The 69806-nt window shown below is 58.0% G+C and overlaps 2 protein-coding genes across 2 annotated transcripts; one reads left to right on the top strand and one right to left on the bottom strand.

The window, feature by feature from the left end:
- Positions 1-12097: 12097 nt before the first annotated feature.
- Positions 12098-13592, top strand: CDK5R2 (cyclin dependent kinase 5 regulatory subunit 2). The gene has a single exon (XM_073304880.1). It carries the CDS (start codon positions 12282-12284, stop codon positions 13260-13262), a length of 981 nt encoding a protein of 326 aa, XP_073160981.1. The 5' UTR covers positions 12098-12281; the 3' UTR covers positions 13263-13592.
- Positions 13593-50710: 37118 nt separating this feature from the next.
- FEV (FEV transcription factor, ETS family member) lies at positions 50711-66624 on the bottom strand. Its single transcript, XM_073306797.1, has 5 exons — positions 66609-66624; positions 63202-63338; positions 62938-63091; positions 62479-62706; positions 50711-51479 (listed from the first exon to the last, which is right to left on the bottom strand). Exons 1-5 carry the CDS (start codon positions 66622-66624, stop codon positions 50968-50970), a joined length of 1047 nt encoding a protein of 348 aa, XP_073162898.1. The 3' UTR covers positions 50711-50967.
- Between the last annotated feature and the right edge of the window lie 3182 nt (positions 66625-69806).

Here is a 69806-nt window from a genome sequence, read left to right as displayed (position 1 = left end):
CGGTCTGCCCCATCCTGCCTCCTGCCCAAACACTGCAGCCCAGCTGGGCGGTATCCGACTGCCTGGCAAGCCGCAGCCCTGTTATACGGCGCTATATGGTTATATGGTCTGTGCCATGACCCGCCTCAGGTCACGGGCAGCGTTTAACCCTGAGATCTTCGGCAGCCGGCCCTGAGCTCTTCCGGCTGAGCGGAGGGAGCAGCTCCGCCGGCTGGCAGCAAGAGCTGCCTCTCACCCTTTCCCTAGGCCAGTCCCTGGAGCGGGGAGGCGACATTTCCAAAGCGTGATACCCGGGTACAGGGTGCCTACGGCACAGTGACAGGCCCGTGCCCTGAGAGGCTCTGGTTTCATCCAGGGGACTGGAGACGAGGAGCTCTCTTGCGAGACATTTCACCTCCCCCTCTCTTTGTCTGGGGACTGAGGAGACCTGGGGGGGCAGAGAGGAGCAGCGGGGCCCTGGCTGTGGAGTAGCGCCAGGGCTCAGCTATAGCGAACGTACAGCACGGGGCATGTGCACTGGGGCTGCGGGACACGGGCAGACCTGGGCTTCTTGCCAGCTCCCCAGAAGCCAGGGCAGCACCGAAAGGCAGGGTGGCCAAGAGAAGCATCCAGGGGTGGGGTGTAATAATGCAGCGGTTAATCACACCCCCCTGGGCCCGGAAACCCTAGTGCTTGTGCTAAGGGGACACTGCATTAACTCTCAGCCGCTAGAGGGCAGGGCCAGCAGGCCCAGGCAGACCTAGACCTTGGAGAGCGATCAGCCTGCCCGGACAAGTAGGAAGCCTCTGGGCAGACAGCTCCTGAAAAGCCAGCCACACCCCACCCCACCCCAGGGCAGCTCTGCTAACTGGGCCCATCAGCGCGCCCTAATCTGGGAGCTCCCCTGCGAGAGAGTCCATACGGCACCACAGCAACCGGCCGTGGGGGAAGGTGTGAAAGGGAGACAGACCGAATGAGCCCAAATCAGGCAGCCTCCTGCTCGGACTCCAGGCCTGCGTTCAGATCAGGCCTGGTAACCCAGGAATCGGTGACACAACACTGGTGTCAGAAACTAGGCCCCATTGCTGGACAAAGCCATGAGAGGACAGTCTGGGTCACCCGTCACTCCCTTTCGGGGTCCTTCACAGGGAAAGATTTGGGGGGGAAACTGCCAGAAGCAGCGAGCTTCCCCACGCCCACCATCGCCCGGGTTGCCCTCACTTTGCCCCTCACCACCCCACGCTGCAAGGCAATAGTCACAGCGTGCTAAGGAACTGGGCAATGTGCGTCCCCACTGCTGCCCCCTACTTGGTGCACTCAGAACTGCCCGACGGTGAGCCAGTGCCCTGGTACTGCTAAGTGCTCGTGGAGAGTCTCCTTTACCTGAGTGGCAAGGGAGCCTGGGCTTTGAAGCCTCAACATCGGAGTTTGATCCCTGCAGGCACCATGTGCAGGAAAGTCATTGACAGGCCCATCATTACGCTCCGAGCCAGGCGAGGGAGTCAGCTCTGCTCTCTCTCCACAGACGCAGTAAAGGCCGGTGCCACCATCTCCCTGCATGCGAGCGGGAGGGAAGGCTCCTCTCCAGAGCTCCCTCACCCTGGCTTTATGCTGAGTCAGGACTGCAGCTGCCCAGCCCAGAGGAGCAGCCTTCCCTTCCCCAGGTTTCTCCAGCTGCTGCTGCTTTCAGTACGGCCTGCCCCCCAAACGGCTCAGAAAGTTGCAGCACCAGCTGCGGGCGTGTGGGCAAAAGAACAAAAATAGATTCTCTCACGGGTCTGCAGTGTATCCGCTCCACTTCCTTTCCCAATACAAGGGAGGGGTGCACAACGCTGGGCTGAGCCAAGCACGGCGGGCAGGAGCGGGGCAAGCCCCCCCCACACCCCCCCAATCCACCCTACAGACCCCCCAGCCATGTCAGCCCTGGGCTCCCACATGCACGCCCAGCTCCCCTGAGTCCCGTCAGGTCCAACCCACAGTCCCGCTAGAAGAAGCCTCACCATCCCAGAGCCCCCCTCGTGGCACTGCCCCGGCTCACAGGGTGGGGTACTTGGCCCACCAGAGTCCTGGGGCATCAGCATCCTTTGACGTCCTAAAGGAACATTCTTCACCACTGTTAAAATGCAGAGAGCGAACCAGAGGGTCCTCCAACCCCCAGGGTCTTCTGCTGCGAGTGATGTCCAAGCCACAGCACCAGCTCACGCCCACCCGAGGGGCTGGAGCGTGGGTCTCTCTCCAGTTCCCTTTTGTCCTATTGTCAGGGCAGCGACCCCGCAGGGCCATACCCTCGAGCCCTGCCCCTCTCGAGAGGACCATGGCAGAGACCAACCCTGCTTCCTGTAGCTTAGTCTTTTCTTCTCGCCTGTGACGGAGTCCTTCTCTTCCAAAGAGGACACAGGACCCCTTACTTCAGGGTCTCCTTCCCCACTGCCTAAACTCCTTCCCTTATGGCAACCAGCCAGCTTCTCCCCAGCTGGGGCTGATACTGGCCTGAGCCCGAAGCCCTCCAGGTGCCACCAGCTAGACTATGTGGGCTCTCAGGCTCCCATTAACAATTTGTTGGCCCGTGTGAGGTTGATGCACCCCATCACACAGCTCTGAGGTCCCCCCACCCACCACAGCTCTGCCTCTGTCTCTCCATCCTGACTGTGTGGGAATCTCAGAACTGGAAATGCTGCAGGGCCAGGCCCGGTGTGGACCACACCTTAAAAGAGATAGTCTCCCTGCCCACGCCCGCCCGAATGGACCTTCCTCCCACTGGGGAGCGGCCATCTCCACCAGCCAGGGCCCCCACGCCCAGAGCAGCCTGGGAACCATGCAGGGGAAAGGATGGGAGCGATCGCGCTGCAGTCCGAGCCTTCCCCCCACAGGAGGCGAGCTAGAGCAGCCTAGAAGCTCTTGCTCTGTGGTGGGAGCCCACAGGCGTAAAGGAGACTCCCAGCCAGTGCCCCCCGGCGTTACCGGTGGCTGGCGTCGCCCCCTGTGCTGTGGCCACGGCTCAGTGTAACCCAGGGGTCATGGAGGACAAGTAATTCCTACTTCCCCTCCGCGGCCAATGCTCCATTAACTCCAACGGCTGCCGCCCCTGGGGACATGGGGAGATTCCCAACCAAAACGCCAGGGTGAGGGCCCTGGCGCCTGAGCGCGCCGGGCGGGGACACCGCAGGGCTTGGCCTGCAGACCAAACACCCTCCCGCGCAGGCTGCAGCCCTTTTGACTCATCAGCTTTTAGCGCCACGAGGCTAGAGGGGGCCGCACGGGCCATCCCGTCTAACCCCTGCCAAGATGCAGGACTTGTTGGGTCTCACCCATCCCAGGCAGACGGCTCCAGCCTCCTCTCGAAAACCTCCAGGGAAGGAGCTTCCACAACCTCCGGAGGCGTCTGTGCCATTAGCAGACTGGTCTTACGGTGATTGACTCCAACTCTGCTCTTTCTGTCGTTTGAACCCACGGCCCCTTGTCCTGCCCGCCCCCCGTGGCAAGGGAGAGCAGCTTTTCTCCATCTTTTTTATGGCATCCTTTCATATGCTCGTTACGCAGAGGCAGCCAGCCACATCCTCAGCTGGAGCAAAAGAGCAGAAATCCATTGAGGTCCATCCGCAGCAGCTGAGGGGCTGGCCAGTTACAGGTTGTCGCAGATCCCCAGGATCGGTGCCATGGCCCCAGCTTTGGAACAGGCTCTGGGAGGAACCCCTCTGTGTGCGAGACCCCTAGAGGATCTCAGTCTTCCTCCAGGGCGAGCCACATGGCTTCACCGCCTCCTGAGATGGGCCCCAGGGGGGAGAGGAGGAGCAGGGGGCGGGGAAGCGGGGGGAGGGAGCGGAGCCCACAGTTCTGGCACCAGTGCCCCCAACCCTGCCTCTGGGCCTGCAGCCCCCCTGAGAGCCGTTCAGCGAGTCCAGCTGAGACAGACCCAGATGGAGACTTGCCCCTCTGCAGGGATCAGTGCAGCTTTCCGAGATCTGCAGGGACAGTTGGGTTTATTAGTCGTCTGGGACCCAGCCTAGGAAGTCCCTCTGTGCTGACTTAAGAACGCAGGTTAAAGCATCGTCTGTTCTAGTCCAGCCAAGCTACAGTGAGCCTGTCTCTCTCTGCCCATCCAACCTCCTTGGTCAGAATCCCAGGTGTGCCCCGACTGCTCCCCAGAGCCCTCGCTTTACCCCCCCCCCCATCTCTATTGTTCTCCAGGTGGGGAAATGCTGCTCCAAGCCCACGGGTCATTGGTTGGTAGGTGCCTATGTCCAGGCAATTGGGTTTGCCATTGTCTTCTCAAGAGCTCCCTTGATATGGGACCTAAGGCCCAGACAGCTGGGCACCATTCACACCTGTGTCTTAGCCTGCCTGGAGAGCTAACAGTCCCTTTGCCCCCATCTAGGTAACCGTGCAACATATAGGGAAACTGAGGCACACACAGACATCACAAAATATTAAAAATTCCCACTTCTTCACACAGGCGTACTCCTTAAGGGAGAGGAAGGACAGTCTTGTGGTTTAGTTCATGCACAAGGCTGGGGCTCAGGAGATTTAGATTCACTTCCCAGCTCTGCTATTGACCCCACCCCCACGTGACCTTGGGCCCGTCACATCGTCTCTTTGGGCTTCAGTTTCCCCAACTCTAAAACTGGGGCCATTATCCTCTCTGCCTCCCACCCTTTGCCCACAGGATGTATTTGGGTTGTGAGCAGCTCTCTGTTCCTGGGCACCACAACAGGGCTGCAATTTCCCCGGCGGTCGCTAGGCACCAGGACAGGGCAAACAAACAGAGCGGGCTTCACCCAGAGTTATTGTTCAGCTCTGAAGAATTAGATTGGGGGGCAGGGGGCAAAGGAGGAAATATTAGAAACAAACAACCCTTTGGACACTCCACAGGAGCTGAAGCCCACAAGCGGTTCCGCTTCCCCACTAGGCCAGGGCTTCGCAGCCTGTTCAATCCCAGCCGGCCCGGGAGGCCTCCTTTGAAGTCACTGCCTGGTTCTCATGCACTAATTGTGACAGCAGGTGTGTTCAGACACTGGCCCCAGGCCTAGCTAGGGCCCGGGGCAGCCCCCAGACCTCTCTCTCCTCTCCTCTCCTCCATAACCCCTCTACCACCCATTCGCACCCCCCTTAGACCACCTCCCAGAACCCCTTGTGTTCTCAGCCAACCCCCAAGCCCACGCCGCGGCTTGGATTGACCCCGAGGAAGTCTGGGGTCTGACTGGGAGCAGCTGGGGCCCGCTGACACCGGGTTCTCAGCTGCCCCAGGAGCTGAAACTGCCCAAAGTGCAAGCAGGCCCCAGCTGCTCTCCTTTGGCGCAGCCCAGGGTGTAGCACAGGCTAGAATTCCCACCGCCCCATGACCCTCCCCTCCCCGGCCTACCCCCTGCTTCAGGGAAGGGCAGCGTAGGGCTGGTTATGGCAGAACCAACACAATGCCTGGAATCCTCCTCCGGCCCCTTGTTGCACAGTAACAACCACTGTGCCCTGCCGTGACGTACATGTGATGGAATCCGTCCCTGAATCTAGATTTTGACCCGACCCTCCCCCCTGCAAAGGTTCAGATCCAGGGCTTGGGATCATGCCATTCAGATCTGGGTCTAAATTTTGATTTCAAATGCCCGCAAAGTTTCAGGGGCCAGGGTCTGGTCCAGCTCTGCTCTAATTCATTATAGCTTATGTTCTCCTGTCGGTCCTGAAAGCTGGTTACATTCACTGCGCATCCATTCATTAATTTCATATGTAAAGCACTGTGTCAAAAAGCATCATTGATACAGTCTCGTTGAAATTTTCATGAGCTGCACGTTCCCCGATGCGATCTGCTCCCTGGGTCGAATCTCTGCGGTGATTCGCATGCGGGAAGGCTGGAAAGAACGGTTGGGGAGCGTCAATTTGGTACAGAATTTCACAGCCCTCGGAGAGAAGCCTTGTGCCCAGGCGAGGGAGAACCTTTGCTCTAGTCCGTCAGAAATCCGGAGTGGGAATGCTCTGTTGGGGGGGGGGGGGAAGAGGCAGGGAGGGAGGGTTATTAATTGTTTGTAGAAATAGAAACAGGACAAAGAAAAATCTCCTCTGGCTGGCTGGCAATCGGACACATTCATTCGATGCCAGAGCCCTTCCAGGCCCGGGATAATAAAACAAGTTCTGAGCAGAGGTTATTAGATTTTCACCACTTTGTTTTCACCTGCTCAGATCCCAGACTCCAAGTGCTGATGGAGGCTGTCACGGAGTCCCCGGGCGATGCTCTGGAACTGCTCCCCACGAAGCCAGGCAGGACTCTGGGGAAGTCTCCTCTCTGGGAGCAGCCTGTCTGCAGGACACACAGCTCACCCGGCTTCCACCTTCCTGGGTCTGACCTCAGAGCATTCAGCATCCTCCGCCCCTCCGTGCACTTCCCACAGCGAGTCCGCCCAGGCGGGGTCCTGGGGAAGCCAGAGGGTCCTGCCCCCCAACTCCGCAGTCAGATGAGACTCTCAGCCAGCCAGTAACACAGAAGGTTTATTAAACGACAGGAACATGGTCTAAAACAGAGCTTGTAGGTGCAGAGAACCGGACCCCTCAGCTGGGTCCATTTTGGGGGGCAGTGAGCCAGACAACCACGTCTGCCCTTCATTCCATGTCCCAGCCAGCCCCAAACTGAAACTCCCTCCAGCCCCTCCTCCTCTGGGCTTTGTCCCTTTCCCGGGCCAGGAGGCCACTGGATTCCTTTGTTCTCCAACCCTTTAGCTCTCACCTTGCAGGGGGGAAGGGCCAGGCCATCAGCTGCCAGAAAACAGGGTGTCGGCCATTCTCTGTGTCCAGACCCCTGCACACACCTGCCCTCTAGGGCTCTGCAAGGATCATACACCCTTACCCCACCCCTAGATACTTAAGAACTGCCTAGCGGAAACTGAGGCACCCCCACACTATTCAGAGGAAACATTAAGAACAGTCCCGCTTTGTCACAGAGGCATCAGTTTTGTGCCTGGTGAATAACGATTGTTGGCTGTGCTAGGAGGCCGTAAGAGGCCCCTGAACCTTTCACCAAGGCCCCGACTTCATGCTAATGCTGGGACTTGTCAGAGTGGGCGCAAATATCATGATTTCCACTGGTGACGCTGCTGGGTGGAGATGGAGATGGGTGTGGATGGGGGTGTTTGCTAGGAGCAATGTGGGTTGCAGGCGGCAGGTCCTGTCGCCTGAGGAAAAGCCCGTGACAGGGCGAATGCTGGGAGATTGCCCCCATGCAGGGATCTCTCTGGTCACGGAGGCTGGGTGTGGGCAGGGGATATGCCACTTCTTCAACCCCACAACTACCCAGCAACCCACATGGGTTTCCCCTAAACTCCCCCATGCACAAGACTCCTGCCTGAACTATGTCAGCAGGGGTTCATTTGGGGAACTGGCCCACAGCCAAGCCCTGCCCAAGGCACCCCACGGTGGTCAAAGCCTCCCTTTTCTGAGACTGGATGTTCCTAGCTGCTGGGCCCCTTCGGGACTGGGAACAATTCGCAATCCTGCTCCTGGCCCCAGGACAAGCTGTCGCTCACAGCAGGGTGTGCTGGTCTTAACCAGGTGTCACGGACTCACAGGACTCATGCTCTCTCCCAGCTCTGTGCGGTCCCTGGGAGGAATCCCCTGGTTCAAATCACAAGCCTCCTCATCAATATCCCTCCCCAATTACACCGAAGCACACTTTGGAATCTAGGCTTCCTGCCGAATTGGCATCTTGGGGTCCTTCCCCACTTAACCCATGGCAGGTCCTCTTGGCCCACCTCTCCTCCAGCTGATGTTTTCACTGCTCCGAGTGGTCAGCTACCCTCCGCTCCTCCAGCTCCTTCTCTCTCAGCTCCAATTCCCATCTCTTCACATTGACCGGGGGAACCTCGGCTGGGAAGCCCCCTTCCTGGCTGGGGAACTGGGTCTGGTGGACCCCCTGCCACTACCCCAGGCTCTCCGGGCGGCCCGGAAGGCCTGCTGGAATCTGGAACTTGCTCCGTGTACTGGTCACTCTCTGCCAGCCAGGCAATCAGCTGCTCCTGGGTGAGTCTCCCAATGCTCAGCCTTCACTCCCTGCACAGACATGCCAGCTCTTACAGAGCTGATTTCAGGCCATTTACATGCTGGTTCCTTCAATCCTCTCGCTTTATCGCTGGCAGCCACTCACTGCAAAGCGCCTGTATTCACAGCCAACCGTTTACAGGGTGCATCCACCCACCATCCTCTGCTACCATGTTGTCACGGACTCCCAGAACTCCTGCTCTCTCCCGTACGGTCCCTGAAAGGAACCCTCTTCAGTGCAAGAGCCCTTCTTGGGGGTCCACTCTCTCTCGGAGGTTAAGCCCCTCAGCCTCCAGGAACCACACCTCTCTGAGCCTTCAACACACCTGCCTCTGCCATGGGCCCCCTCAGGGAGTCCACTCGCTCTGGGCCCTCTGGACCTCCACTCCCAGAGGGAATAATGCCCCCCTGTTCTCTAGACTGGAGCAACTCTCAGCCAGCATAACACAGGAGAGTTTATTGCATCTGAACCCAGCACAGGAAACCCTCATGGCCTCAGGCCTGGCAACCCTCAGCACAGTGCATCTAGGTCTGTCCCACATCCAGGGGGGCTCTGGTTGCTCTCTCCTCCCAGTCCAGCTGCCCCCTCCTTCCAGCCGATCATCTGATATCATCAGCCCTAACAGCTCCTCCCTGTCCTTTGTCTTCCATCCCAGGTAAACAGGTCACTGGGCCCCTCTCTCCTCAGTCCTATGTTCCCGCTCTGGCTGGAACTGGTTGGTCATGTCACCCGGGTCCTCCATCCTCAGCCCATTGTCCCCCCACTGGCCATAACCGGCTGCCTTCCACGCTTGGCTGGGCCTCTTGGTCACCAGGTCACTGGTCGCTAGGGTCCCCCATCTCCAGGCCATTGTCTGGGGTCCCAGCTGCTAGATAAGGTCGTACCTGGTGCTCTGCAACAACAAACTCTCTCCCACCACCTTGCTAAACATGCAGCATACAGGAAAACTGAGGCACACAAATGCTATTCATGTAAAACTACAAAAATCCCCAACTTCAGGTCACGCCTTCCTGTCATTATGACTTCCTGTCGAGCTTTGGTCAGCAGCAAAATGGCTAATGCTAACGCTTCAACAGTCATAATCAGGGGTGTGAATTAGCACCCCTTATCAGGGGGCATCTCATCGAGTTTAAGACCCAGAGGAACCATCACCTCATCTAGTCTGACCTCATGGATAGCCCAGGGGCCCTTACACTTCACCCAGATCGCCCAGTATGGAGCCCAAGGGCTATGTCTGCACAGCAAAGAAAACCCCCCAGCTGGCCCGTGCCACCCCGCAGGGGACAGAGCCCAGCAGTCTACCAGCAATGAACCAGCCCTGCAACCTCAGCCGAGTCAGCTAGCATGGGCCAGCCACGGGTTTCTCTTTGCTGCGTAGACATCTCCTTAGACTAAAGCAGGTCAGTCCTCCAGACACAAAGCTGCTGTATGCCCCTGGCAGAGAACAGCAGGGCCCCAGGTGCTGCCATGCAGGGGCAGGGAATTGATGAGGGGAGACACCCAGCTGATCCCAGCAGGCAATCCCCCCCACACACTGCAGAGGAAGGTGAAAAGCCCCAAGGTATCTGCCAATCTGACCTGGGAGGAAATTCCTCCCTAACCCCACCTCCGGTGAGTAGCTAGACTCTGAGCACATGAGCAAGAACCACCAGTCAGGCTTCTGGAAGGGGAATTCACTGACCCACCTCCGAGCACTGGCCTACCCTGCCCGGTGTCCCGTCTCCACCTGAAGTCAATCTCTGGTGCCCCAGATACAAGTAGAAAAACAACCCAGATACAGCTGACCAAGGCCAGAATCCACCTCCATTCTTGGTAGATTGTTCTAGTGGTTAATTACCCTCAGTGCTAAAGATGTGCGCCTTATTACCAGTCTGAATGTGTCTAGCGTCAAAGCCCAGCCATGGGATTGTGCTCGACCTTTCCTGGTTAGACTGAAGAGCCCACTATCAAATATTTCTTCCCCCTGTAGGTACTGAGAGACTGTACATTATGCACTGGTGGGGGAAAATACCAAACATCAGAACGGCCAGACTGGGTCAGACCAAAGGTCCATCCAGCCCCGTGTCCTGTCTGCTGACAGTGGCCAGCGCCAGGTGCCCCAGAGGGAGCGAACAGACCAGGGAATCACCAAGTGACACCTGCAGGCAGCTGACAGCCTGAAGCATAAGCTTTGATTAGTCATTGTTCTCACCTGGGAGTTATTGTTCCAGGGTGTCTGCAGTTTGGCAGGTTTTCATGGTAACCCCAAGGTCTGGTGATTTGCTCGTTTATTTTGTTATGAAAACTGAGATTCTGGAGCACAGGATGGTGGCACCAGGCTGTTGGGGACTGCACCCTACCTCCCCCCTTCCCCCACCTGAGCCCAGCTGGGAATCAGGAGCATTCTCCTGCCTCTCCAGGAGGCGAATTTCTTTGCATCTGCACAAAAGCAGGGAAATCACACTCTATGGTCCACAGGGTCCAGGCTAGGGATGGAATAGCAACTATATCCCCTCCCTGCTGCTGTCATGGTATGTTAGGGCCCCTGGGTTCATGACAATGCAACCCATGATCTCTAGATGATCCCTATCACTACCCCTCATGGTAGCTTAGGTTGGGCTGACCTGGAGACCCCCATATGGTGCCCAAGGGGTTTGGAGTCCCCCCTTTGCAGCTATTCTACCAGTGTCCCCTTGCACAGGCCCTATGGGGGGTGGCTTGAGAACTGCTGCATGGACCCTGGCATGTAAGAGGTGTCTGCTGCCTTCCACCCCAGAGGTGGCTGCATTTTGGTGGTAAACATAACAACTGGGTCAGACCATGGTCCATCTTGCCTAGTATCCTGTCAAGTTGCAATGGGGGAGGTTTAGATTGGATATTAGGAAAAACTTTTTCACTAAGAGGGTGGTGAAACACTGGAATGCGTTACCTAGGGAGGTGGTAGAATCTCCTTCCTTAGAGGTTTTTAAGGTCAGGCTTGACAAAGCCCTGGCTGGGATGATTTAACTGGGAATTGGTCCTGCTTCGAGCAGGGGGTTGGACTAGATGACCTTCAGGGGTCCCTTCCAACCCTGATATTCTATGATTCTGGCAGTGGCCAGTACCAGAGCTTCAGGGGGAGTGTACAGAACTGGGCAACTATGGATTGATCCATCCCTGTCTTCCACTGCCAGCTGCTGATAGAGGTTTGGGGACAACCAGAGCATGGGGTTGCAGCCCTGACCCTCTTGGCCAATAGCCATTGATGGACCTGTCCTCCAGGAACTTCTCTGGGTCTTTTTTGAACCCATTTATACTTTTGGCCTTCACAACATCCCCTGGCAGTGAGTTCCACAGGTTCACTGTGGGTTGTGTGAAGAAGCATTTCCTCTTGACCGCATTAAACCTTCTGCCGATTCACTTCATTGGCTGACCCACGGTTCCAACAGTGTGTGAAGGGGTAAATAACACTTCCCTTTTCACACTCTCCACACCAGCCATCATCTTATAGACCTCTATCATCTCCCCCCTTAGTGGTCTCTTTTCCAAACTGGACAGTGCTAATCGGTTTAATCTCTCTTCCTGCGGCTGCAGTCCCAACCCCCTGATCTCCTCTCTGAACCTCTTCTGGGCCCATTATACCCCATTGGAGCTGGGGGACCAGAACCGGAGTTTGTGGCTGCTGTATTCTCTGGCTGTGCTATGCAGCAGCTGGGACTGGATGATCGTTATGGTCCCTTCTGGCCCTGGGCTGGAGGAATCGGTCTGTACAGCTGGAGAGAAGGGCCAGCCAGGGACAACAGCAGCTCCCCCTTCCCATCGCTGGGCTCAGGCAGGGACGGGGGCTCACCAGGCGTGGGAGCCAGTAGTGTCCCCCCCCCATAAGAACTCCACATCCTTTCCGGGTTAAGGTGGTCCCGGGGGATCTGCCAGGGAAAGCGCCCCCCTCCCCTGCTCCTTCCCGCGGGGGGTGCTCCCTGGAGCCCAGGTCCCGGCCAGCCGCCTGGGGCAGCAGGGACCCCCAGCCCCGGGTTCCCTCGCCCTCCCCCAGCCCGAGCCGGAGGTCCCCACGGGGAGGCGGGCCTTGCAGGCGGCGGGTGGGGGAGCCCGGCTTGGATTGGCTGCTCCGGGAGAGGCGGGGAGCGGCGGGGCCGGGACTGGTGCAGCCGCTGGTGCAGAGCCTAGATCGGGCGCGGCAGCCGCAGCGGCGTGTCCTCCGGCTCCGCCCGGCGCCCTCCCATGGCCGGTGCCTGCTCCTGGCTTCCAGCCGCGCCCTAGACCGCTCGGCTCCGGCCCGTCCCAGCGCCCGGGGGAGGAAGGAGCGAGGATGGGCACGGTGCTGTCCCTCTCCCCGCCCGCCGCCTCGGGGAAGGGCGGCGGCGGCGGCGGGGGGCCCCTGGCGCAGGGGGCTGCCCCGGCCAGGGCGCACGGGAAAGGCGAGAGCCGGCTGAAGCGGCCCGGGGTGCTGATCTCCGCCCTCACCTGGAAGCGCCTGGTGGCCGCCTCGGCCAAGAAGAAGAAAAACGCCAAGAAGGTGACCCCCAAGCCGGGCAGCGGGGGGGCCCGGCCCGACCCGCTGGTGCAGCAGCGTAACCGCGAGAACCTGCGCAAGGCCCTGGGGGCGCCGCAGGCGGCGGGCGCGCCCGGCCCCAAGCAGGGGCCCCTGGCCGTGCCGGTGCCCACGGTGCCCGCCGCCCCGCAGGAGCTGCAGCCGGGCGGGGGCAAGCCGCCGCCGCCCCCGCCGCCGCCCCCGCCGCCCGGCAGCCGCGCCCCGGGCTCCCCGCGCCGGGTCATCGTCCAGGCCTCCACCGGGGAGCTGCTTCGCTGCCTGGGGGACTTCGTGTGCCGCCGCTGCTACCGCCTGAAGGAGCTGAGCCCCGGCGAGCTCATCGCCTGGTTCCGCAGCGTGGACCGGGCGCTGCTGCTGCAGGGCTGGCAGGAGCAGGGCTTCATCACCCCGGCCAACCTGGTGTTCGTTTTCCTGCTGTGCCGCGAGGCGCTGCGGGGCGAGGAGATCGGCAGCCAGGGCGAGCTGCAGGCCACCTTCCTCACCTGCCTCTACCTGGCCTACTCCTACATGGGCAACGAGATCTCCTACCCGCTCAAGCCCTTCCTGGTGGAGGGCGACAAGGAGCGGTTCTGGGAGCGCTGCCTGGCCCTCATCCAGCGCCTCAGCGCCAAGATGCTGCAGATCAACTCGGACCCGCACTACTTCACCCAGGTCTTCCAGGACCTCAAGAGCGAAGGGGAGACCGGCGGCAGGAGGGACTCCGGCCCCAAGCCCTGGACTATCAGCCTGGACCGCTAGGAGGTCCCTGGGGCTCCCTCCCTCTGCCCCCACCGCCGCCAGGGAGCTGCCCGCTGGAGGGGGAGCGGCTGGACTTCCCTTCCCCCCAACATCGCCCGCCGGAGCCGCCTCCAAAAACTGCCCAACCGCTGGAGCTGCCGAGGAGGCAGCGAGGACCGGGCCTGTGTCAAGGCGGCGGGGAGGGGAGGGGCACTGCCGGTTCGCATCTCCTGGGGTGGGGCTCCATGCTGTATGCTGGGGGGGGGGACAGGCTGCTCTGGCCAAGGGGGACCCTAAACCATCAACCGAGGTCTTGGCGGTGGCTGCCTTCCCTGGAAGGGAGCGGGCTGCATGGCAGAGCGGGGGGGGGGGGTGACTTGTCCTCCCAAATGCGGGGGGGGGACTCTTGGATTTGGGGCTTTGTGGCTGGCCTGAGGCATGATTAGCCGGGTTACGTCTTTACAAGGGGAGATGGCAGCCTCTCCGTGCTCTAACCTCACCTTCAAGGGAGGGGACCCGGCCCCCAACACCCCTGTGCTCTTAGCCGCTACAGTGAATCACAGTACGGCGGGGGCCAGGGATCGGGTTTGGTTCGGTTTTTGTAACCGAAAAGAGAAGGCTGCAATTCTGCATGCGAGTGTCTGTCCGGCTCTGCCATTGTGGGTGTATCACACGCAGCCGCTGGCCCCGGAGATGGGGGGACGGGACGGGGCGTCCCGCGCAGAGCTGGCTGGGGGGCCCCGCGGGGGAAATCCCGGCGAGGGGCAGTATTCCCCCCACCCCCCACCGAGTTCTGGTCTCCGTCCACCCCCCTCCGCCCGCTCTCTGGGGCTGGGGAGGGTCTGGCCCCTTCCGCTCTGCCTTGCCCGCTCCGAGCCGAGCCGAGCCGAGCCGAGCCGAGGAGGCAGCCGCCCGCCTGCTGTCTGAACGTAACGAGCCCGCGGGATGCTCGCCGCGCCCGCGTTGCTCAAATGTACAAACCAGAAGCAGATTGTTTTATATTGTATATTGCAAAGAGAGATAAACCTACGGAGACCAAGCAGAGCCCGGCGGCGGGCGGTGAATTTCTTAGCCCGGGGGCAGGGGAAGAAGCTGGATCACTGGGGCGTATGTTTACGGGGAACACGTTTTGGGTTTTGTGGTGAGCCGGGGCCAAGCCTTTGCCCTTGGCTGCTGGTTGCTAAAAGAGCAGCTTGGCAGTAGCTCCTTGGTTCCCTAGCTCTCAGCCCACTGCGGGGCCTGGAGCAGGTTTCAGGGGGGCCGCCGGGCAGGGCCAGCGTTGGACTCGCTGGGGCCCAGGGCAGATAGCCGCAGCCCCACGGCCTGGGGCTGAAACCCAGGGCCCTGAGCCCCGCCCCCCAGAGCTGAAAGGGAACCTGAGCAATGTAGCTTGGTGGAGGCCCCTGTGGGGTGGGGCTCCTGGCAATTGCCCTGCTTGCTACCCCCAAAGCCAGCCCTGGCTTATATATGCAGAAAACCAGTTATTGGGGCACAGGGGGGCCCTGGAATTTTATAGCATGTGGGGGGGGGGGGGCTCAGAAAGGGGAAAGGTTGAGAACCTCCGGCCTAATGGAATCTAATATCCAGTGGCCCTGCGAGCCAGCCCCTCTGTGTTCCCCAGAGCACCGGCAGTAGGGGGTGCGTTTCAAGAGCCGACCTGCCTCTTCCCCCCCCCCCCCCGTCTCTGTCTCTTTCTTTGTGACTTACACTCCAAGCAGAACCTGCTCTGGGTTTTCGCATGCGGGGGGGGGGGGTGTATGTAGATCCTCCCTTGCAGTCTTTTCTGAATAATACAAAGAGACGCATTCTCGCCAATCCCATGCACCTAATCAAATAATCTGACAACCAGCCTGTCCCTCCCAGTGCAATGAATGCGAATGGTGCCTGCTTTAGGAGGCATTGTTAGTGTGTGTCGTCGTCCCCCCCCCCGCGTTCGCTCTTTCCAGACAGGAAGTCTGGCTCGAGACTGGCACCCTGGGAGAATGCTAATGTCCAGCCCCCCCCGCTGTGCAGTAATAACCCTTTAATTGCAGCAGTCCGGGCCCGGGCCCGGAGGGCTCCGGGGGGCTCTTCTTTTAGCAAGTCACGGGGCGTTATTTGTCCCCCTGGGGTCACTTCCCAGAGTCACGGATCCGCAGGGAGCGACGCGGCACGGGACGGGCAGGGCCTGGCTGAAGAATACAGTCGCGCTTTAGTCCCTTTCCAATGATTTACTTAGAATAATAATAATTTTCCCGGCTCCGACGGTGGCCTGTGTGATCTTCGGCTGGTCCTTGTGCTTTTCAGTTCAATTCGGAGTTGGTTGCTCCCCTCGCTGGCTGGACCCGGCGGGTCGAGGCTGGGGAGAGCGATGGAGCGCGAGTGCTGTCCAAGGTACTGAAGGCTCTGGTCTAGTCCAGTTCGCTTTGCAAAGCGCTGGAGTGATTTTCCCTCCAGGCGGGATGTTTTTGGGGCAGGCCAGGCCCTTCCCCCCCTTCCCCCTCCCCCAGCAGTGACCTCCTCGTCTGGGGCTCACGATGTACAATTCTATGGGATTAAACCCACAGCTCTGGTACTATGGTGACCCCACCCCCAGTCTGGCTTGTGAGCTGCCTGCCATTCCAGCGCTGTCCTCTCAACCTTCCTGCAGCTTCCTGCCCACAAAGAAGTGGTAACGCGGAGTTTCCTTTTTACACACTAAGGTCCTGAGAGACAGGTAGCAAGAGGGGGATGGGGCAAAGCATTTAATTTAAGCCTGGGAAGAATCCGAGTGAAGTCAATGCTATGACTTGCTCACTTAGTTCATGCAGGTGCTTAAATGCTTTGCTGGATCAGGCCTGAGGCCTTGCCACCTGGCAGAATTGAGCCATGAGGATAATCTAGAGTTACAGGTGACCTACAGAGGAGTAAAGAACCAGGCATTTTGAGTTTGCTGCTTTGCAGCATATAAAGGCCTGGAAGGGGGTTATTTTATTTTGAACATTCGGCTCACTAGATAATCTCAATATTTTCTTGGCGGATTCCCCAACTGGTGGCGAACTGAAGTGAAAGTTTTTGCAGTGCTTCCTGGAAGGGATGGGGAGTCAAAAATGATCATAGTCTCCCAAGGTGCCTGAGTCATACAGAGGTGGTGTTGAAAACTTCACACGGCCCATCTAAAGTCCCTTCCCCTCTCCATGGCTCGGAGCTCCCTTGTGATGACAAAGGCTCTAGATCTCCAGTGCATTCCAGGAATCCTCAGGCACAAGATAGCTTCTCTTCCCCTGGAGAGATCAGCACATACAGCTTGGACTCTGCCTGGAGTCAATGCACCATGGGTGAGTGAGGGGACAGGTAGGCTGGGGGTATCTGCACCCCTACTGGCCCATCTCCTGCTTGGCATTCTGCCTGGTCAGCATCTCTTCCCTGCTGTCCTTTGTGAGCCCCTGAGCCTGCATTAGCTGGATATTGAAGTGTATCCGGCGTGAGAGCAACGGCCTAGCTGTATTTCAGAACATCAGACCCATACTCACCGTTCTGGCAGCACTTGTCCATGCTAGATGTGCCTTTTACATGTCTAATGTACTTGTCCGGCCTGCATTACCATTGTATCTGAGCACCTCACAAGGGAATCTGCGGGAGAGCCAGCATTCAAACCCAGGTCTCCCAAATCTTAGTCTAGTGTTCTAACCATTGGGCCATCTTCCTTTGCTGCTTTCTAATAATAATTGCTGACAGGTGCTATGTGGCAGCAAATGGCTGTTAAAGGACTTCGTTCTCGCCTTGATGTATAAGAGGTAAGTCTTATCCCCAGTTCACAGCTGAGGAACTGCAGGGCCAAGGCTCTTTAGCTGCCCAAGCCAGGAGAAGGAGTTGGTACCACAGCCATGGTTAGAAAGTGGGAGACCCCAATTCCCAGCCCTGAACACCTGAACCCCTCTATTTAGCCCACCATCTCATCCCCCATCACAGAGCTCTTTAGGGGCCATCTCAGCTCTTAGTCAATGATTAATGTTCACTCAAAGTGCAGTTCTGCACTGAGAAGTGTCTGTGCGAAAATGGCACCTTCACGCTCCCCAAACCTGCTTCCTGCGTACTGGCCACACTTGCTCATTTCGGGGCCCGAGTCAGATGCCCGTGGAGGTAGCTCTGGCTGCAGCGTGCGAGCTGGATTCTACCTCTGGCTGCATGTGCAGAGCTGTTGATTCAGTTCTGATCCGGTTCACCTCTGCAAACACGTCGCTGAGGGCTGACTATGAGAGTGGTGCGGGTAGGCGTGGTGTGAAAAGCAAGTCTTCATTCTCAGACCCCAGGGAGCGTGCAGGGCTGGCCATTTAGAATCCCACTCTTTGGCTTGTAGCAATAACAACACCTAGCTCTTGTCATCAGCAGACCACAAAGGAAGTAAATATCATAGCCCCATTTGACGGGAGGAACTAAGGCACAGAGCAGCGAAGTGCCTGGCCCATGGTGACCCAGTGCCAGCGGTGAAGTTGGGTCTTGTGATTTCCAGACCAATGCTCTCTCCACTAGGCCAGGGTCGCCCTGGCAAGCTGCATGCATTTGGCTGGTGTCTGTGACAATCCCCAAGGTGGAGCTGGGCTCTGCAATATGTAGTGTCGTGGTTTGCAGAGCTGGGCCACGCCTCGAGAAGCATCATGCACTTTAGAGCAAGGAAACCCTCCGAGGCCGCGCTTGAAGTCATGTCAGCCCCAGAGCCAGGCGTTGGAAACACTGTCGCAGGGAAAGGGTCTGCCGTGCACACGAGGGACCGTGCCCCTCCTGCACTTAACGTATTGAAAGCGCCGGGCCGAACTGTGGATTTAGTAAAGCTAATTGCAGCAGGGTAATTGAAGGCAGCTCGGAGTCGCTAGAAATACACCCAGAATGAAAGATGATCTTACATGCTTTGTGCATTTAAAAGCACGTATACACCAGCCAAGTGCCTTCTCTCATCCGAAGCATCATTAGAGCAGAGAGGGTCTTTGCCTGAGCCACGAGCTGGCCTGAGACAGCACTGAAGTGAAGGCCAGCCCTGCTGCTGGCCCTCTGAACAGGGATAATTGTCACGCTAAGGGAATGGAAATAGAGATTGAATTTAAAGCAGTGGCATCCACTATTTGCCGTCCCACCGGGTGTGACTTTCGCAGCTGCCTCAGGCAGTCCAGACACACGCAGGCACCAAGGGGTTAAAATCCAACCTTTTCTCTCTCCTGGGGGCCTGGCTATTTTAAAACCTATCTCCCCACATGGTATTCTAAGGAGTCATCGAGGGAGGGGGTTAATGCAAGCTTCTGCCCTCGCTTGAAGTCGTCCTTCTCCCACTCGGAAGATGGGTGGATGGGCCTTGCAGTGTGGTGGGGAATTTTAAATGACCATGGCCACAGTCAGTAGGAAACCCTCAGCAATGCCTTAGAAGGAACAAAGGGTAAGATTTTCAGCAGCCCTAAGTGACTTGGGAGGGCACGTCCCACTGCATGCCCATGGAGGTCGGGCCTTGCCTGTGCTAAGAGCTGTGTCAGTCACAGCTGTTCTCTGATCTTGGATCAGCAGATGCTGCCACTCCCCAAGCAAAGAGCCCCTGTGAGAGCCCAGGAAGGCGCACTAGGGAATTTCTTCCTGGGGGTACCCTCAAGCCCTTTCACACACACCCCTGGGGAAGAGCTGAGAAAGAAAAGAGAAAAAAAGATCAGCTGTTGCCCCCAGTTAATGAAGCAACATGTGCACAAACCTCTTAGGACACAAACATCCAATCCTGTTCTTAAAAAAGATAGATTTTATTTTAAAAAAAGAAAGAAAATACTTCCGGGAACTGAGGCTATTGTTAGATTTTAAAAGAGGAACTCCAAGGGTTAAGCCCCTAGAATCGCTTTCTTGAGGTCCAGCTTAAAGGTTACAAGCAAAACAAAAGCACCTGGGGTCAGCACAGAGGAGTCCACAAGCCACAAAGAAATGAAAGGGACAAACCTCCTCACGTCTCCCTGGATGTTTCCTGATCCGCTTACATCTCGGCGGGTTCAAATGCGGAGTTTCTAGGGATGACTCTGAGGACTTTTCATACCTGGCCCAAGCTTCTCACAGCACGGCTTGGCCCCAGCCCCCTCCCCGGGAGAACAACCACCGACCGCCACAATGGGAGTCTTTTCTCCACTTTAAAAGGTTCTCGCCTTCCCGTTGGCTCTTTGGGCCAGGTGCCCACACCCTTCCCTTTACCTGTGCAAGGCAGAGAGACTTTTTAACCCTTTCCAGGTGGAGCAATCAGAGAACAGCTACTAAGAGGGATTTTATAGCTACTGGCTGGCTGGGTGTCCTTCAAAGGGAGCTCCCCTCCCACCTCATTTATCACACACTTTGAAGTAGCTTTATGCATAGGCATGGCTGGGGTGACTTGCAAACCTGGCTGTCCCCAGCAGTGTCAGCGATAGGTTGTCATGGGAGCCCAGGTGAGACAGAGACTTTAGGACCAGGCGGCACATGGGAAGCCTGGGCAAAAGGCCGAAAGGCCGATCGATGGGCCCTGACACCTCTCATCACCTCAAGGACAAAGCGGTTTGCACTGCGGGGGATGGAAGCCTGCTCTAGCCCATCAGGTCTCTGCTGCATCCAAGATGCTCTTGAGTGGCCCTCTCCGTGGCCCTGGCAAACCTACCATTGACTTCATGAGAGCCTGGGGGAAGCGGCAGCTTTCTCTTGGGCCCAGCTGAGCAGGGCCCGCACCTGCTCCTGGATGCATCAAGGGGCGTTTGGGGGAGCAGGATCGGGTGGATAAAGAGGCCGGGCCAGGATCCAAGAAGGGGGGACAGCGGGTGATGTTGTACCTACAAGCTCTAGGGGCTGCTGACCCCGCTTGGCTCCTTCTCCCGTGTGCTCCCTGGGCGAGCCAGGGGCTGCGTGTGAATTTCCCTGATCAGCTCCTGGAGAAAATTCTGTGGCCTGGCTGAGCGCTTCTGCCCAGCCCTCCCCCTCGACCCCCCACGGAGCTCTCAAACAGCCACCTCCTTTGCTTCCCTTTCGTTCTTCCCCCCCTCCCTGGCCTCAGCCAGCAGACGGGGTTTGGATGTCCCTGGCTGGGCCTGGGCTAGACCAAGCGGGGTTCTCGACAGCCTGCATCGCTGCTAGCTGATTGTAATGTCCTCTGGCCAGGCACCCAAACTCGATTCTGAGCAGCGCTCCGGGTCTCCTAGCGATTCCCACGGCAGCAGCCACCTCATCCCTGGGGCAGCTTCTCTGCTGGGGGGTCACGTGAAACACAGCTGCAGCTGATGAAGCTGAGCCCATTTACCGCCCTCCCCCTGGCCGGGAGCTGGCCCCCATTGTGCTGGGTGCAGTACATAGGACGAGGCATCCCAAGGAATTCACACCTGCAAGCTGGGTGAACACAGCCCTGGGCCGGCGGGCTAACAGCGTACTTTGGGAGTAGTCCCCTGGAAGCAGAAGGGCTTGGGTGCTACTCAGCCGAGTGAAGGGGTCAGAATCCGGCTCTTAGGGTGAAAGACAAGGGCAGCTGCCTGGAGGCGTTAACCAGGGCAAGGAGATAGAGGCAGCTCCATGTCCCTGTTACTGTATCAGCAGGGGGATAATAGGGAGGGGGCCTGTTCTATCCTGGTGAAGAAACAGACGCGAGATCAATAGATGTTTGTGGCTCCCTGGCTCGTTAGGTCTCTGCTGATGAATCTAACTTCAGCCCCAAAGCGTCTCTGTCAAGGCAGGTTCTGTTTTCCCAGGAGGCTGGGCCTGGATCACACCCCTTCCGTCAGGGCTCCGCATGAGCGCTGAATCCGGCATTAGAGTGTGTTGATCTGCTCTGCCCGGGGAAGGGGCAGGATGGAGCCCGGAGGCCAGCCCTCCCCTCGCTCCAGGGGGTAAAAGCTGGACTTGGGCCCTCTGATACCCGCGGAGCGATGCGCCAGGCCGCGAAGCAGGTCTCCACGCACCCTGCACGAGAAGGGAGGAAAGGGCCCCCCCGGGAGCCGTCTCCTCTGCCAGCTCTTGCCTGCTCTGTGCTGCGTTCAGCCTGACTAGTGCTGTCTCTTGATCAATGAGCCTCTTCCCCTCCCCGGTCCCTCCGTTCCCCGCCCCCCTTGGCACAGAGAGCGGGCGGCTGATTACAGGGACTCCGCCATGCGACCCCGGCAGTGCAGAAATCTGCTGAATTAAGCAGCAGGTTCCAGAACAGGGTGTGCAGCGAAGCCCAGCGCAGCGGGAGGGGGAAGCACTGAGCGGCAGCAGGCCTGACACAGAGACACAGGTGGCTTTTCCGAGCGGAGCCGTCAGATTGGGGGCGGGGGGGCTACAAAAGGCATCACTGCAGATCCCCCCCCGCCCGTCTGGCATCCCATGCGCAGCTGCCATTCGTTGTGCAACGTTCTTCCAGGCCAGGTCATCTTCCCACCTACCCCTGCACCCCCGCGCCCCTTAACCCTTTGCTCCCAGGCCATCTCCCGCCTGTTGCCCCATATTCTTGCCTCCTCACCTCCACGTTCTTGCCCCTTAACCTTTTCCTCTGCCGGGCTTTCGTGGGGCTTGGTTTTATCGCACAGCCGGGGTGGCTGCCACTCTGGGAAGCAAAAGCGAATGGGCAAGAGAAAAACACCCCAGTTCCCGCCACAGAGCCTGGCTCTGAGCTAAGCTGGGATCTAGCAGAGTGAACTGGCCAACGAGCAGGCAGCTGACCTGCACCCCAGCCAGCCCACAGCACAGGGCAGTGACAGGCAGCGGGAGAGGCCTACGGTTGGGGCTTGGATTCTGACGGTCGGGGCTGGGTTGCTGACCCCTTCTTGCTGTGCAGGGGCTGAGGCCAAGGGGCAGGCCTGGGGCTGGATGGTGCCAGAGTGACAGCTCGACTCTCGGGGCGGGGCAGGGGGGAGCTGGTGCCTCCCAGCCCATGCAGGGGTTAGACGCGGACAAAGGATCCTGCAGAGCTGGGCCACTGGGGAGCGGGGCTGTGGCCTGGGGAGAGCTGCTGAGCAGGGTCATGTCCCACATCTGGCAGTGTCCAGGGCTGCTTCCCTTAGGGGAAAAGTGAGGGCTCCACAGAGGGAGGAGATGAGCCCGTGGATATCTGGGGAGCCAGCTAGGCTGGGGCGTGCAGTGGGGTGGGGAAGGAGGCTGCAAGCGGGAGTCTGGCTGGGGGAAAAGCCCAGGGCTTAGTTGGCACCAGACCCCCTTTTAACTTTCCCTCACCACTGGCAACTGTGGTCTCTGCTGGGGGTTAGGAGCAGAGGCTAAGGAGTTTGGACTCCATACAATTTAATCACCCTAAATACAGTCACTGATGGAAGCTAGGAGCCTAAATACCTTTGGAATCTGGGCCTGAGTCACTGCAGCAAAACCTCGTTCCTCCACTGCCCCTCCTGGCCTCCAGGAGACCAGTAACTGCCATGGGCTTTCCCTGCTCTTTGCCTGGGCTTAGGGGTGCGCTCAGGCCGGGGCCTGTGGGCAGGAGAAGGAGTCCATGAGCAGAGAGCCGCGTACCCTTCTCCCAAACAGAGAGAGAACCGGGAAGGAAGGTGATCATCAGCTCCGGCCTCCTGGTCACACTGCAGAGTGGGGACCGGCCAAGGCGGGGAGGGAGGAGAAGCTGCAGGGGGTGACGCATAGCTTCGCGTGGGATTGAGCCTAAATCCAGCTGGGCTCATCTCTCTGAAGCAGAAAACACCACCCGCTCCGCCAGAGCCTCTTGCTTTGTGCGAGAAAGTGAGGGGGTCCTGAGCCAGCTCCCAGGTCATTGTCAGGCCTCTACTGAGCAGTCACAAGTGGCAGGTCGATTTCCCAGTTGAGGTGAAATCAGTGACTCAGAGTCTGGGTGTTTGCTTAGTGCCAGGTGTTTATGTACTCACTGTGCCCCAGGCCTGGGATAGAGGTGGTCCCAAACGGCACACCAGCAATCCCCTCATTCAGGGATCTCAGCCGAGCCACAAACACCTGCTACTCAAGGGACTCTTCTGCCTCAAGAACTGACTAGCTGGAGAGGTTAAGGCAGGGGACAAACTCCAATGCTGCGTGCAACAGCTCCTTAGAGGAACTGTATCACAAAACTGAACAGGGCAGCGGTTTCTTTCAGGACTGAACGCTGCCCACGCACTAAGGAAAAGCACTTGGGAGATGCCCTGCCCCAGCACCCCCTGGAGACTCCTGCTGTGACACCATGGCCTACACCCGGTGGGTTGGGGACCGGAGGCCCTATGCTGTTGTAGAGGGACAAGGAGCAGGGCTTCTCCCAAAGGATGTAGGGGAGGGTGGTGTTTACCTCCATTTGCAAACAGGGCTAGCTGCAATCCGTGTCAAGAGGGGACAAATGCCTCGTCTTTGCTGGTCAGGCTTTGGCCAGTTCTGACCTTTGACGTGCTGGGGTGCCGGCATGCCCGGCTTGTGAATTGGACCTGTGTGTGTCCCATGTGGATGAAAAACCCAATGAGGGAGGAGTGGGTCTTTCCGTGCGGGAGGTTGCCCAGATTGCCTTGAGGAATGCCAGGGCGTCGGCTTCCACTGAGTGGGTCACAAGGTCCATGCCGAAGAACCCAGACCCATGCTGACAACCCTGCCAGCTCTCACCTGCTCGCTCTGGCAAGGGTTGTAGTGAAGGCTTCAGACCCCCCCGGGCTCTGTCAATCTGGCTTTGGGCCTGCTATGGCTCAGAGACCTCCTTAGTCACCTTGGCCAGTAGGCGCCTCCTAGATGGGCCAGCAGACTCCGGGACCGGGGCTGTGCTGAGCAGGTTCTCTGGAGTTGACCGGGATGGGCGGGATGCTCTTGAGAGTTTCCTCGGGGAGAGCTGAAGGGTGATGCACCTGGAGAGCGGCCGGGTTCAGTTCTGCTCACACCAGTGGGGCTGAGCCCTGGCACCAGAAAACCCCCGTGTGGCCGAAGCTGCGGCTGTTTGATCCTGCGAACGAGCACACGTGAGTGTCCGCACGGCCACGCGGAGCTCGCGGGATCAGCATTCTGCCCAGCGGCAGCTCTGATTAGCTGGCCAACAAATCCCAGCGGAAAGGAAGTGTGGAAATGCTCGCACAACAGTGGCTGAAATGGCTGGGGGGGGCTCTTTGTCTAGCCTAGGCCCTTGCCCGTGGATGACCCAACAGTGGTAGCCAGTCCCTGCCGAGTGCAGACAAGGCCTTGATGAAAGATGGGAGGGGTAGTTTTCAGGGAGGAGGGGCGGGTTAGTGGTGACAGCTGGGCGAGGCCGCTGCTTTCGAATAAACCTTCCATCACAAGCCACCTGAGAGAGACCAACAAGCAGAGGCAGCAGCTTGACTTGGTGCCCGGTACTCAGAGCCCCCCGATGGATGCGGGGTTACAGACCATGTGCTCCGGCAGCTCTTCCTCTGGGGGTGGCACTTCTGGGACTGGGCTGCTACAGCTGTCTCCCTGGCTCGGTGCAGCCTGGGGCGTACGGACGCCGGGAAAGCGTGTGTGCGTCTGACTCCGGAGACAGGTGCTAAACCCTCTGAGGACACCCTGGAGGCTGCTGAGCCAAGCTGACTTCCTGGTCCCGGCTCCGGGTGCGTTTGCGGATGGAAACAGCCTTTCAGAAGCGTCTTGGCTCATCTGCAGCGTCTCGTGCTGCGACGCAGCAACCTGCCCCCGATCCTTCGGGAGCCCCCTTCACGCCACGCTGGGCCGGGCGCCCTAGGCAGGGGGCCAGGCTGAAGGTAGGGAGGAAAGGGAGGTTCCCAGGTGGCGTCTGCAGAGAGGTCGCTGCAGAGTGAAGAAGTGTCCCCATCCAGGTGCAGACCCCCGAGGACATGGGCCCGGGGAATAGTTTCCCCACAGTGAGCGGTGGAACCCCCATCCCCGGAGGCAGCCGGGGCCCGCTGTAGGGAACAACATTGTCTTGGCAGGGCCGACAGCCCTGACCCTGCTGATCTGACCTGCTCTTCCCATTCCCAGATGTCACAGGCCAGACGTGCAGAGCGACAACCAGGCTCTGTCCTGGGGGGTGACCTGAAGGTTTCCTCCAACCATCTGTGACTCCGGCGATGGCAGTTCAGCGGCATTAAAAGCCAGACTCAGGGCACGCAGCCAGGGCTCTGGGGAGGGGGAGCTCAGCCAACCTCTGCCCCACCTGCAGGCCGGGAGTCAGAGGCACCCAGTTAGGGCCCGATCCTGCAGCTCCAACGTGGGTGATTAAGGTGTTCCCAGCATTCAAGGGGCTGTCCATAAATTACGTAATTCATTAGGGGGCAGTGGGGGGCGGGGCCTTAATGTGGCATGTTCGTTTCAGTGTCGCAAAGTATTCCAAGAGGTGGGTGGGTCTTGAAAATCAGTAAAACACGTGTTATGTGGCTTGGGGGCTGCCCCACAGGGGGCTCGCAAAGGATTTTTACAAACTTTGCATCTTTATGGGGGATCAGCAGGGCCTGAAAAGGTGGGATTTCCCCCCTCTTTTTCTTTTTCGCTTTAGAACTATAAAAGAAATTCATGTCCATTCCTCCCTGGCTTTGCTTCCCCTTGGGGCAGGTACTCCAGGGCGTTTAGTGAGAGTGGGGCTGGCCAGAAAGCAAGAATTCCAGAGCATGAAAAATGTTGAGGTTTTGAAAATGGTTTTAGTTTTGTCTGCACTGGACAGAACCGAGACCTTTTGAAAATGTGTGTGAGAAAAGCAAGAGAGAGAGGCTGACTCTATGGCCCAGTCACTAGGGGTATTCTGGGGTGGGTCTCTCCACCCAGACCTGGGAAACATTCCCAACAAAAGTTTCATTGTAATGGCCCTTTCCCACAAAAAGCTCTAATTTGGTGAATTGGTATTTTCTACTGAAAAAAATATTTTGTTGAAAAATTCCCACCCAGCTTTGACGCTGTCACAGAAGGGGCTGGGGGTGGGGGTGTTTGGTGGCGCTGGATCTTTGTCAAAGAGTACCTTTCTCCCAAGTGTGCAATAGCCATCAGAGTGAAGTGTGGATGGACAAAACTAAAGAGTTTCGAAGAGACTTACTATAGACTCATAGGCATGTGGGACTGGTGGTTGTCTGACCCATGTCAGACCAGATACTCGTAAGTGTCCCTCTGGCTTTAAAACTGAGGAATCTCTTATTGTCTCCAACCACGCACAGGCCGCTGCAGCCCACTGCGGGGCTCTGTTCATGCCAGAAATAAATTCCAGTCAGCCCTGCTTGTAGCCTATGAAAATGATACCAGCCTGACTGTGTTTGTCTGCCACCCCCGCCCTGTTGATCCATCTGGGAAACAGTTAAATGCAGCCTGCTGACTCCCCAAGGTAGGTGGCTTTGCCTACCCAGCGCTGGGCATGGCTCTCTAGAGTGAGAGGATCTAGGGTGTGGGCTGAGCAGGCCAGAAGGAGGAGCCTTTGGAGCAGCCCACCCCAGGGAGAACGTCAGAAGTGGCCTTTCTGTTCTCTTATTGTTCACGTTTGTTAATAAGGCCAAACACTGGGGAAGTGGGGATGAGTCGGGCCAGTTCTGTACCACGTGGGCTATATTCGAGGTGCAGCAGAGGAAAAGCACCTGCATGGTGCAGAGCGACGAAGGGCCTGGTGCAGAGCCGGTGCAAAGATTGGCTTTGGGTCAGACCCTGTGCGTGGAAAGGTGAGTGTTTCAGAGAACTGTGAACATGTGTAAACAGGGTAATAATGGGGGCACTACAGCGATCGCTCTTCTGTGCCCTCATATATCCCCTCCCCCTCTGCCACCACCTGTTTTTCACATTTCTATTTGGCAAACGGCTACAGTTGTTCGCTACCTCCTAAAGTTTGAATGACGCTTAAACCCAAGAGGACTTTCTTGGTTCAGCTGTAATGCATCCTGCTCTTCATCCATGCAAAGTATCTTTCTTTGTGCCTGAGCATCGGTGACAAATAGCGGCCCAGCTTTGGGCTTCGTGCTTGTTCAGGAGCGAGAGGTGGTGTTTTTGTAGGCCCTACAGAATTATAGACAATTGTTCTTTCTTTTGACGATGGAGCGAGAGGACTTTAAAAAGCAATCCTGGACTCATGGGATTCTTTAGGGTTATAACAGGTGTGAAGGCTGGTCATGTTTCTCTCCCCAAACCCTTTCGGCTCTGGAAAAAGAGCAGACACTTTGCTCTAACTTACTGTTTTCCCTTCTCCACGTCTTGATAATTCCTCGCTAGCAGGGACTTAAATCCCTGAAGAACAGCAGGAAACGTACAGCAACTGCGGGTGTTTTTCTACTTCAGTGAACTCTGATGAAGCCAACTGGGGCTACCAACGCTCCTGCCTGTGGCTGAAAGCAGATGTGCGAGACAGATGTGCCAACAAGGTAAACCACCAAACAAAGGAGCAAACAGATGCAGAGGAAACTGACAGAGAGCAGGGTGGGGCGGGTGAAAATGACTCCCTCTCCCCCCAAAATCCATCATCCATCCCACCCCCCTTCTGATCCGCTCTGGGAGATTCAGAGTGGATCCCTGCCCCGCCCCCCGGCGGCCTGCTGCAGCTAATTGTTGAGCGGGGACCTTATTAGGAATTCCTGATCAAAAACTGTGAATCAGGCATATGGCACATGGCACGGGGCGCGCCAGCCTGCTGATTGGTGGGATTTTGGTGCAGTCTATTTAGAGCTGTCAGCTGGTGACTGAGAAGTGCAGGGCTCGCCGCGGCTGGGTCAGCGGCTAATGGAGAATGCAGGATGCCTCTGCAGTGTGGTAACTATGACAGCCAGGAGGAGAAGGGGGGGGCGTGGATGGGGGGGATGCTCAAGGCTCTGACCGTTCCGCCCTGAGCAGGGTCCCTCGGATGGGGAGTACCGACAGGAGCATCCCTAGTTGCCATGTTAACGACGTTATGGCCTAGTTACTAGGGCGAGCAGCACGCAGGCACCCGCTAATTAGGCATTTCTGTGCCCCCCACGGGTGTGGTGGCTCCCAAGTGCGTAAAAAGGAAGAACAATCACTCGCTCCCTCCCTTCGCAGACGGCAGGAGTAAACAGCCTGGCGATCAGCTCAGAGAGATGATGATGGTTATTACCATGGGGAATCCCAGTCGCAGGGGTGAGTTGAGGTCTAAGGCACACAGTCCCATCTCTCTAGTGGCAGGGAGTTCCCCAGTTGGGCTCCAGGGCCTGTGATGGATCTGTCTTGGTTTGGAGTCCTTGTCCTCGCTGGGCATGGCTGTGAGGGGAGGTCATGGTTACAGACGGAGCCAGATTTGATCCCACAGGGGGAATGTGAGCCTCAGGACAGAGCCCTTGCACTGGGCTCCGTTCCACAGGGCCAGAGGAGGTGGGACGTCAGGGGGATGGGCTCGCAGCACCTGGCATTGCTGAGCAAACAGGCTGTTGGGTCTGCACCCACTGGAGCTTTCTCAGGGTGGGCAAGTCCATCCCAGGGAATAACAATGAGCCACTGAATTGCCACGAGACAGTGCAGGAGGCTCCGTGGTCCAGGTGGTACCACATCAGACCACAGGGTGAAATCCTGGCTCTCATTGGCTCCAGTGGGGCCAGGATCCCACGCGTGGCCAGCGTAGAGATGAGACAGCTGGGAGCTCTGGGCCCAGAGGGACAGTGTGGTCCAGAGAGTAGGGCCTGGGTCTAGGACTTCCCAGCTCTGTTACTGACTCACTGGGTGATCTTGGACAAGTCACTGCCCCTCTCAGTGCCTCAGTTCCCCCTCTCTCCCATGGAGGAATGATCCTGACCCTGCTTTGCGAAGCGCTCGGCACTCTGGGGCTGCGAGGTGCAATGTCTGGTCACCTCGCGGATTGCTGTCTGCTATTGGCATGCGCCTGTTTGAACCGAGCAAGGCCCGGACCCAACTGAACCGAACGCCAGCTCCACCTGAGGGTGATTTCAGTGCTGGCTGCACCCACTGGAGTGGGCAGGATCATCCTCGCGCCACCCCCCGCTGAGAGACACCCTGCTGCCCCTGGCGGGGACCAAGAGTCTCTCCTCCTTTGCGCCAGCTAGCGTCGACCTGGCCTGTCCCTGCCAACGGGATGGGCGCTCTGGGGAGCCGGGGCAGCAGGGACCCGGCAGGGGCTGCAAGTCCCAGCTGAGCCAGAGTCTGCTCATGCTGATGTCAGCCCCCAAGGGATTGCTGGAGCTGCTGAGCAAAATAGCCCCAGCCCTGGGCTGTTGGGCCTTAGCGGGAGGGGGAAGGATCCAGTGACCCAGCGCTCGCAATCCAGGGTCACTCTGATGTCACGGAGGCTGTTGAGCAGGGGCTTAGTCAGCAGAATCCGCTCTCCTCACCGGCTCCCCTTGCGGACAGCAGATTGCCCCCGCTCGGAGCAGCTCCCTCCCTGCCGGTGCCCAGGTCTGATGCGGTCCCAGCCCCGGGGAGGAGGGAAGGGGCTGCAGCTCCCATCCCCTGCTGTCAGCAAACTCATGGTGAGCGGCTGATCCAGTCCTCATGCAGCAGCGACAGCCGTGGCATGTTCCCTCAGCGCGGCCAGTGGCTACCCATGGGCTACCAACACCCTGCAGTGGGAGAAGGGCGTTCACACTCCGCAGCCCCTTGTTCCTGTGCCAGGGGTGCCGTCACACTCGGCTCACACTCGGTGCCCCAAGGGCGACAACTGCCGGTCAGGAGCAGCCCTGGATCCAGGAACCTGCAATGCTCCAGGGCGGGGCTGGGCCAGGGGGCTGAGCACAGAGGGGGGCTGGGGAGGGGGCAGAAGGGGATTTCGAGGGGCAGAGCTGGGTGAGGCAGGGAGCGCGGCTCAGTGGACATCAGGATGCAGGAACAACCCCTCCCAGTTCCATTTTTTTAAACCTTCCTTTCCACTTTTCTTTCCTTTTTACCTTTTTTCCTCAATATTTTGCCTTGATCTAGCAGAAGGAAGGCGCTCGGGCTGCTCCGCTCCCTCCCACGACCTGCCCCCCACAACTAACATCCACACACAGGCGCAGACCGGTCACCAAGATCCACTCCAGCAAGAGACCTTTCATTCCTTCTCCCCAGCACAGGAAATAACCTAACCCCGGGGCGCCCGCTCCTGAAGCCACGAGGTATTTAGGCTATTTCTCTGCTTCCTCGGTGCGCCCCCCCAGGGCAGTGCCAGTGAGTCAGCTGCTCCCTGTGCCTGGATTTCAGTGCGGCCTTCTCCCCAGCGGAGCCGGGCCCTGGGGTTTAACCGAACGCTGCCCGCCAGGGGCCGGAATGTGAAATCGTGTCCCCAGGCGAGCGCTCCGGGCCCGACACCTCGTCAGGAACTTTTCACCACAATTCATTGTCTGACAGTCGGGTCTTGTCTCTTGCCCCCGAGCGATAATGAGGTCGTTGCACCCTCTGGGCCTGGCTGGGTGTCTCCGTGTGGGCGCTGCCATTAGGCAGGGAGGGTAGGGGAAGGCGGAAGCAGCGAGCGCCTGGCTTTCTGGGCTGTGCGGGGGTTGGCTGGTAAGTGACTGTGGCCCCGGCATCCATCACTGGTGAACGTTGGCCCTGGTTGGCAGTGCCGGAGAATGAGCCATGAAGCTCACTGGGCACGTACAGCAGCCGTGCCCTAGCAATAAACCTTCGCATGGTCATGGCCAAGGCACTGAGCAGACACTAATCCCCGGGGTGCCAGGTGAGTCACTGTCATCATCTCTGTTGTACAGGTGGGGAAACCGAGGCACGGAGCAGGGACAGGGCTGCCCAAGGCCATGTAGGATTGGACCCTGCAGGGGACTCCCTCCCTACCAGGGAGAGGGACGCTCAGCCTCCGTGGCACTTTCACTTCTCGGCCTGTTCGCAGAGACTGGGAACCAGGCAGCCAAGCAGGGGGGCAGCTTTTGCAGGGACACCGAAATGCCGCATGGTACGGCCCATGGTGCCCACTGGGAAACTGCCAGTGGGGAACTGCTGGCCCCTGGCAGCCAGGGCTTGCCGCAAATCAGCGAGCGGGAGGGCCCAGCTGGGTGCTGGTCCTGCACCTCTCCAGCAGGGGGCACTGTCAGCCCTGGGCAGCAGGGATGGGCAAACACAAGGAAGCCCCTTCCCCACGGAGGACCCAGCCGATCGCAGTGACAATAAGCCTTCAGGGATGGATGTGGCGCCTTTCGCTTTCGCCTTTCGCCTTTTGCCGCGCCACCCCGCTGCTGCCTTTCCTCGTGCCACGGAGGCTAATGGGGCTGTGGGTGCCGGCTGCTCCTGCCGCCCTCGCCGAATGCACTGCAGCTCCCAAAGGGCACGCTGGGGGAGCGGGAGCCGGTGCCTGGCACCGCCTGGGGGGCTCTTGGGGCCCTCAGCAGCTGGGCCAGGCCCAAGGACAAAGCATCGTCTGGCCTTGGGATGCCCGTTGGCGCTGGCCTCCTGCTGTCCCTGCCCGTGTCTCCCGCCCCACGCGGGCGCTTTACCTGGCATCTGTAGCTGTCTGCGTCCTTGCTAATCAGCTTAGTGAATGGGATCAAGGGGGGGCCGGGGCTCAAGACAGGAGACAGCTCGGGGGTGACGTCAGTGGCAGCCAGAGCATGCAAAGCGCCGGGGTCGGACGGGGCTCCGTGCCCTGCTCCCTGGGCTGGGGGGAGCCAGCGGGCAGTGGGGCTGTACCGGGGTAACTGGCGCTGCACCCGGGGGGGGCACCATCGTCCCAGACGAGCCTCTTCTGACTGCCAAAGCCACATCCCCCTGGTGTTGGGGGCTGCGGGGCCAGCTGGGTGCCACAGAGCCCACGCCCGGGGCAGAACGGGCCCACTGCATGCAGATTCACATGCGCAGTCCCCCATTTATTATTATTTATTATTTGCATTGCCATAGCGCCTAGGAGCCCCAGTCATGGAGCAGCACCCTGTTGTGCTAGGCGCTGTACAAAGGCAGGCCCCTCACACTGCAGCAGATAGGAGAAGAGGGTGCTCTGCTCTGGCTCAGTGCCAGGAAGCTGCTGATTCGCTTGGCAGAGGGAAGATCCCACACACCCAGGGGCCTGTAACCCTCCCCACTGCAAGGAGAGAGCAGGAAGTTTCTTTGTTTCCCTATGGGATTGCTGTGGTGAACTGCTTCTGCCCGAATAGCACCCAGGGACCACCAATGATAGGCCCCAGCCCTGGCAGGGTGGGGTTTTAAATACAACAGGAGAGGAACAAGAGGCAAGTGGGACAAGGCTGTGACCCATTGACTTTGTGTGAGAGGGATGGTGCCCCCTACTGGCTGCTGAGAGGGAGGATAACAGACCTCTTAGTAGTGCTGGCTAATGGCATTTCCCTTTAGCTCAAGGGTTAGAGGCCTGTGTGTGTAGCACTGAAGAAGCAGCATTCTGAGCCCAGCACCCCATGTGTGGGAGATCCCTGTGCCCTGTCTGAACCCCAGGCTTCCCCCTCTCCACGGGGCTGACAGGAGCAGGGGATGGGAACTGCAGTGGCGGGTGCCATGAGGGACAATGACTACGGCACAAACTCCCCCTGGTTATAACAACAACCACAAAGTGCACAGCCTCTGCGCCCGGGCAGTGGTACTGATGTATTACTATGCAGAAATGGGAGAATTGTCAATAATAAGCTGAAATGACAAAATGTTCAAAATTTCTCCTCTATTGGGGAAAAGCCAGATGATGTGATCATAGCATATGATGCGGATGAAACATTTTCTATTTCAACCATAACTCAGGAGGATGTTAAACAGCAGCTACTAGAAGTTAAACATCTTTAAAGCAGCGGGCCAACATAATGTGCATCCAAGAGTTTTAAAAGAGCTGACTGAGAAGAGGTCTGGCCCATTAATGTTGATTTTCAATAAGTTTTGGAATATTGGGGAAGTTTCAGAAGACAGGAAGAAAGCTAAAGATGGCCAGTATTTAAAGAGGATGAACAGGATGACCAGGATAATTATAGACCTGTCAATCTGAGTCACTGAGACACTGTGAGTCACTGAGACAAAGTGATCTGGATCGGCTGGTAAGCTGGGAGCAAGCAAACTGTGTGTTTTAACAAGGCCAAAGGTAAAGTCATACATCTCTGAACAAAGAAAGTAGGCCCTACTTATACTGGGGGGACTCTATCCTGGGAAGCAGAAACCAGTTGGGGGTCATGATGGATAATCAGCTGGACACCAGCTTCCGGTGCAACACTGTGGCCAAGAGGGATGATGTGATCCTGGGATGCATAAATGGGAATCTCAAGGAGGAGCAGGGTGGTTCTTTTGCCTCTGTATTGGTCACTGGTACAACATCTGCTGGAATCCTGTATCCAGTTCTGGTGCCCACAGTTCAAGGAGGCTGTTGATAAGTTGGAGCAGGGTCAGAGAAGAGCCACGAGAAGGATTAAAGGATTGGAAAACTTGCCTTGGAGTGAGAGACTCCAGGAGCTCCATCTATTTAGCTTAACAAAGAGAAGGTTCAGGGATCACTTGCTCACAGTCTGTAAGTACCTCCATGGGGAATATCTATTTATTAACGCAGCAGAAGGTCTAACACGGCCCAATGGCTGGAAGTTGAAGCTAGTCTAATTCAGACTTGAAATATGGTGTACATTTTTAACAATGGGAGGAATTAAACATTGGAACATCTTCCCAAGGGCTGTGGTGGATTCTTCATCCCTGACCATTCTGAGCTCAAGTTGGGATGATTTTCTAACAGCTCTGCTCTAGTTCACACAGGAATTAATTCAGGGCCGGTCTGTGGCCTGGGCTACGCAGGAGGTCAGAAGAGATGGTCCCGAAAGCCCCTTCTGGCCTTGGAGTCTCTAAGATGAACAATCAGAGCTCAGTGTACAGATCGTTTATATAAAACAACCCAACAGGTCACTCCACTGCACACTCAACTCGCCCCCCGGGGAGAGGATGAGCACGCGAACCAGCCGCACGCCAGATGTTAATCACGTCACTTAACGCACGACCGGCAAGTGCGCCGATGCCCCAGTGCGGCGCATGGGATAGGACGCTAGATTCCTGGATTCCAAGGAGAGACGAGAATGGAGAAGAAAAAGCCTCCTCCATTCTGCACCAGGGCCCGGGGAGGTGGTCCCTAGGATGAGATCTCCAACCTCCGTACTAGCGAGTCGCACGCTTTGTTGCTTCTCTAGGGCATTGCACACCCAGGGGCTCCTTCCGTCCCTCCTTCAGCCTCCCCCTCCCCAACACCCTGTGTGCCACCCTCCCATCCCCCTCTATTGCAGGGACTCCCTGCAAGCCCTCCCCCATGCCAGGGGCTCTGTTTCTCCCCCATACGAGGGTCCCCCATGCCTGGGGCTCTGCGTGACAAATAGGAAAATGCCTCTGAGTTCAGTGTCAGACCTGTGACTGCACCCGCCGGCTGAACACTGAAGCCGAACGCTGGGGTTCGGGTTAGGGCTGAGTGCCCCTGCCACATGGGTGAGTGAAGCACCCAGCCGCAGGCCAGGCTGATATGTAGCTATGAGCTGCCCTGGGCCCCATCCTGGGGGCTCATTCCCGTGCGGTCCATGGAGCCGGGTTTCGGCTGTTTACCAGTCTTCTTCCTAGACGACCATAACACAAACTGTATGGCAGAATGCAGGTAAAACCATGAAGCAGGAGACGCACAATTCTCCGCCAAGGAGTTCACTCACAAATGTAACTAAAGCATTTTTTTAAACACGCATCATCAGCGTGGAAGCAAGTCCTCTGGCATGGTGGCCGAAGCACGAAGGGGGATGCAAATGTTTAGCATGTCTGGCACGTAAATACCTTGCAATGCCAGCTACAAAAATGCCATTTCTCACTTTCAGGTGACATGGTAAATAAGAAGCAGGCAGCATGATCTCCCATAAATGTAAACAAACTTGCTTCTCTTAGTGACTGGCTGAACAAGAAGTAGGACTGAGTGGACTTGTAGACTCTAAAGTTTTACATTCTTTTGTTATTGAGTGCAGCTATGCGACTGTGACGAAGTGGGACTGTTCTTAATGTTTCCTCTGAATAGTGTGGGGGTGCCTCAGTTTCCCCTAGTCAGTTCTTATGTATCTAGGTGGTGGGATAAGGGTGTATGATCATTGCAGAGCCCTAGAGGGCAGGGGTGTGCAGGGGTCTGGACACAGAGAATGGCCGACACCCTGTTTCCTGGCAACTGATGGCCTGGGCCCTTCCCCCCTGCAAGGTGAGAGCTAAAGCGTTGGAAAACGAAGGAATCCGGTGGCCTCCTGGCCCCGGAAAGGGACAAAGCCCAGAGGAGGAGGGGCTGAAGGGAGTTTCAGTTTGGGGCTGGCTGAGGACATGGAGTGAAGGGCAGACGTGGTTGTCTGGCTCACTGGCCCCAAAATGGACCCAGCTGAGGGGTCTGGTTCTCTGCACCTACAAGCTCTGTTTTGACCATGTTCCTGTCGTCTAATAAACCTTCTGTTTTACTGGCTGGCTGAGAGTCCCGTCTGACTGCGGAGTTGGGGGGCAGGACCCCACCTGGGCGGACTCGCTGTGGGAAGCGCACGGAGGGGCAGAGGAGGCTGAATGCTCCGAGGTCAGACCCAGGAAGGTGGAAGCCGGGTGAGCTGTGTGTCCTGCAGACAGGCTGCTCCCAGAGGGGAGACTTCCCCAGAGTCCTGACTGGTTTCATGGGGAGCAGTTCCAGAGCATCGCCCGGGGACTCCGTGACAGCGACAAAATAAATCTACATTTGTAAGTTGCACTTTCACAACAAAGAGATCGCACAATTGTACTGGTATGAGGTGAATTGAAAAATACGATTTCTTTCGTTTGTCATTTTTACAATTCAGATATTTGCAATCAAAACTAATATCAAGTGAGCGCTCTACCCTTTGTAGACTGTGTTGTAACTGAAATCAGTATATTTGAAAATGTAGAAAACCATCCACAAATATTTAATACATTTCAATTGGTATTCTGCTAGCATTGGTTGAACAGTGGGATTAAAACCGCGATTAATCATGATTCATTTTTTTGAGTAAATCGCGTGAGTTAGCTGCAATTTATCGACAGCCTTAGTTTGAACCCACGGCCTCTTATCCTGCCCCCTGTGGCAAGCGAGAACAACTTTTCTCCATCTTTTTTATGGCAGCCTTTCAAGTATCTGAAAACCGCTCTCATGCCTCCCCCAATCTCCTCTTTTCCAGACTGAACATAGTTCATTCCTTCAGAAGAGAGCAACCCCCAAACCACAGGCCAGAATCACAGGGTGGTGAAGTGTGGGGCGTGGGACCTAGGGGGCTGGGCAGTCCTGGGCCCAGCTGCTCCCAAGCCAGGGGTGCTCGGTCTATTGCTCTGGATGAAGGAGCCAGGACCAGGCTGCTTCCCACGCAAGCGGTGCAGGGCATGGGCCCACAGGGCAGCAGGAGACGGCTAGTTCATCGGACAGGAGACGGAGGGGTGACTGGCTGGGCTGGATAAGGACATGCCCGAAGAGCAAATGCCAGCTGCCGAGGGGCCCTTGAATCTAGCAGAGAGAGATGGGGCAGGACAAGAACCAACAGCTGGAAGCTGAAGCCAGACAAAGTCCAGTTAGAACCTGGGCACCGACTGGCAGCAGCGCGGGTGATTAACCCCTGGAACCCACTCCCCAGGATGGGGGGATTCGCGGTCTCCTGACGGCTTCATGCCCAGACCGGCTGCCCTCCTGCACCATGCTGCAGTCATTGGGCTCCGTACAGGGGTGACGGGGTGGAAGTCTCCAGCCTGGGCTCTGTGAGTTACGTGCTGAGAAGGGGAGTCAGCCCTGGGGATGGAGGCTTCGGCCACCATCTGGTCCTGTGGCCGCTCCGGCCTTGGCCGCTCCCCCATGCCCCCCGTTTGCTTGCTGCGGTATTAAGTTATTTGGATTCCCCTGGGCTCTGGCCAGGGAGAGGTTAAAGCTGCTTTGCTGAGTCACCAGCGCTGGCTGTTTATTCCTGTGCTGGCCCAGACAGGGCCAGTGCGCTCCCTCCGCAGGGCCGATTCCCGGCAGAGCATCCCCACGAGCCACTGGGCACCAGGCAACCACCTGCCTTCCTTCCATGCATGCTGCAGTGTCTCTGCAGGCCCCGACTGCTCCCTGCTGCAGCCCACTGCCGGTGCCGTGCGGGATCTGGCTGTGTCCTGCACGCCCCCATGTGAAACAGTTGGCCTGGGGAGGAACAGGGGGAGCCTTGCCGGTGCAGGAGTAGAAGAGTGGTCATTACAGCCCAGCTGGGGCCTCCCCACTCTCCTCTCTCTGTCCCACCCCTTCCCCGCACCCTCCCACCCTGACGCCCCAGTTACAAGCTCCCTCTTCTAAGAACAGGCTTTAAGGCCATCACATTCAGCAGGATTTCAGCAGCACTAGAACTCCCAAAACCAAGGCCCGTGGTCATCTGAGCTATGGGAGAATCCCCACTAACTGTCAGCGGTACAGGGGCTATGACACACCATTCAGTTACAACCACTAGAGGCCAGGGGTGATGCCTAATTAAGTAGCCAGTCACTCAAGAGACAACAGTAGCTTCCCCCTAATGCCCTACTGCCAAGACACAGCAGGGCTGTGGGATTGGAGGGTCAGGAGACTGGGGGGTGGGCGGGAAGTTCCCGGAAGGCTGGAAGGGACAGTTCCTAGCGAGGGGGCAGAGGACAGCAGGAGGGGGAAGGGGCACAGCTGCTTCTGTTGTTTCCCACTCCCCAGCCCTGATCCCATCGGTGGTTGTCCCTGGTCACTTGTGATGTATGTTTCTGAAGCAGCCCATGCCACATATACCTCTAACGGGAACGGGGCTTCTGCCCCCAGAGGTGCCCGGGAGCTCCGAAGCCCATGAAGAGGGGCATTGGTACAGCTGTGACGTGTGGGAAAGCCCGGGGCGGGAATAGCAGGGGGCTGCGGGTCGGGACTGAGGGGCATCAGCAGAGCTGAGGGAGGGGGAGCCTGTGACAGATTCGGTCACAGAGATCCCCTTGGGACTGTCACCTGTTTTACCAAGACCTCTGAGCCCGTTTTCCCTGCCAGTTTGGGACTCCAGGACCCTGCCTTGTTGAGCCAGACATGCCAGCCTGCTGCAACCCAGACTCAGGGTCTGAACCACGTCCCCAAAGCTGCAGACTTCAACCGAAAACCACTCAGCACGTAGTCCTGTCTCCAGCACCCAGATACCCAGCTCCCAGTGAGATCCAAACCCCAAATAAATCCGTTTTACTCTGTATAAAACTTATACAGGGTAAACTCATAAATTGTCCGCCCTCTATAACACTGTTTCTATAAAACTGATTAATACCTGGGGGAGCTGTTTGCTCCCCCAGGTATTAATCACTTACTCTGGGTTAATTAATAAACAAAAGTGAGTTTATTAAGTTTAAAAAGTAGGATTTAAGTGGTTTCAAATAATAACAGACAAAATAAAACAAAACATGCAAGTCTAAGCCTAATACATTAAGAAACTGGTTACAGATGAAATCTCACCCTCAGAGATGGTCCAATAAGCTTCTTTCACAGACTGGACTCCTTCCTAGACTGGGCCCGATCTTTTCCCCGGTACTGCCCTTGTTCCAGCTCAGGTGGTAGCTAGGGGATTTCTTCATGATTGGCCTCCTTTGTTCTGTTCCACCCCCTTTTATAGCTTTGGCAGAATCCTTTGTCTTCCTCTGGGTCCCCACCCCTCCTTCTAAATGGAAAAGCACCAGGTTTAAGATGGATTCCAGTACCATGTGACATGTTCACATGTCACAGATTCATAGATATTAAGGTCAGAAGGGACCACTATGATCATCTAGTCCAACCTGCTGCACAATGCAGCCCACAGAATCTCACCCACCCACTCATGTAACAAACCCGTAACTTCTGTCTGAGCTATTGGAGTCCTCAAATCATGGTTTAAAGACTTCAAGGAGCAGAGAATCCTCCAGCAAGTGACCCGTGCCCAACACTGCAGAGGAAGGCGAAAAACCCCCAGGGCCTCTTCCAATCTGCCCTGGGGAAAATTCCTTCCTGACCCCAAATATGACGATCAGCTGAACCCTGAGCATGTGGGCAAGACTCACCAGCCAGACACCCAGGAAAGAATTCTCTGTCCTAACTCAGCTCCCACCCCATCTAACAGCCCATCACAGGCCATTGGGACTGGCCTGCACCTATGCAGTGGAGACTTGCAGGGAAACAGAGCCATCTACAGTCAATTGTCCTAGGCAATGGGAGCCATCGAGATTCCAAACCACCATTAATGGCCCACACTTTGCATAATTACAATAGGTCCTCAGAGTTATGTTTCATATTTCTGGTCTCAGATACAAGAACGGTACATTCATACAAATAGGACGACCACACTCAGTAGATTATAAGATTTGTAATGATACCTTACAAGAGACCTTTTGCATAAAGCATATTCCAGTTACATCATATTCACACTTATAAACATATTTTTATGGAGTGCAATGTCACAGAGCCCAGGTTGGAATAGCAGGGGTTCTGTGGGTCAGGACTGAGAGGCACCCGCAGAGCTGTGGGGAACCCCGCCATAGTATACCAGGGTGGGAGGCTGCAGGTGAGGATAGAGGGGTACCACTTTCTTTTAAGCCATTCGCTGCCCCTCCTCCTTACTGCCATCCCTCATCCCTTGGTTCCTTCCTTCCCTCTCCCTGTATCGATCCCCTGCTCTGTAGCCTGGAGGAAAAGCAATGCCCTTTAATGGGCGCTGCAGGAGTTTAGCTCGATATTTCTATCAACATCTGAACCAGAACTGGAAATGGGTCCCTTCTGGGTTTGAATCCAACTCAGACCCAAAACCCCAGGGGCTGGTTTCTAGCTGTGTCTGCCCCAGGGGACTGTGTGCTGGGGGATTTCTAAATCTGGTTTCGTTCCAAAAAGGAAGAAAACCAACAATGCCAAAATTCCCCCAAAGGACAATTCCTGACCAGAAATTGCTTCGGGTCATTCCAAACATTGCGTTTCCCTTTGGGCTGGTTTAGAAATGTTGGGTGATACCCCACCATCGCCTCTGTCTCCCAGACGCTGATGTATAATGGCAAATTCAAGAACAATCCAAACGCAGCAGCCCGTCAGACTGAAAGCTGGGCATGTTTGGGTCTGCCAAGGTAGAAACAGGACCTGCCGAGGTTGTACAAACTGTTTCCCCATGTTTTCATTGGTTTTCCAACTGAAATTCCAGAGAACTCAACCCAATTTTCCCAAACGTTTTGCTGCCCGTGGGATACGGCTCCATGGAAGTTTTTCTGACCAGCCCTAGGGTTCCTCACCCCAATCCCACCCCACTCAGCCCCTCGCCAGTTGCTTCTAGACAAAGCTGGTTCTGCCCTCCCTCTCCTTCCTTTCTCTGGCCAAGTGCAGGCGCTGTGGGGCTGATTGAGAAGGGACCCCCCCCCGCAGTGAGAGGCGAGGGGGCGTCCTGAGGTCAGGTCCCCCTCCTGGAGCTCTGCAGGGCTTGGTCTTGCAGCTGCTGCTTGCTCTGAGCTGGTGCCCAGGCCCAGCATGGCAGACCTGCCGCTGGCGATGGGGCCAGACAGGCCCATGGTGCCTGGAGCCCTGCTAGGTGACGGGGAGAGGCAGCTCTGCGGGGAGGTTCACCATTACATCAGGTAGCGCTGGGGAGAGTGTGCCACGGGGATTATTTCAGGAGCACGTTCAATGGGGCAGGTGGCCCAGTGCTGGGCTCAGGGTCTGGCTTCTGTGCACCCAGCATCCGGTGGGGAAGGGCTCCAGGGGCTCCATTAGCCTGGAATTTGCTCATGCAAGCCCTGTCTCCGTCCCCTGGCCTCAGCGCAGGGTAAGGGGGGAGTTGGGAGAAGGAGGGGTGATCTGGGGCCAGGGCAGAGACAGGGCTTGCATGAGCACATGCCAGGTTAATGGGGCAGCTGCTCCTGGAGCCCTTCCTCAGCAGCCAGCCCTGCAGCTCCTCCAGCCATGTGCCTCCCCAAGGAAGGGGGGCCCGGGGCCATGCATGGCAGCAGCGAACTGGGACAGAACGGGCCCATCTTCCCCCTCCTCATAGCAAATCCCCAGTGGATGTAGCCTCCTTGCAGGTCAGGCCTCGCCCGGCTCCAGGTCCCGCGAGGCCCTTGCACTGCTGTGCTGGGGTGTCCCATCCGCGTCTGTCCCTGGCGACCGTCTCACGCCACGTGGGCACCAGCCGGGCAGCGCCATTCCTTGGGGGACGCACGTCACGGACCGCTGCTCTTCCACCCCACAGCGCAACCGCGCTGAGGAAGCCGCCGGGCCCAACCCCACGCTGGGGTGGCCAGGTGCCCGGTTCTCAACCAGAAAGTCCAGTCAAAAAGGGGACCCGACAGCATCCGGTCAGATCTACGACAGGACACTCAGTGTCCGGTTACTGCAGTGGGGGAGGTGGGGAGACCCGGGTCATCGCCCACGCCAGCCCCTACTCAACCAGGGCCACCTCCTACCTGCATCGGGCGGCTGCAGCCCCCAGCCCCAGCTCCACAGGCCAGTCCCTCCTGATGTGGGGGGAGCACTGAGTGATGGGGGGGAGAGGGTTAGGGAAGTGGACGGGGGCTTGGCCTCGGGGGAAGAGGAGAGGCAGGGGAGGTTCCGGCCCTCCTGCTGGAGTGTCTGATTTTTAAAGATTACCAAGCTGGCAACCGAACTCTGCTCCCAGCTCTGCTTGTGCCCATGAGCAAGTCCCTTCCCCACTCCTCCCTGCCACTTCCATTTCCCCTTCCCCTGGCCTGTTTCCCCTGCCCGGATGTGTCTGCCTGGTCGCGGGGGCCAGGGTCATGTTGGCTGGCACAGTGACCGCTCTGTGTTTTCTGTATCCGCGAGTTGCCCCACCAGAGCCCGCCCCTTGGCCACAGGGCTGGCCCATGCCCCTGCCCCATACACACTGCAGCGCATCGCCCAGTCCTGGGCCAAAGCTCCCATGTGACATGGCTCCTCTGGCTTCCCGGGAACCAGCTCCCCACTCTACCCGACCTGGCTGCTCTGGAGCTTAGAATCATAGAAGATCAGGGTTGGAAGGGACCTCAGGAGGTATCTAGTCCAATCCCCTGCTCAAAGCAGGATCAACCCCAACTACATCATCCCAGCCAGAGCTTTGTCAAGCCGGGCCTTAAAAACCTCTAAGGAAGGAGATTCCACCACCTCCCTAGGGAACCCATTCCAGTGCTTCACCACCCTCCTAGTGAAACAGTGTTTCCTAATATCCAACCTAGACCTTCCCCACTGCAACTTGAGACCATTACTCCTTGTTCTGTCATCAGCTACCACTGAGACCAGCCAAGCTCCATCCTCTTTGAACCCCCCTTCAGGTAGTTGAAGGCTGCTATCAAATCACCCCTCACTCTTCTCTTCCACAGACCAAACAATCCCAGTTCCCTCAGCCTCTCCTCATACGTCATGTGCCCCAGCCCCCTAATCATTTTCATACCCTCCACTGGACTCTCTCCAGTTTGTCACACCCCTTCTGTAGTGGGGGGCCCAAAACTGGACACAGTACTCCAGATATGGCCTCACCAGTGCCAAATAGAGGGGAATAATCACTTCTGCAGATCTGCTGGCAACGCTCCTACTAATGCGGCCCAATTTGCCGTTAGCCTTCTTGGCAACAAGGGCACACTGTTGACTCATATCCAGCTTCTCGTCCACTGTAACCCCGAGGTCCTTTTCTGCAGAACTGCTGCCGAGCCATTCGGTCCCTAGTCTGTAGCGGTGCATGGGATTCTTCCGTCCTCAGTGCAGGACTCTGCACTTGTCCTTGTTGAACCTCATCAGATTTCTTTTGGCCCAATCCTCCAATTTGTCTAGGTCCCTCTGTATCCTATCCCTACCCTCCAGCGTATCTACCTCTCCCCCCAGTTTAGTGTCATCCAACAACTTGCTGAGGGTGCAATCCACACCATCCTCCACATCATTAATGAAGATGTTGAACAAAACCGGCCGCAGGGCTGACCCCTGGGGCATTCTGCTTGATACTAGCTGCCAACTAGACATCAAGCCGTTGATCACTTCCTGTTGAGCCTGACAATCTAGCCAACTTTCTATCCACCTTATAGTCCATTCATCCAGCCCATACTTCTTTAACTTGCTGGCAAGAATACTGTGGGAGACCATATCAAAAGCTTTTCTAAAGTCAAGGTATATCATGTCCACTGCTTTCCCCATATTCACAGAGCCAGTTATCTCATCACAGAAGGCAATCAGGTTGGTCAGGCATGACTTGCCCTTGGTGGATCCATGTTGACTGTTCCTGATCACCTTCGTCTCTTCCAAGTGCTTCAAAATGGATTCCTTGAGGACCTGCTCCATTATTTTTCCAGGGTGAGGTGAGGCTGACCAGTCTGTAGTTCCCTGGATTCTCCTTCTTGCCTTTTTAAAAGATGGGCACTATATTTGCCTTTTCCCAATCGTCCGGGACCTCCCCCGATTGCCGCGAGTTTTCAAAGATAATGGCCAATGGCTCTGCAATCACATCCGCCAACTCCCTCAGCACCCTCGGATGCAGCGCATCCGGCCCCATGGACTTGTGCACGTCCAGCTTTTCTAAATAGTCCTTAACCTGTTCTTTCACCACTGAGGGCTGGTCACCTCCTCCCCACGCTGTGCTGCCCAGTGCAGCAGTCTGGGAGCTGACCTTGTCTGTGAAGACCGAGGCAAAAAAAGCATTGAGTATTTCAGCTTTTTCCACTTCCTCTGTCACTAGGTTGCCTCCCCCATCCAGCAAAGGGCCCACACTTTCCCTGACCTTCTTGTTGCTAACATACCTGTAGAAACCCTTCTTGTTCCCCTTCACATCCCTTGCTAGCTGCAACTCCAGTTGTGTTTTGGTCTTCCTGATTACACCCCTGCATGCTCATCCCTAGCCACCTGTCCAAGTTTCAACTTCTTGTAAGTGTAAGCAGAGTCAGGATTAGCTCCACCCTGACATCTGGTGGTGAGGTGTGTCAAGTTATGGAAAAGAACTTCAGGGGCCGATGTCATTTGCATAGACACACCCACCCCGCTTAGAATGAGGCCATAGCTGCCCAAATGGTCACTTTGGCTGCTGTGGGATCCCCAGTGTCTCTGTTATTGGGGCAGGAAGAATAAATTGTTTTTACCCTGATTATGGGAACTGTGCTTGGAACTGTACTTGGCCTTTTGTTATGATGGAGGGACTCACCATCAACTAAATAGCACTCGCTAGGCAAGGGTCATGGGTTCCAAAACTGTGAATTGAGAGAGGCTGGGGATAAGTATTAATACTGGGTGGCATGGACTGCTTGGTGAGGGCCTTACATGCTGATTGCACTTCCTCCTCTCTCCACTGTGGAATGTCAGAGCGCATTTTCAATCTATTAGGAGTCTAGTTACAGGCTGCTGAGCTCACTTGGGGCTAATGGTGTACCAGCACTGAGGCTCCCCTAGTACACGCTGAAATCACTGAGCTGAGCGTTGTGTTAAGTAGCGGGGGAGCCTGTTTGCGGGAGGGCTGGAGTGCCTTGTGGACAGGATGGTGGAGCAGTTTGTGGCACGATGGGAGCCCTATGGAGCGCGGGGCGGTCAGCTTCAGATCGTGTAAGGTGCCCCTTGCCTCTCTTCCCCCCACCTCCCCCTGATCTCCACCCAGGTTGGGAGCCCTATGGAGCGCGGGGCGGTCAGCTTCAGATCGTGTAAGGTGCCCCTTGCCTCTCTTCCCCCCACCTCCCCCTGATCTCCACCCAGGTTGGGAGCCCTATGGAGCGCGGGGCGGTCAGCTTCAGATCGTGTAAGGTGCCCCTTGCCTCTCTTCCCCCCACCTCCCCCTGATCTCCACCCAGGTTGGGAGGTAAAGCTCTGCAGATAAACTTTCAAACTCTGGGGCTGCCCTGACCAGGGACAGAGACTTTTGGGTCATTGGACTTTTGGGACATTGGGTGATTTGGGGTTGCTGGACTCAAGAACCAAAGGGAAAGGACACGACCCAGTTTGCTTGGGGTGGGTTTTTGCTCATGGGTTGTGTTATGAATCCTGTTGGTGGTGTTTCCCCAACATAATGCCACATTGTTATTAAAAGGCTTTTTGCCACACTCAGACTCTGTGCTTGCAAGAGGGGAAGTATTGCCTCTTGGAGGCGCTGTGACGAAGTGGGACTGTTCTTAATGTTTCCTCTGAATATTGTGTGGGTGCCTCAGTATCGAGGTGGTGGGGTAAGGGTGTATGATCATTGCAGAGCCCTAGAGGGCAGGGGTGTGCAGGGGTCTGGACACAGACAATGGCCGACACCCTGTTTTCTGGCAGCTGATGGCCTGGCCCTTCCTCCCTGCAAGGTGAGAGCTAAAGTGTTGGAGAACAAAGGAATCAGGTGACCTCCTGGCCCTGGGAAAGGCACAAAGCCCAGAGGAGGAGGGGCTGGAGGGAGTTTCAGTTTGGGGCTGGCTGGGACATGGAGTGAAGGGCAGATGTGGTTGTCTGGCTCACTGCCCCCCAAAAGAGACCCAGCTGAGGGGTCCCGTTCTCTGCACCTACAAGCTCTGTTTTAGACCATGTTCCTGTCGTCTAATAAACCTTCTGTTTTACTGACTGGCTCAGAGTCCCGTCTGACTGTGGAGTTGGGGGGCAGGACCCTCTGGCTTCCCCAGGACCCCGCCTGGGTGGACTCGCTGTGGGAAGCGCACGGAGGGGCAGAGGAGGCTGAATGCTCCGAGGTCAGACCCAGGAAGGTGGAGCCGGGTGAGCTGTGTGTCCTGAAGATAGGCTGCTCCCCGAGAGGAGACTTCCCCAGAGTCCTGCCTGGCTTCGTGGGGAGCAGATCCAGAGCATCGCCCGGGGACGCCGTGACAGGCGCCCAGCGGGGGTGGTATATATTTGTCCCAGGTCACTGGGTGGGGGCTCGAGCCGGTTTGCATTCTGTTATTGGAATGGATCCCCTAGATATTGATCCCGGCCCTTGTTGCTGCCAACTCTGACAGGCAGAAGGGTTACATTAGCTTCCTTTTTGTGTTTAAGCTCACCGAAGATTTCTCTGTTAAGCCAAGCTGGTCGCCTGCCATGTTTGCCATTCTTTCTGCACTTCGGGATGGTTTGTTCCTGGGCCCTCAATAAGGCGTCTTTAAAATACAGCCAGCTCTCCTGGGCTCCTTTCCCCCTCACATTAGCCTCCCAAGGGATCCTGCCCCTCAGTTCCCTGCGGGAGTCACAGTCTGCTTTTCTAAAGTCCAGGGTCACGTGAAGAGCACAGCGCAGACAAGGCAATCAAACATCCTGAACACAATGTCCCGCCCTACGTCGCCCTTCTGGGTTCCAACAGGCAGGGTCCTCTGCCCCCCACCTGCCCTGCCCCTGTGGCAGCCCCCCCACCCCATCTTAATCTGCTGCAGACTGGATCTATCCCGCAGTCCCCACCCCAAGTCCCTTTGTAGACTCCTCCTGGCGTCACCTGCTTCTTTTGTTCTGCCTTTTGTTACTTTTCCATTGTTCCCAGCCCTCGCCCCCTTCAGACAGCAGGTGGAAGCATCTTCTCCCAGTCAGGGCAAACTCCTTGTCCCCGGACCTTTCACTCTGACTGGCCGATCAGCTGAGCGCCGATCACGCCCCGGTGTCACTGGCCCGGCAGAGACCTGACGCGGACCTGGATCCGCTTCGCGTGATGGAGCCTTTTCATGAGACCAGTTCACAGTGTTGGCCACAGCTCCAACATGGCCCGTGTGACGCAGCAGGGAGCGGGAAGGGTTGACCTGGGAATGTGGCAGGAGAGTTTCACTGGGGGTGGGAGACCTGAGAGCCTGTCACCTGAGCCAGGAGGGGGAAGGGGAGGTGACACCTCTGCCCGGGAATGTGAAGACAGGCTGCAGGAGGGAGCCTGCTGGGGGGTTTTGGCTTCAGTTTGGGGCTGGGGGGGAGGAACGCAGGGAACTCCAGGGCTGCTAACCCCTAAGCTCCCTGCTCCCCCAGAAGGGCTTGACTGAGGGGTCCTGGTTGTACCCACAAGCTCTGTTTTGGACTGTGTTCCTGTTGTCCAATAAACCTTCTGTTTTACTGGCTGGCTGAGAGTCACGGTGAATCCCAGGAAGAGGGGTGCAGGGCCCGGACTCCCCCACACTCCGTGACACCCCGGCAGTGGCCCCAGCACATCACGCTGGGCGCTTTCTTTCGGAGTTAGCGGCTGGAACCAGCCACTGAGAATCCACGGCCTGAGCTGGGACTGCCAGAGGCACCTGTGGCTAGCACGGGCAACACTACGATTGACCTGGGAACCGTGTGCACTTCCCCTCTCGATCCAGCTACCATGATTTACCTGTGGGCAGGTGAGCCGCCCGAGGGCCTGCTCAGGGGTGGGATGTCCCTGCAGAGGGGCGGCTGCACAGCCTCTTCTGTTAGCCCATGACTCTTGGATGCCCCCCTGCCTTGCAGGCCAGGTGGTGGTTCACACCTTTGCAATACGAGTGAGCCTGTCCGCGTGGTCGAGAGCCCAAAAGCCGCGAGCTGCGTGCAGAGCCGGGGAGGGGCTGAGCAATAGCCTGGAGCACCGACAGGAACTGTTCCCCCGAGGGAGAGGGATCTCAGCCCAGGGACCAGGCCCTAGCAGGCCAGGCCCTGCTTTGGCGGGACGGCGCCGAGCAGAGTGGGAGAAGTGGTGTCACGCCGGTATCAACCTGGGTGCTGGCAGGAGGCCCATTCCTGGTCTGGCGGAGCCTCAGCTGGGGATGCTTGGGGTAGGGGGACACCTTGTGGCAGGCCCTTGTACTGCAGCCAGGAGCAAAGTCCCCCCTTACTGCTGGTCTACGGGAAGGGGTCTGTCTGTCTGTGTGTCCTTGGACAGGGCCTGCTTGTGCCCTCAGGCGAGTGCACGCGGTGCCCCCTGACGCCAGGGGCGATTGCTCACGTGGGTCTGAAGCCTGTGGTGCCCGCCCAGACCTACACGATTGTAGTCACCTGCAGCAGGGTCGTGCATTAGCTTTGTGTGTGTGAAGGGATGAGTGCAGAGGCTTAATGCCCTTCTCCTAACGCCAGCTGCAGGCTCTGCTAGAGGCCGGTGTCTTGAGGCAGAGGGACAGGCTTTCTGTTCCCGGCAGTCCCCGTCTGAGCCCTACAGTCACTGCATCTGGTGTCTAAATTTGCTTCCCAGCACTCCGAGGGGGCTAGACAACCACAGCGTGAGGGGTCAGGGAACGCCAGACCCCAGCGAGGCCGTGTCCCCACGTTCGCTCTCAAAACAGCCCCAGAAATGACACTCAAGGCCAGGTGTAGCTGGGGGTGGGGAGGCGGCTCAGTAAAGAGCCTATGGGCAAGTAGCAGCCCAGAGGCAGCCAGCTGCTGGAAAGTGCTACAGAATCAAAGCGTTAGACAGCCCCCAGGGTTGCTGCAAGCACCACACAGTGCTCTGTGAATGGCCGGAGCGTGCAGACCCACAGCTGCGGGGCCCACACCCTCTGGGGAGCAGTTAGCATGGGCTTTCTGGGGGCTTTCATAGCATGCCTGCAATTTCTGTGGTGGTCCTAATGACTATGGTTTCACAGCATGACAGTGGTCATGATTCTGAACCCCCCCCCAGGGGAACTCTGCACCACTGCACAAGGCAGAATTTGTGCAGAAATTAATATTATGTGCACAGAATTCCCCCCTCTCCCCACCCTCTCAAATGGGCTGCAGAGCTGCTGGCCGCCATGAGGGGGCTGCTGGACTTAGCAGAGCCCAGCTCGTAAGTAGAAGACACTGTGGTCGGGGGTGGGGGGGAGAGGGGAGCCGGAGGATTCCCAGCAGCTACAGTTGCCAGCCCGACCTGAAGGAGGGAAGCGGTGTGCAGGAAACTCCATGCAAGCCTGGGACCCAGGATCAGGCTGTTTCTCTCTCTGGATCCCTGAGTTTTGGGGGGGCAGGGGGTGTGAGTGTCTGGACTGGGGGGGGCCTGCAGCTAGGCTCTGGGGGGATGGGGTGCAGGTGTCTGGGCTGGAGGTCCCCGCAGATGGGCCCTGGGAGGGAGGGGACAGAGAAATAGGAAATAGGAACTGGGTTGTCGTAAGGGTTTCTTTAACACTCTACTCCCGGGGGAATTTTTGTGTGTGTCTGTATTGTTACTGTGTGTCTGTATTGTTACTGTATTGTTACTGACATTGTTGCTGACACGTGTTTTGAAATAAATTACCAAAATAATGGAAACTGTTGTGATTATATAGTGTTATTTTGACAAATAAAATATGCAGAATTTTGCAGAATTATAAAAATCTTGTGCACAGAATTTTTAATGTTTTGGCGCAGAATTCCCCCAGGAGTAGACTCTGCTCCAGAGTGTCCAACTTTCCACTCTGTCCTGACTTCATTCCCCATTTTAAACTAGGAACCCAGCTCTGGGGGCCAGGCATGGGGGTGGGGCTGGACCCGCCTTTCCAGAGTCCAGTACCGTGGGATTGTGGTGTTGGCTCCTAGTGGCACCTCCATGGGTCCGTTTCTTCTCCCCACACTTGCAGACGTCACCGGCAGCCTCCAAAGCAAACACCACCGGGGCAACAGGAGTCACTCCAGCCGCTGCACTGATGCATTCACAGACCGAGCCTCGGCGTTAAAGTAACTCTCCAGTTTATTGAACGTGCCAGCACCACTCATGCACCCCACATCCTGCCCCCACACACGTTTACTGGGCCCCGTGTAATTCAGTGGAGGGGCCGGTCTGCCCTTCGGCTGTTTCATCGTCCTCCTCGCTGCGCTAGGATCCTGCCACGTGGCCAGTGCTCTCATAACTGCAGGGAGGAAGCCCGAGCTGCCACCCTGAATCCCAGGGCTTCCCAACCCTGCTACTGATCGGAGCCCGCCCCCACCCGCACGTGCAGCAGGGAGCCCCCCAGCCCAGCAGGGCTCAGAGCGAGCCATTCATACCACCAGCCAAAGCCGCAGGAGGGGCTACTAGATGCGACTGTGTCTGGGGGAGAGCAGTGAAGCCATGCCACATGCAGCCAAGTGCCAGAGACAAGGGGGCTACTGAAATCCCAGCAGGGCCCACTGAGCCCTAGACCCAAACCACCAGCCTCCAGCACAGCCCAGGTCATTCCAGATGCTCTCCTCTCATTATCCGACAGACGGACCCAACTCCCCACGTCCTCCCGGTCCCTTCCAACCCCACCATGCCTGTCTGCCCCGAGCAGCCTCTGTGTGAGCCCGTCGCCTCCCGCTGGGGGCTCAACTGCTGCCAGTTTGCCGCAGCAAAACCAGGGACTGGACCCAACCCAAGGACTTTCAGACAAACAGACCCACCTAGCCTGGTATCCTGCCCCCCCACCCCAGCCCTGCTGCCCTGGATCAGAGCAATGGACCCATCTAGAGTGACCAGTCCCGATTTTGGGGTCTTTTTCTTATATAGGCTCCTATTACCCCCTGCCCCCTTTCCCGATTTTTCACCTTTGCTGTCTGGTCACCCTAGGCCCATCTAGCCTGGTATCCCTCCCTCTCCCCTACCCCACTGCCCTGGGTCAGAATAATGGGCCCATCTACCTCAGTATCTCCCCCCTATTTTCACACTGCCCTAAATGAGACCAGGGGCCCATCTAGCCTGGTCTCCCGCCTCTGACGGTGCCCCAAACCAGCTGCTTCAGAGGCAGGCAAGACTCCTCTGACAGGCACTAATCTTCTCCCGTGGGCAAGAGGGGGGATTTCCTCCTGAGCCCAGGGCCTGACTCATGCACTGAGGGGTGAGGGTTGGCGTTTGAGCAAGACTCTCCAGGCAGCCCACAGCAGACAGAGCGGCTGGGCTAGAGAGATGCTGGGTCTGGGGCCTCCGGTGACCCGCAGCCCAGTGACCCCGTCCGCAAGCTGCCCCTTCCCCCCCCCCCACCCCAGATGCTGCCCTGTGAGAACCTCACCCTCCGGGCATGGCTGGCATTGCGAGTGGGGCCCTGGCTCGGCCTAATTGCTTTCCTGACTCAGAGGGCATGAGGGTGAGGTCAGGAGGGCCCATCCCTTACGGGGTCCAGCCACCTACTCAGAAAAGCCCCCTCTCCCCCGAAAGGGCCACGGAGCAAAGAGGGGGTCCCTCGGAGTGGGACCCAAAGGCAAACCCACCCCCATCGTGCACACCGCCCCCCAACCCCCCCCGGCACGCCCCGGCGGGCTCTAATGGTAGTGGTTATTCATGGTGTTGAGGTGGGAGGCAGCCATGGCGCTGAAGGGGGCGGGGGGCTGCAGGCCGTGGCCGGGGTAGAGGGTGGGGGCGGACCCCGGCCAGTAGGAGAAGCTGGCGGGCGTCACCCCCGAGGCCATGAGGTTGAGTTTGGAGATGCCCGAGAAGGGCAGGGGCGCCAGATTGCCCTGGAGCTTGTAGAGGGCGTGGTCGGGGGCGGGGGGCTGGCAGACCTGGGCCAGGCCCTGGAAGTCGAACTTGTAGGCGTAGCGCTTGCCGTGCACCTTGGTCATGATGCTCTTGTCGTAGTAATAACGCAGGGCCCGGCTCAGCTTGTCGTAGTTCATGTTGGGCTTGCTCTTGCGCTCGCCCCAGCGCCGGGCCACCTCGTCCGGGTCGATCAGCTTGAACTCCCCGTTGGCGCCCTCCCAGGCGATGCAGCTCAGGTTGGCGCGGTCCGACAGGAGCTCCAGGAGGAACTGCCACAGCTGGATCTGCCCGCTGCCTGCCAGGCCAAGCGGCAGGCGGTTAGCATGACTGCCCCCGGCGCGGGGGGCCGAGGCCGCAACCTGTCGCATCTCCCCGGGGCAGACGGACGTGGGCCACCGCGGGGCTCTGCCCGGCCCTGGCTCTTCAGCCGGCCCCTCCCCAGCCCCCGGAGCTCGCGTCCGTCCCTGGCAATTGCCCTGAGCCAGGCTCTCAGGGTTGGGCCCCTAGGTCAGGCGCTGTAGATGCGCCATGGACACATGGGGCCCTGAGCGGGAGCCCCCCGGCACCACACTGATCATCCATGTCCACAGCGCAGCGGGGGGCGGGGGCTGGTGCTGGACACGTCTCCCCCCGCCCCCCGAACGCCTGGAGAGCTGCCCCGAGAGCAGCGCGTTGGTGGGGACGCCCCGGCCGTGCCCAGCCCAGGAGTTACGGGCACGGGCTTCGACGGTGATCACCCATGTGCCCGAAAAGCCCCAGAGCCACTGCTCCCTGGTGCTGCCCTCCGGGGAGTCCTGGGGAGGGAGGTGACCCGCCTTGCCTGCCCCAAGTCACTGCACCCCGTAACTGGGAGCGGGGCCAGTGCCCTGGGCTGGGGAGCAGCCAGCCCTGCGTGGACAGGTTCCAGAGAAACACGTCCGGCCCATCCCCAGCAGGGGGCTGCCCCCAAGTGGCGCGAAACCAGCAATATTGTTATTGAGAGACACGGCAGGGGAGGTGATCTCTTTTGTTGGACCATCTTGTGGTGGGGATGTGAGGTGTTCGAGCCCCAGGGAGCCCTTAATGCAGGTGGAATGGAGTGCTCAGTGCACGTACTTAGCACATGTTGTAAGGGCCCATTGAATTGTCTCACTAGACTTGGTAAGGCAACCCCCATCTTTTCATGTACTATGTACACACATCTTCCTACTGTATTTTCCACTCCATGCATCTGAGGAAGTGGGTTTTAGCCCACGAAAGCTTATGCCCAAATAATTTGTTAGTCTCTAAGGTGCCACAAGGGCTCCCTGTTGTTTTTGCTGATACAGACTAACACGGCTGCCCCCCTGAAACCATTCAATGGGGAGGGGCTGGTTAAGATCTGTGCAGTCAAAAAGGCGGGGGGGGGGCTACTGGGTGACAGATTGTTGTAATGAGCCATAAACCCAAGGTCTCTTGCAGGCCGAGCAGAGTTACGAACTGAAGCTCCCCTGCTCTGTCTTTTCAAAGTGTTGTACAGATTCCCTTTGAGGACCAGGACAGACCGGGGCTCAGACATGGAGTGATCACGGTTGTGTTACAGAGTGGTTTTGTCTTTGATCATTTTCCTGTGTGAGTTCATTCCAGAGCGCAGGGACTGCCTGGTTTCACCCACATCACAGTTCGGGGGGCACTGGCTGAGACACACCACATGCTGTGGGGGGCGTGTGCGGGACCCATGGATCTTGAAAGGTGTGTTGTGCCGGGTGCTGATCATTGTAGCAGTGGAGAGATGAAAAAGACAGAAACACCCTGTCACGCGCAGGTGAACACTTTTCACAGTGCGATCACCCCGTGTCTGGACAGAGACTCTGGATTTATGGCTTATTACAACAGCCCGTAGCCCCCTCTGCTTGTCCTATGACTGCAGAAGTGTTAACCAGCCCCTCCGCCTTGAATGGGCCCTTACAACATGAGCACGAAACACTCTCTTCCTTTGTGTCTAGCTGGGACGCTGGGAGAGCCTTTCCCAGCCCTAAGAGGGCCCTGTGCGTGCGGCTGGAAAGCTCGTCTCTGTCCCCACCAGGAGTGGGTCCAATAGCAGACCTCACCTCCCCGGCTGTGTCTCTCCGACACCCTGGGGCCGACGGGGCTGCGACAACACTGCAGACAACAAATATTATTCACATTTCTATGGTGGCCGCGCTGCGCCCCCGGTCAGTGCTGGACGAACACGTAGTGCAAGCCAGTCCCTGCCCCCAAAGCCTGCAAATAACTCAGCAACAAGAGGTGCTGGGGGGGGGGGCAGGAGGTCAAACACCGCAGGAGAAACAGAGCCACATACATCAACGAAACGGCCCCTGTAACATCCCTCTAGGTGCGTGTGCGTGTGTGAGTGTAACATACCTGTGTGTGCCCATGCCCGTGTGTGTACCATGCCCGTGTGCGTGTAACATGCCCGCGAGGTGCTGCGTGCGAGCACTGGGCACCCGGGTGTCCCTGTTTCTGTGTGCACCCCTCCCGCAGAGACTGCGGCTCCCACCACAGCAAGTCCCCACCAGGCCAGTGACCCGGGATGCTGGAGATCGCAGGAGACAGAGCCTCCCGGGAGTGGGGTCTCACCCGGGGGCTCCCACACATTTTCCTTGGGAGACCCTCCAACCACATTTCGCCTTTTTGTGGCCCCCACTCAGGGTTCTAGCTGCGGGGAGGCCAGCATCCTCCTCCTCGCCGTGCCAAGGCGACGCCCTCTGCCCCAGCACCCCCCCCGAATGCTGGCCCAGCGCCAAGGGCAGGCACTGGGGGGCTGGAGAGCGAGTGTGCCCCTCGCTCACCCCGCAGCGGTGGCTCTGTCCCGGGGCTAGGCCCAGCTCCCCGCTCCAGGCTTTGCAACCTGGTGTAAACCTGAGAGGAGCCGGGCCCAGCCCTGGACGACAGCAGCTGCCACTTTGGGGTGAGTGCAGGGGGGTTCACTCTCCGACATCCCCACTCCCCCCAGGGCTTCCCCTCTGCACTGGGCCCGCGACCCATCTGGAGCCTTCAGCGAGCCACTGCTTGGGAAACTCTGGCCTAGACGGTGGAACTCCCCGCCGCAAGACAGAAGAGACCCCAGGCTTCAAAGTGAATGCCTATCTCCTCTCTGTGACTTAGTTTCCCCTCAGTCAGCTCTTCACACAGAGACAACTAGCATACCCCCCGCCACACAGCCACCCCCCACGTCCCCAGAAACCAAACTACCTGTAAGCTAATCACGTCTTTCCTCCTGCAGGCGGGGAAGGACGAGAGAGAGAGAGAGACAGTGATTGTTATTTCTACCCAAAACACTCGGGAGGGGTCAGGCACTGCCAGGCGGCAACAGACAGACAGAAGCTAAACTCCAGTGGAATTCAACGGGGATCTTCTCTGAGCTGGGACTGAGCAAAAGTGATAAAGGGTCTGAGGACTGGGCATGAGTGTGTGTGCGTGTGTGAGAGACAGAGAGATGGATGTGTGTGTCTGTGTGATGGATGTGTTCATATGCACGTGATGTTTTGTGAGAGAGACGGATGTGAGTGATTGTAGTGTGTGATGGTATGTATGTGTGCCTGGGATGTGTGTGTTTGTGTATGTTATGGATGTGTGTGTGAGATGATCTGCGTGTGTGTGAAAGATGGATGTGTCTGTGTTGGATGTGTCTGTGTGCATGTGATGTGTGTGTGTGAGAGAGAGAGATGTGTGTGCATGTGATGTGTGTGATGGATGTGTGTGAGAGGTGTGTGTGTGTGCATATGATGTGTGTGTGATGGGTGTGTGCGAGGGGTGTGTGTGTGCATATGATGTGTGTGTGATGGATGTGTGCAAGATGGATGTGTGAAAGGGGTGTGTGTGTCTGCATGCATGAGTTGTGTGTGTGTGATGGATGTGTGCGAGGGGTGTGTGTGTCATGTGACGTGTGTGTGTGATGGATGTGTGCGAGGGGTGTGTGTGTCATGTGACGTGTGTGTGTGTGATGGGTGTGTGCGAGGGGTGTGTGTGTGCATATGATGTGTGTGTGATGGATGTGTGCAAGATGGATGTGTGAAAGGGGTGTGTGTGTCTGCATGCATGAGTTGTGTGTGTGTGATGGATGTGTGTGAGGGGTGTGTGTGTCATGTGACGTGTGTGTGTGATGGATGTGTGCGAGGGGTGTGTGTGTCATGTGACGTGTGTGTGTGTGATGGGTGTGTGCGAGGGGTGTGTGTGTGCATATGATGTGTGTGTGATGGATGTGTGCAAGATGGATGTGTGAAAGGGGTGTGTGTGTCTGCATGCATGAGTTGTGTGTGTGTGATGGATGTGTGCGAGGGGTGTGTGCATGTGACGTGTGTGTGTGCAAGTGATGTGTGTGTGACGGATGTGTGCGAGATGGATGTGTGCGTGTGGGGGGGTGCATATGATGTCTAGGGCACCCAGCTGGGTGGCCGCCCAGTGCATACGCGTGTCTCGGTGTGGGAGCTGGGTTTGAAAGCGTCTCCTCAGGGAACTGCCAATGGCTCCGCGTCTCGGGAGCCGGTTGTGTCAGTCTCCCGTTACTGGCAACACCTGCAGGCCGGGCGCACTGGGTTCGACGGGAGAGGCCCCCGGCTGCCTGGAGAGCTTTGCACTCAGCTCCTTGGGCAGGCACCCTGATAGTCAACCCTCCATGGCTAGCAAGCAGAGCCAGCTGAGGAGCGAGTGACCCAGCTCCGAAATAACCCGCCAGCCCCCTGAGACAGGTCCCTGTCCCCTATCCTGCCACCAGCCTGCCCGCCCGCTAGCCACCATGCTTCAGCCCCACGGCAGAGCGCTGGCTCACGCAGACCCAAAGCAGACAGCTGGGCACAGGCACGTGCCTTCAGCAGCCACAAGCCAAGGCAATTGTTGAGGAAGGAATCCCCTTCCCTTGGCGGGCAGGAGCCAGGAGCCGGAGTGGGAGTGGGGTGGGGGGCAGAAAGGCCAGTGCAGTTCAGCCTCCCAGCCCCACGGATCCCCCCCAGTCCCACACACTGACCCCTCATTGGAGCCTGCTCACCGCTGCACCCAGAACCCCTGCACACCCCAGCATGGAGGGGTCCCCCCCAGTTTACTGAAGTTGGTGGGACAATATGCAGCCATCCCACCAGCAGAGATCCCTGGGCCCTGCAGAGGGGGCTCTGTGGGATTTGGGGTGCAGAGAAGGTGCCACCTGTCAGGGCTGGACTAGGTTTACTTGGTCCTGCCGCAGCGCCGCTAGATGACCTCTCCGGGTGCCTTCTCTGATTCTGTGTCACTGGTCCCCATCCCCCTCCTCACAGGAAGGGGGCGGCCTCCATGCAGAGGGTCCCTCCGGGGCACAGAGCTCAGCAGACCAGCAAGCCCCAGGCCACGCTGCATGGACTCATGGGGCCATATTGACCCCTGGGGACATCTGCACTGAAGCCAAGGCTATTACATCAGGGAGGAACTTGGTCCATGAGTTCTTGCTGGATCAGGTGTTGGCATGAGGCTGGAGCAGGCGGCCGGCCCGGCCTCCCATCCCATTCGGTGGCTAACATGGGACACAGTCAGAGGAAGTGGTAACCCTCTCCCAACCCCCCCAAAATGCACCTCCCTGGGCAATACGATCCCACGGGGCCTGACTCCCACCCTGCGGGGGCATGCGGCCTGATGGCACTCCAGCAACACCCAAGGACCAGCTGCAGCAGGGGGCAGGGGATGGGCTGGAGCACATGGTTGTTAGGGATGGAAAACGTCCTATCAGACCCTCCAGGCCAGCTCCTGGGGCCAGGGCGGGAGGGATGCACTGTACAGCTTTGCCCAGGCCCACGTGAAACAATCCCAAGCGAGGGAGCCCTCACACCTTCCCAGGGCCCGGCTCCCAGCCAGCTCCCTCTGCTTGCCGGGGGGCTTGTCCAGAGCTGGGCGTGGTGAGCGGAGATTGCTTAGGTGCCAAACTCCAAGCATCCTAATGCTGCCCCGTCCTGCTGGCCTGTCTCGTTCACAAGCATTGGAATAGGGGTGGCACTGTTGGAGGGGGTGGGGGGGTTGAGGGCAGAGGCGCCGACTCTGTGGGTGTTCCGGGCTCAAGCACCCACAGAACAAAACAGGGGGTCCTCAGAACCCACCAGCCACAGCTGTTTGGTGGCTGGCAGGAGGCGCTTGGGGGAGGGCAGAGAGCAGCGAGGGGCCTTGGGAGAAGGGGCAGAGTGGGACCGGGGCCTCAGGGCAGAGCAGGGGTGGAGTACCCACCAGGGACAATAAAAGGCAGCAGGGTTAAATACGCCGGGTTCACCTGCTGTGGGTTATGCTCAGTGCTACAGCTGTGTGCAAGGGTTATTTGTGGTACGAATTTAAATCCTGTTAAGGGAACCTCAGGCGTCTGGAGAGGCAAAAATTGGCCAGATTGTGAGCTGCCTGCCCTCTCTCTTCCTTGTCCGTGCAGCGCCTAGCACATGAGCCCCTGATCTCTGACTGCGTTTAAGGCCAGAAGGGACCCGCTATTAGATCTTCTCGTCTGACCACCTGTGTGGCGCAGGCCAGTGAATTTCACCTCGGGACTTCCATAGTGCGTGTTCCAAAGCAGACGCTGAACAGCGTCAGGCCTGGTGCTGATCTCGCTAGAGACCCCACATCCCCTGGTGGTTCCCCATGGACATCAGCCAGTTCCTGGTGCATGTAACATGTGTTCCCGCGATATCACATAGGGCAAGCGCCTTACCAAAGTCTGCGTGTGGTCCAGGTATGCAGTTACCTCTGAGAGGCAAACTTGCTATCTCAGCAAAGTCTGAAATCAGGTTTGTTTGACAAGACCTTTGTTGGCCTCATTCATTATATTCCTGTCCTTTATTGCTTTATCAGCTGAACCCTGTGGGAGTTTTTCCATTATTCTGCCCAGTACTGATGTCAGACTAACTAACCTATGGTTACCTGGGTCATCCCACTTGCCCTTTTCAAATATTGGCACAACTTTCTGTCTTCTGGTATTTCCCTTATATTCCAAAATTTATTAAAAATTAAGATGAGTGGGCCATAAATCTCCTTAGCCAATTCTTTTAAGACTCTTGCTACCTGCAAGTTATCTGGTCCTTCTGATTTAAAATTATTTAGCCCTAGTAGATGTTGTTTAACATCCTCCTGAGTTACTAATGGACTAGAAAGTACTTAATCTTCCTCATGTGATACAAGTACATCAGCCTGCTTCTTTCCAAATATAGAACATAAATATTTATTGAACACTTCTACCTTTTCTGCATCATTAACAATTTCACCATCTCTATCTAGCAACGAGCCTGTACCATTACTAGTATTTCTTTTGTTCATAATATACTTTAAAAACTCCTTCTTAATTTCCTGCCAGCCATGGATTTTTTCCCTGATATCTTCAGCTTCCTTTATCAATTTTCTACACTTCACTACTTCTAATTTATATCGACTGCAACCTATTTCCTCTTTTCCCCATTTGTTAGGTATGGCTTTTTTTTATTTCCAACTGCTACCTTCACCTCACCACTGAACCAAGATGGGCTTTAAGTCAAAGTTGTCCTTTCGCAATTGTGGAACCATGGCTTTTTGGCCACCGTGTAAACTCTTCTTAAAGAGCTACCAATTTTCACAGATGTTCTTCTCTCTAAAATTTTCCTACTGGTCAATTTCACTAATTTTTTCCTCAGCTTTGAGAATCAGCCCTTTTGAAGCAGCAGGAATTTCTGTGACTGGTTGGGATTGTCCTCTGCTTTCCCCCACTGGTTTCCTAAGAGTCAGGGTACCACTAATAAGAGTGCGGATGATGTTTTCCCTTTCTCAATTTCATCCCATAACTCCCAGTTCAACCCCCAGTGTCCTAAATAACCCCCCCCCATCCTCAGGGTTTGCACCCCTCAACTACTTGCAGACAGCGACCCCTTAGTCAAGCCCAAGCCAGGTCCTGTGATGCTGCTCTGAGTTTGTCAATAGCTCCCTGGTAAGGCGCTGCCCAGAGCAGGATGTGGTGCAAGCTGCCCAGCCATGTTGGCAGCACTTGGGGCCTGGGGCAGAGCAAACCATGCCAGCCCGTGTTTTCAGAGCATGGGTGGGGCTTGCTCTGAGCGTTCAGATTGTCGAAAGGCCCAGGAGCCTCGTCGGTGCTCCCTGGTGTCTGCCTGTCTGGGGTTAGCACGGGGGGCGCTGCCTGGGAATGTAACCCCCCCCCCCCGCTGTGCCCCAGGTCTAGAGAGAGGCGGCTCCAGGGTGCGATGGTTCTGGGCATGCAGCCACGCACTCCGCTGGGAATGGCACACCTGATACTAGAATGACAGGGTCAGCTAGAGGGCTGGCTCCTCTTAAACCGTAACATTGGGAAGAGGGGGTGACACGGCACAGGCATGGCCAGAGTGGATCAGACCTGGGGTCCACCAGCCCAGTGTCCTGTCACCCACAGGATACCCCGGTTATTTTTTGTAATATTTACTGTAACTGCTCTGGAGAGTCCTGCTCTCCTATGAATCCCCCTTACAAACAATCCTGCTAAGGCTTCCGCTGCACGGATATCCTGTGGCAGGGAGTTCCACGGGCTAAGTGCGCGTTGTGTGAACAGCTTTCCTGGGCTCTGCTTTGAATTTGCCCCCTTTCAGTGAATGGCCCGTTGTCCTGGTGTCATGAGACAGGGCGAAAAGAACTTCCCGGTCTAGCCCAGTCCTGAGTCTGTATGTGTCTGTCACGTCCCCCTGGTCCTGTCCTCACGGAAGCCAGTTCCAGTGCGTCCCCTCTCGCTCCCTAGCAGATCGGTTCAATCCGGCTGCCCGCGCACCCCTGGGAGCACGCCTTCCTCCCGGGTATGAGGGGCTGAGCCGCCCCACAGAGCCGGCCAGGCTGAAAGGTCCCCTCCGCCTCCAGCCCCTGCGCTCCTGGCACGTCGCCTCCCAGCCTGCAGCTCCTGCCAGCAGCCGCCGGGCCTCCCCCACCCCTTCCATAACCCGGCTCTTCCGCCGCTTGCCCTCGGTCCTCTCCCGCTCTCCCCGGAGCTCGGTTTGCATGAACGAGGCTCTGGCTCTGCCCGCCTGGTGCTGCAGATCCGGGCTGAGGGAATGCAGGGGGCAGGGGTACTGCGTTCTCGGGGAACCGCACCCCAAAGCCGCGGGCGGGGGAGGCTGCGTTCAGACGGGCGCGGCAGCCCCCGCTGTGCAGTCAGACGAGCGCTCCTCCTGGAAGGCGCTCGCCCAAGGCAGCTCCCTTTCACACCAGCCCCGCTCAGTCACGGGGAAAGCGAGGCACGGGGGGTGTGCGAGATGCAGACAGCCCCACCCTGGCCACTGCAGCTCCCTGGAAAGGGCGTCCCTGAGCTCTTCCCCCAGATCATTGTGCAGGGGCCGGGAGACCTTTCAAACCTGCCCCGGGGACTGGCGGCTGGGAGCTGCCTGGCCAGTGGATTCCTCACAGGAACAGCTGGGTTCATAATTCTCGGCGGGTGCCTGGCTGGGCCCGTAGACGGGGGGAGGGAACGGGGGTAACAGGGAACCTGGCCGGCAGAAAGCGCTGGTGAGGGTCAGGCCGGTGTTTTCATGGGGCGTTTGCTGGGCACAGTAGCGGAGAGTGTCTCCTCTGTGCCCGACACACCCAGGTTAGGTGCCAGCCCCCAGAGTCCTGGGCAAATCCCCCGCCCAACTCGAGAGCCGGCTGCCCCTGGCATCCAGCCAGCTGCCGCCCCGACCCCCGCGCCCCAGCACGGTCTCTCCGGGCGCTACGGCCTCTGTTCTCAAACCCCGCACTGCCGCACCCTGATCGGTCCCTACGCTTCAATAGCGCCCGATTTCATTGCGTGCCACGAATCGCTGTTCGGACACTGGGGCTGAAGGAAACAAACCCAGACAAGCGGGTATTAATCGGGACAGAATAGCCGGGCTCACCCGGGGGGTTGTTACTCCGGGGTTGTCGGGTTTGGGTTGTTCTGTCCACACCCCGTTTATATTGATCTTTGCTGGCTGCGGTGTATTAAAAATACCCAATAGGTCCAAGGAAACGAGGTTAAATCGTTTTGAGACCATTTCAGAGGCGCAGAGACTGTCCCGTCCCCCGCACACAGGAATGGATCCGTGCCGGGTAACGCGGTGTCGGGGATAGAGACCGGGACAGGTTTGCTATTTGATCATTTCGTTTCTTGAACTCTGCGTCTTCTTATTTGACACCCCCTTTTCCCCTCGAGTTCCGCTTGACGTTCGGATCCAAGGACCCACAAACCAGAATTTAATCCCCGGTGAATGCACAGGCTGGAAACAGTCGAGAGCTGGGCGTGAATGGCCGGATCCGGAGCAGATGGATGGCCAGGGCTCCCGTTTACAAGGGACAGTGTTTTAACGGGAGCGAGACAGACGAGAGTCTGTCCGAGGGGCAGATTTATAGGTGGGCGGGTTTGGGGGGGTTTCTTAGGGCTCGGTTTTGTTTTAAATCTACCTCTTGAGCCGAACATTTCGCGGTGTTTGTTACATTGGGCGGCTCGTTCTGCCGGATTCCTGCGATTGTGTTTATTAACAAACCGCAGCGCGGCGATCACTGGGACTCGATCTAAAGGGTCAATCGGGCCCGCCTGGCACAAGCTGCTGCGCATGTGGCCTCCAGCCTCTCCCCAAATCCCCCCATCGAAAGTTTATCCCGCATCGAATTTGCAAACGATCAAATCAAAATTCTCCTCTGGAAACCCCGAGGGCAGGTTTCCGCGCCAGGGTCAGACTCCACGTTAAGCGCAGAGAGTTCGCGGCCAATTCGGATTCCAGTGGGGCCAGCCCCTTGGTCTACCCTCCCCACAGCTGAGGCGGTGGGATTTGGGGGTGCAGGGAGGGGGGGAAGTTTCCCTTCGTTGTTTCCAATAATCCGTCGGGGTTTGGCAGAAGCTGGGCGCTGGGTCGGAAGGAAAACGTTGGTTTCGGGGGGAAAGACGAATTACCACCGCCCCGCGCCCCCGAAAACAAAGCCCGGGTCTCCCAGCTGATGGGGAGCCCGAATCGCTGGGTCCCGTCCCCCAACGCGGCGCTCGGATGCCGCGGAGCTAAATTCCGGGGGTTGAAAAGCGTCCATCCCAGCCGGGCAATTTCACCGCGCGCGGGAGAGGGGATCCCCCTGCCTGCTGCCCCCCTTCCCCCGAAGGGCTGGGTCGCTCTTGTGTCTCCCTCGTATTTCCAGCCTGGCCTCAGTGCCGGGGCGGGGGGCGAATACCCCTGTTCTGGCCCCGGCAAGGTCCCTAAGCCTCCGCCGGAGTCGAACCACGCGCCGCGTCCCAGCGGCCCGGCAGGCGGAGGCTGCGCTGCGAAGCGCCGTGTAAAAGCTCGGGGTTGACTCCCGGAGCGGTCCGCGCGGAGCGGCCCGGCGGGAAGGACAGGCGCCGCCCTTACCTTTCTGCACGCCAGGGCTGAGCGAGCCCCACGCCGGGCTCTTCCCCTCCTTGAACAGAGTCTCCCCGACTGGATCTGGAGCGGAGACAGAGACGCGTTCGCACGGGGCCAAGTCCCAACCCGCTCCGGAGTCTCTTTGCCTCTCCCCAGCGCCCGCTGGGCGGCTTTTAAAGCGCTGCCCGGTCCCCAGCCCCCTGCGCGCCGCTGGCCGCATCCCCCCCGCCGGGGCTATGAAGCCAGGAAACGCGTCCAGGAAAAAGGAAATCCGATTTCCGAGCGAGCCCGGGGCGCTTTAAATAGGGACAAAAAGCCCCCGCCGCCCGGGCCGGGGAGAGGAAGGGAGAACGCAGGGGGCGGCAGACGAGGAAGGGCCAAGGCTGCCGGCGCGGGGAGCCGGGGGCGAGGCAAGGAGCGGGCGGGGAGCCCTGGGAGCCCCTCGCCGTGCCCTCGGGCCGGTACCTGGCAGGTACATGTTGAGCAGCAGCGGCGGAGCGGCGGCGCCGCGGCTCATGGCAGCTCTGGGGGCGGCCCGCGGGCTGCATGGTTTATTATTCCGGCCCCGCTGATCGCCGCGATTGTCGCGCTCGCTCCGGGCGCCGCCGGCGGGGGGAAGCTGGCAGCGGGACCGGGGCGCGGGGGGGGAGGGGGGCAGTTTCCAGGCAACTTGCGAGGGGCGCGGGGCCCGGCCGCAGCAATTTCCGCTGCAGCGCGCGCTGTAATTACAGCCGCGATCCCGCTCCGGCCCCCGCCCCCCCTATCGGGCCCGCATCGGCCGCGCCCCCGGGCCCCCGCGCCGGGCGGGCGGCGCGTTTCCATGGAGCCGGGCGCGGGCGCCGCCGGCGTCTTCCGCCTCCTTAACTCTGGGCAAACAGCCGCCCGCGGGCCAGCTGCGAGCCGGGGGGTGGGGGGGGCCCGGGCCCCGCCGCCTCCCCCCGCTCCCGGGCCCCCCCCCACGGCCCGACCGCCCCCGCGCCCCGCACGCGCCCCGCACACGCCCCGGCGCCCCCCGGCCGGGGCTGCCCCCGCCCTGTGACACTCACCCCGCCTGTCACACTCACTCTGCCCTGTCACACTCACCTCCGCCCTGTGACACTCACCCGCCTGACACACTCACTCTGCCCTCTCACACTCACCCCGCCTGTCACACTCACCTCTGCCCTCTCACACTCACCCCGCCTGACACACTCACCTCCGCCCTGTCACACTCACCCGCCTGACACACTCACCCCGCCCTCTCACACTCACTCTGCCCTGTCACACTCACCCCGCCTGTCACACTCACTCTGCCCTCTCACACTCACCCCGCCTGTCACACTCACCTCTGCCCTCTCACACTCACCCCGCCTGACACACTCACCTCCGCCCTGTCACACTCACCCGCCTGACACACTCACCCCGCCCTCTCACACTCACTCTGCCCTGTCACACTCACCCCGCCTGTCACACTCACTCTGCCCTCTCACACTCACCCCGCCTGTCACACTCACCTCTGCCCTCTCACACTCACCCCGCCTGACACACTCACCTCCGCCCTGTCACACTCACCCCGCCTGTCACACTCACTCTGCCCTGTCACACTCACCTCCGCCCTGTGACACTCACCCGCCTGACACACTCACTCTGCCCTGTGACACTCACCCCGCCTGTCACACTCACCTCTGCCCTCTCACACTCACCCCGCCTGACACACTCACCTCCACCCTGTCACACTCACCCCGCCTGTCACACTCACTCTGCCCTCTCACACTCACCTCCGCCCTGTGACACTCACCCGCCTGACACACTCACTCTGCCCTGTGACACTCACCCCGCCTGTCACACTCACTCTGCCCTGTCACACTCACTCTGCCCTCTCACACTCACCTCCGCCCTGTCACAGTCACCCCGCCTGTCACACTCACCGCGCCTGTCACACTCACCTCTGCCCTCTCACACTCACTCTGCCCTGTCACACTCACTCTGCCCTCTCACACTCACCTCTGCCCTGTCACACTCACCCTGCCTGTCACACTCACTCTGCCCTCTCACACTCACCCCACCTGTCACACTCACTCTGCCCTCTCACACTCACCCACCTGACACACTCACCCCGCCCTCTCACACTCACTCTGCCCTGTCACACTCACCTCCGCCCTGTGACACTCACCCGCCTGACACACTCACTCTGCCCTCTCACACTCACCCCGCCTGTCACACTCACCTCTGCCCTCTCACACTCACCCCGCCTGACACACTCACCTCCGCCCTGTCACACTCACCCGCCTGACACACTCACCCCGCCCTCTCACACTCACTCTGCCCTGTCACACTCACCCCGCCTGTCACACTCACTCTGCCCTCTCACACTCACCCCGCCTGTCACACTCACCTCTGCCCTCTCACACTCACCCCGCCTGACACACTCACCTCCGCCCTGTCACACTCACCCGCCTGACACACTCACCCCGCCCTCTCACACTCACTCTGCCCTGTCACACTCACCCCGCCTGTCACACTCACTCTGCCCTCTCACACTCACCCCGCCTGTCACACTCACCTCTGCCCTCTCACACTCACCCCGCCTGACACACTCACCTCCGCCCTGTCACACTCACCCCGCCTGTCACACTCACTCTGCCCTCTCACACTCACCTCCGCCCTGTGACACTCACCCGCCTGACACACTCACTCTGCCCTCTCACACTCACCCCGCCTGTCACACTCACTCTGCCCTGTCACACTCACCTCCGCCCTGTGACACTCACCTGGCTGACACACTCACTCTGCCCTCTCACACTCACCCCGCCTGACACACTCACCCCGCCCTCTCACACTCACTCTGCCCCGTCACACTCACCTCCGCCCTGTGACACTCACCCGGCTGACACACTCACTCTGCCCTCTCACACTCACCCCGCCTGTCACACTCACCTCCGCCCTGTCACACTCACCCCGCCCTCTCACACTCACTCTGCCCTGTGACACTCACCCCGCCTGTCACACTCACTCTGCCCTGTCACACTCACTCTGCCCTCTCACACTCACCTCCGCCCTGTCACAGTCACCCCGCCTGTCACACTCACCCCGCCTGTCACACTCACCTCCGCCCTGTCACACTCACCCGCCTGACACACTCACCCCGCCCTCTCACACTCACTCTGCCCTGTCACACTCACCCCACCTGTCACACTCACTCTGCCCTCTCACACTCACCCCGCCTGTCACACTCACCTCTGCCCTCTCACACTCACCCCGCCTGACACACTCACCTCCACCCTGTCACACTCACCCCGCCTGTCACACTCACTCTGCCCTCTCACACTCACCTCCGCCCTGTGACACTCACCCGCCTGACACACTCACTCTGCCCTGTGACACTCACCCCGCCTGTCACACTCACTCTGCCCTGTCACACTCACTCTGCCCTCTCACACTCACCTCCGCCCTGTCACAGTCACCCCGCCTGTCACACTCACCCCGCCTGTCACACTCACCTCCGCCCTGTCACACTCACCCGCCTGACACACTCACCCCGCCCTCTCACACTCACTCTGCCCTGTCACACTCACCCCACCTGTCACACTCACTCTGCCCTCTCACACTCACCCCGCCTGTCACACTCACCTCTGCCCTCTCACACTCACCCCGCCTGACACACTCACCTCCACCCTGTCACACTCACCCCGCCTGTCACACTCACTCTGCCCTCTCACACTCACCTCCGCCCTGTGACACTCACCCGCCTGACACACTCACTCTGCCCTGTGACACTCACCCCGCCTGTCACACTCACTCTGCCCTGTCACACTCACTCTGCCCTCTCACACTCACCTCCGCCCTGTCACAGTCACCCCGCCTGTCACACTCACCCCGCCTGTCACACTCACCTCTGCCCTCTCACACTCACCCCGCCTGTCACACTCACTCTGCCCTCTCACACTCACCTCTGCCCTGTCACACTCACCCTGCCTGTCACACTCACCCCGCCTGTCACACTCACTCTGCCCTCTCACACTCACCCCGCCTGTCACACTCACTCTGCCCTCTCACACTCACCTCCGCCCTGTCACACTCACCCACCTGACACACTCACCCCGCCCTCTCACACTCACTCTGCCCTGTCACACTCACCTCCGCCCTGTGACACTCACCCGCTGACACACTCATTCTGCCCTCTCACACTCACCCCGCCTGTCACACTCACTCTGCCCTGTCACACTCACCCCGCCCTGTCACACTCACCTCCGCCCTGTCACACTCACCCACCTATCACACTCACTCTGCCCTCTCACACTCACCCACCTATCACACTCACTCTGCCCTCTCACACTCACCCCGCCCTGTCACACTCACCTCCGCCCTGTGACACTCACCCGCCTGACACACTCACTCTGCCCTCTCACACTCACCCACCTGTCACACTCACTCTGCCCTCTCACACTAACCCCGCCTGTCACACTCACTCTGCCCTGTCACACTCACCCCGCCCTGTCACACTCACCTCCGCCCTGTCACACTCACCCACCTGTCACACTCACTCTGCCCTCTCACACTCACCCCGCCTGTCACACTCACCTCTGCCCTCTCACACTCACCCCACCTGACACACTCACCTCCGCCCTGTCACACTCACCCACCTGACACAGTCACCCCGCCCTCTCACACTCACTCTGCCCTGTGACACTCACCCCGCCTGTCACACTCACTCCGCCTGTCACACTCACCTCCGCCCTGTCACACTCACCTCCGCCTGTCACACTCACTCTGCCCTCTCACACTCACCCCGCCTGTCACACTCACCTCTGCCCTCTCACACTCACCCCGCCTGTCACACTCACTCTGCCCTCTCACACTCACCTCCGCCCTGTGACACTCACCCGCCTGACACACTCACTCTGCCCTCTCACACTCACCCCGCCTGTCACACTCACTCTGCCCTCTCACACTCACCCCACCCTGTCACACTCACCTCCGCCCTGTCACACTCACCCCGCCTGTCACACTCACTCTGCCCTCTCACACTCACCCCGCCTGTCACACTCACTCTGTCCTCTCACACTCACCTCCGCCCTCTCAAACTCACCCCGCCTCTCACACTCACCCCGCCCTCTCACACTCACTCTGCCCTGTCACACTCACCCCGCCTGTCACACTCATCCCACCTCTCACACTCACTCTGCCCTCTCACACTCACCCCGCCTGTCACACTCACTCTGCCCTCTCACACTCACCCCGCCTGTCACACTCTCTCTGCCCTGTCACACTCACTCTGCCCTCTCACACTCACCTCCGCCCTGTCACACTCACCCACCTGACACACTCACCCCGCCCTCTCACACTCACTCTGCCCTCTCACACTCACCCCGCCTGTCACACTCACTCTGCCCTCTCACACTCACCTCCGCCCTGTCACACTCACCCGCCTGTCACACTCACTCTGCCCTCTCACACTCACCTCCACCCTGTCACACTCACCCACCTGACACACTCACCCCACCCTCTCACACTCACTCTGCCCTCTCACACTCACCCCGCCTGTCACACTCACTCTGCCCTCTCACACTCACCTCCGCCCTGTCACACTCACCCACCTGTCACACTCACTCTGCCCTCTCACACTCACCCCGCCTGTCACACTCACTCTGCCCTCTCACACTCACCTCTGCCCTCTCACACTCACCCCACCTGTCACACTCACTCTGCCCTCTCACACTCACTCCACCCTCTCACACTCACTCTGCCCTCTCACACTCACCCCGCCTGTCACACTCACCCCACCCTCTCACACTCACTCTGCCCTCTCACACTCACCCCGCCTGTCACACTCACTCTGCCCTCTCATAGAATCATAGAATCATAGAATATCAGGGTTGGAAGGGACCCCAGAAGGTCATCTAGTCCAACCCCCTGCTCGAAGCAGGACCAATTCCCAGTTAAATCATCCCAGCCAGGGCTTTGTCAAGCCTGACCTTAAAAACCTCTAAGGAAGGAGATTCTACCACCTCCCTAGGGAACGCATTCCAGTGTTTCACCACCCTCTTAGTGAAAAAGTTTTTCCTAATATCCAATCTAAACCTCCCCCACTGCAACTTGAGACCATTACTCCTCGTTCTGTCATCTGCTACCATTGAGAACAGTCTAGAGCCATCCTCTTTGGAACCCCCTTTCAGGTAGTTGAAAGCAGCTATCAAATCCCCCCTCATTCTTCTCTTCTGCAGGCTAAACAATCCCAGCTCCCTCAGCCTCTCCTCATAACTCATGTGTTCCAGTCCCCTAATCATTTTTGTTGCCCTTCGCTGGACTCTCTCCAATTTATCCACATCCTTCTTGAAGTGTGGGGCCCAAAACTGGACACAGTACTCCAGATGAGGCCTCACCAATGTCGAATAGAGGGGAACGATCACGTCCCTCGATCTGCTCGCTATGCCCCTACTTATACATCCCAAAATGCCATTGGCCTTCTTGGCAACAAGGGCACACTGCTGACTCATATCCAGCTTCTCGTTCACTGTCACCCCTAGGTCCTTTTCTGCAGAACTGCTGCCTAGCCATTCGGTCCCTAGTCTGTAGCTGTGCATTGGGTTCTTCCGTCCTAAGTGCAGGACCCTGCACTTATCCTTATTGAACCTCATCAGATTCCTTACTGGCTGTAACACTCCCCCCACTTGTCACACCCACAACCTTCCTGTCACACTCACCCCACCATCACACCCACATCCTCCCTGTCACACTCACCCCACCTGTCACACTCAGCTACTGCCTGTCACACTCACTGTACCCTGTCACACTTGCCTTCTCATATTCAACATCCCACCATGTCACACTTGTCCCCTCCCCATTTCTATCTCCTCTCATCATCACACTCATCCCTTCTGTATCAAAGTGGGACTGTTCTTAATGTTTCCTCTAAATAGTGTGGGGGTGCCTCAGTTTCCCCTTGGCAGTTCTTAAGTATCTAGGTGGTGGGATAAGGGTGTATGATCCTTGCAGAGCCCTAGAGGGCAGGTGTGTGCAGAGGTCTGGACACAGAGAATGGCCGACACCCTGTTTCCTGGCAGCTGATGGCCTGGGCCCTTCCCCCCTGCAAGGTGAGAGCTGAAGGGTTGGAGAACAAAGTAATCAGGTGACCTCCTGGCCTGGGGAAAGGAACAAAGCCCAGGGGAGGAGGGGCTGGAGGGAGTTTCAGTTTGGGGCTGGCTGGGACACGGAGTGAAGTGCAGATGGGGTTGTCTGGCTCACTGCCCCCCAAAATGGACCCAGCTGAGGGGTCTGGTTCTCTGCACCTACAAGCTCTGTGTTAGACCATGTTCCTGTTGTTTAATAAACGTCTGTTTTACTGGCTGGCTGAG

The sequence above is a fragment of the Lepidochelys kempii genome, chromosome 11 (assembly GCF_965140265.1).
Source record: "Lepidochelys kempii isolate rLepKem1 chromosome 11, rLepKem1.hap2, whole genome shotgun sequence".
In the NCBI taxonomy this organism is placed as follows: Eukaryota; Metazoa; Chordata; order Testudines; family Cheloniidae; genus Lepidochelys; species Lepidochelys kempii.
Note: the sequence above shows the minus strand (reverse complement) of the source record. Positions and strands in the feature narration are given on the sequence as shown.

Coding starts and splice junctions, on each gene's coding strand:
- FEV (XM_073306797.1), bottom strand. Junction 62,707..62,937: donor GCTCAACATGTACCTGCCAG/GTACCGGCCCGA, acceptor CTGGCTTCATAG/CCCCGGCGGGGGGGATGCGG. Junction 51,480..62,478: donor CAGCCCTGGCGTGCAGAAAG/GTAAGGGCGGCG, acceptor TTGGCCTGGCAG/GCAGCGGGCAGATCCAGCTG.
- CDK5R2 (XM_073304880.1), top strand. CDS start 12,282: ATGGGCACGGTGCTGTCCCTCTCCCCGCCCGCCGCCTCGGGGAAGGGC.